The sequence below is a fragment of the Phalacrocorax aristotelis genome, chromosome 1 (assembly GCF_949628215.1).
Source record: "Phalacrocorax aristotelis chromosome 1, bGulAri2.1, whole genome shotgun sequence".
NCBI classification, from domain to species: Eukaryota; Metazoa; Chordata; class Aves; order Suliformes; family Phalacrocoracidae; genus Phalacrocorax; species Phalacrocorax aristotelis.
The window spans coordinates 50,914,844-50,986,932 of NC_134276.1; the positions used below are offsets into that span (position 1 = coordinate 50,914,844).

The 72,089-nt window shown below is 38.2% G+C and overlaps 1 protein-coding gene and 1 long non-coding RNA gene across 3 annotated transcripts; one reads left to right on the top strand and one right to left on the bottom strand.

The window, feature by feature from the left end:
- Window positions 1-10,700: 10,700 nt before the first annotated feature.
- Window positions 10,701-14,796, bottom strand: SLITRK1 (SLIT and NTRK like family member 1). The gene has a single exon (XM_075089503.1). It carries the CDS (start codon window positions 14,246-14,248, stop codon window positions 12,170-12,172), a length of 2,079 nt encoding a protein of 692 aa, XP_074945604.1. The 5' UTR covers window positions 14,249-14,796; the 3' UTR covers window positions 10,701-12,169.
- A 1,510-nt stretch (window positions 14,797-16,306) lies between these two features.
- Window positions 16,307-53,266, top strand: LOC142055492 (uncharacterized). 2 transcript variants are annotated; one of them, XR_012659957.1, is made up of 8 exons: window positions 16,307-16,412; window positions 36,433-36,517; window positions 40,476-40,542; window positions 40,626-40,711; window positions 43,395-43,460; window positions 43,758-43,875; window positions 51,269-51,370; window positions 51,783-53,266. It is a non-coding gene; the product is annotated as an uncharacterized LOC142055492 (long non-coding RNA). The 2 variants fall into 2 exon arrangements; XR_012659956.1 differs by having other exon boundaries at window positions 43,395-43,875.
- Window positions 53,267-72,089: the final 18,823 nt, after the last annotated feature.

A 72,089-nucleotide genomic window follows, 5' to 3' on the forward strand; every position in this document is an offset into this window, starting at 1 on the left:
TCTGTGAATTATGTATAGTAGTTGGGTTGTACAGCCTTGTTCATGAGAGACAGAAGGCAGATGACAACATTTACTTTATTTAAAACCATCGCTGATGTTTCTGAAGCTAAGTAAGTTAGGCCAATTCATTCTTAATTTAACTGTTTCTTGTAATCTTTTAAATCTGACTGAAGATAACAGGCCATATAGTTAATTACTATAAATCCAAAGATATTTCTAGTGACTTTAACTTAGAAATGGATTTTACAATTTGTTTCTCAACCATGCAAAGGAACATTTTGATTGGTTTTGACTTTTTTTAACAATTTGTGCTTAAGTCTGCAAAGATCTCCACTGATCCTTCTCATAACTTCAACGTTATTTTCAGGAGGAATGTTCAAACTTTTCTTCACCATGGACTTTTGTGTAATAGTATGCAATTTTTTGCAGTAAATACAACATAGATGCATTAAAGGAGGAAAAGAATACTTCCATTATCAGCCATCAGCATGATTTCTTTGGAATTGATAGGACATTTCTGCATATATGAGCTCTTCCCGAGATAGAAAACTAATTCCATTTATTTTCATATTTTCATTTGTGTTTTTAATATCCCTGAGATACTCAGAGCTAAAACTTCTATATTCCCTCTCCCTTTCGCCCCCACTCCCCAAGATATAATCTAGGGCAAAGATGTCTTTGTTCCATAGGGCCCTTTCCTCATGAAGTCAGATGCCTTGAAGTGAGGGAGAGTCCCTCTGGGCTTTGAGAGCTCAGACATATAGTGGAGCCAGAGTTTTCCAGAAGTGCTGGCTGCTGGGGCAAGTGGGAAGAGGGAAGAGGGAGAGGCCAGACACCTGAATCTTTGCCTCTCCATTCAGGAAGATCAGTGAAACTATGCCATTTTACATCAAAGGAATATATGGTCCAGGAGAAAGACTCAAAGTGTGGAATTAATTTGAGAAAATACAGCAGTTTATATATATATAGAAGTTTATATATATATATAGCAGTGTATATATATATATATATAGCAGTGTGTATATATATATATATAGCAGTTTATATAGATATATATTTACATTAGGTGCCTTAGATTCCTGATAGAGTCAATGGAAAGAAATAAAACTTTTAAAACATGCTTTATCTCCTTCTAAATATGGATAAGGCTTATTTAGAGATTAAGACTTCCAAACATAGGTGTCCAAATGTGAACTAAGTATCTAAGTTCCAGATACAGTCAATTAAGAACTTGGTCTTGGCCAAAGCGTAAGTGACTGGTACCGTTTGAGATGATTTAGGATGTCTCAGACATCCAAGACATTCATGGAGCTCACAGGTATGACACAGGACCTGTGGAAGAACTACAGCCTTCAAGAGTGGCAGCTAGAAGCCAAGTGGAACACCCCAGAAAATGCAGAATACTACTACATTTAAAAGTTGAGTTCCATGTTAAGTGTCTATTTAAACTCAGCTGAGACACTTTCTATTCTCTGTTGGACCATACTGACTGTAATAAGAATTTAGACATCCAGTTCACACCCATATGACAATATTTACTAAGCTAAATTTGGTGTCTTATTCTACAGTTGAACTGTTCTTGGCATCCCAAATTGTCACATAAACCTTAAAAGTTCCGATTTCTCCCCATTGACTGTGCAGAAAGCCAAAGGTGACTTGCTCAGCAGGAGCCCTCTATACTGCAGGTGTGAGAAATTCAAGAGAATAAGAATACTGAAACTCAGCTTCAGAACTTAATGATTAAAGAAATCTTAATAGCCACATCTATTAATCTAGTGCATATAATCTATGTTTTCAGGAAGTTTAGATCCTTTGTTGGAATCAGTGCATCACAGAGAGAGAAGGAAAATATAAAGATTTAGTATCTGGTTTCCTGGCCTCTGCCCTAATCTTGTCAATTTGGCTTGTCAATTAATGTCAACTGAGGTTATATTGATCTGTGTGCTTTATGAATTCTACCTAGAATTAGACTTATTCTACAAACTCAGCTACTACAGCAAAGTCCATGGCTTCTAACTTTCAATCACTACTGAATTAAATATTAAGGCTACTTTTCTCAGAAGGGAGTCGGGCTTAGTAATTTTCATCTTTCGGCTTTATTTACTGATTTTTGTAAATCGGACTGATATTAATAAAATGAGCAAAATTTTACTCTGTTCTTTGGGGACAATATTACATAAATTATTATTTACTTATTTCATAATTAAGCATACTTAATTAAACATAAGTTAGCCAATATTTTTTCTCTAAGATAAAGTCTTATTCTGATCCCACTTGTATTGTACTAAATTGAGGATGTTATCCTGAAGCCAACAGAGAGACACTCTTGGGAAAAAAAAAAAAAAAGAAAAAAAGAAAAAAAGAAAAAAATTCACAAAAAATCTGATTTTTGTTATTGCTGGTGTTGTTATTTTACTGGAATATTATCCTACTTTCCTATATGAAGTAATGTAACATTAAATATTAATATAGTGTAAAAACTTTACAAGCCAATATTTATGTCTGTGTCCTAATGTTACAACAAACATCACCAACCACCAAAGATAATCAATTATATGTATCATCTGTAATATCTTTGTTTGCTTTTAATAAATTGTGATTTGACAGGGAAAAAATATTTGAAGAATACTCTTTGGCTGCCTCCTTATATGTGTGTATTCTTATTTCTAATTGAAAGTTCCATCCTGAGGATGTTATTTATAAGTGTGAGATTCATCACACTTAATTTTAGCAATATAAAAGTTAAACAGCTTAGCTGTGATATAGCTCACCCAACCTCAGAAGCTGCAATTCAGTTACAGACTGATATGTCTAAATTCATGTGCTCACAATACAGCTGTTACATTTCAGCCAGGGAACACTTAGGATGCCTTAACATAATAATCCATAACACTTAAGGCATTCTAAAGTATCTTGCCTGGACTCCCGCTGCCAGTCCAGAAAATAAAATATATTAAGCCTGTGAAGGTATCTCAGATACCGTAGGATGCCTTAAAGATCAGAGAAAAAAATCTTTCCTAAAGAAAGGTTCTATGTCACACATTTATATTTTCTAAACTTTCTCTTTCTTTCACTACTGTTTGATAATTTAGTCCTGCATGAGAGATTGCGATTGATTCCTCATCAGTCCAGACAGAGCAGGAATTTGCTACTGACTTTCTTCTCTCTACAGGAGTAATTGGTTTTGAATTAACTAGGAAACCCCAACATTTGAAGAAATTGTTAATTGTTGAAAACTACAGAAACTTATCTGTGGATAGGGTCAAGTCTAAAAAATATATATTTTCTGATGAAACATATATGTTGATAATTTCCATCTGCTTTCTGTATCATGCTAGATATGATTAAGACTCCATTAATATTAGTGCTATCAGCCCTTCTATAGCAATTATCTTACATTCAGGTGGGTTTTTTTAGTAGTTTCTTTAGTAAAGAAAAAGTAAAATTCTTTACTAAATGTATTTATCATAAACTTGTTGCTTCATAATCAGAAATTTACTGCTTTCAAATAACCAACTGCACTGATAACATCCATACAAATGAACTATATTGCAATATTATCTGACCAGTACTCTGCTAATGATGTAACACTAGCAGCCAGAACTAATCCTTTAAAATGTGCAACCTATTTTTAAACCTTCTTAACAAAAATTTTTCTTCACTTTTATTTCATTCCTAATTTCATCCTTATAACATAACAGACATGCTCAGGTACAATACAAAATGAGGCTAAGAATCCTTACATTTATTATTCAGATTGGAACTCATGAATACTATGAATTTGTTCAAAGCACAAATGGGCCTAATTTAATATACATGCCTGCAACTAAGCTAATAAGTTTGGGCAGACAGCAATTTATGAAGTTGTAGTAAGAACCACTTCTTTCTCAGCTTAATTTCAATATTGCCTTATTATAAGGCCAAAATCAACAGGCTAATCATTATCTTAAATATACCATCTCATTTATTTTGTTCCAGAGGACTATTGTTTTATACTGAAGTTTTAGTTAGTTAAGATCATTTTTCATTAATAGCAACATAGTCTTAGAAAGACCTTTCAAAAACGTAAGTGCCTCCAGTTCCCATGGGCACCTTTAGGCAATGCCAGTAACACCTTTCACCCTGCCATTCAGGCCTGTAATTCTTCTTCCAGAATAATTTCAGCAAATCTGCAAGGGATAGAACCTGTATTTAGTGTATTACTCTTGTTCATTCTTACACTGTCATATTTTGTCTGTGCATCATGTTCTTACACTCAAAAGTATATATATCTAAATTAAAGCACAAAAAAAGACAAAGGGAAAAAAAAAAAGAAAGAAAAAATGAGACAGAGAAAATAGGTTTGGGTGTTTTCCTTCCTATAGGATGTATGCATCTTAATTTACTGTAGGAAGTGAGAAAACAGAAAACTCTTAAACATTAAAGGTATCATTATTATTTTTACTGCTATTAATATTATTATTCTCTGCCACACATAATGTCATAGGGAAGAACAAAATTTCTGATAGGGAACTAAGATTATTGCAACAGTGAAAACGCACCCAAAAATTTAGAAAATTGTTTCTATTTCAGTGGTTTAGAGGTATCTATTGACCTCACTATTTGAAGAATGTTTCCAGGAAAGGATCATCTTTTCATTCACACACTTATTTTTCAACTACCATGATCCTTACCACATACCAGAGAATTAGTATTATGCTTATATTTTGAGTAGATCCTGTTTATCAATATTTTCTCAACAAGTTAACTAAAATAGAGAAAATTCCACAATAAAGACACCTGATTAAATAACCTTTATAGACAATAGTAACTAATTTTGAAACATTTTCTTCCTGAGCTATAAGAGTGAAAAAAAACCTTATACTGTTTTCATGCTTTTGTTCTCTCCGTTTGTACCCAATCTAAGTTCTGATACTTCTCTCTAAAGTTCCATATCGCTTGCGGAGTGCCCAGTACACAGTACCACCAATTTTGTTGTGACATATTTATCCTGGGCAACTTGATACATCCACTTACAATATGACTAATAGTCTCTGGGGTCTAGTCACATATTCTACATCTTGCACTTAAATCTTTGCTACCATCTGTCTTCCCTTTAAGATATCTCATGTGAATAGGTTGTTATTGTGTGTCCATAATTAAATTATATTTTTCCCTTTTCAACCCTCCTGTGAAAAACCACTTACAGTTTGGCACTTTCTTTTCATAAACCAGATTTTTTCTGAAACACTTTCCACTGTATTTTCTCATCTATTTCTAGCATTTATCTCTCATTGTGATCATCTTAATGACTTCAATAATGACTACAACCCTGGAGTATTGTATTCCTCATTTATATTTCAAGCTTGACCCAAGAACCAGTTATTTACTATTACTGTAACAGCAATAACTGTCAGGATTTTTTTGTTGTTGTTACATTTTTGTTTCCTGAGCCTTCTATTACTTTATGATGTTTCTATTATAGTTATTATGTACTATAGCAATTTCTAAAGGCATCGGCTGAATAGGAGTTCCATACAAAAGCAACCATTAGGATGAAATCCCTAACTCAAAGAGCTTTGAATCAAAGAGCAATCTGAAAAGACAAAAATAAAATCCAAGTTAGGAAAACAGGTGGAAAAAGTGTGTGGGATACATCTGACCTAATTGATACCCTCTAAAAATTAACAGTCATCCTTTAAAAATTAATTGTCATGTCTCAGCTAACCATCTCTGATATAATTTATTTTGTATAATTTCAAGGGTTTGGCTTAGCTCTCATATTCATTTAATTATCTGCAGTGCAGGTATACATAACTGAGCTACTCTTAGGATTCAACTCCTCTGCCCAGTCACAGATATGCAGTGCCATTTGTGGTATTTTAAAGTACCTTGCCTGGACACCAGCTGACCATATGCCCTACGAGCCTTGAGTCTTTTCTGTCAGCACCATGCAGACAGCTTAGATGATACAAGGTAATTTAAATCACTTACGTGGGCCAACAGAACCAAGCTACCAGCCTCCTCGTGTAGATCCAGAGTTCAGTTCAGTTGTTCCCACACGAGTGCCTACTCCCATTTGAGATACCCTAATGTATCCCACCTAGGCTTCAGCTGCCACTCCAGAAACATATGAGTGTGCTCGAGGCCTTATGTCGTATCTACCACCCTCAAGTACACATCTCAGGTACTCCGGGACACCCCTTAGGGTACTACTGGCTTGTGCTAGGGCAGCTCATTCAAGCCCATCAAGCTAGGAGAGACAAATACCACTCTAGGTTACATAGTAATCCAGAAAATGAGTCGCATTCCCTAATTTTTTCCATCAGACTATACTGCTTCTTAATTGCTTCACAGCTGTTCTGCGTTACATTTTCCACTGGTCTCCAATGTTTTCATTGTGGCTTCCCAGCCTATCTTTACTATTTGAACTCTCATTCAAAGGAAGAAGATCCATTATCTTTCCCAATCTGTTGTTTTCCTCAAGTCACATTTTAATGCACCTTGCTTGCTAATCTTCCCACTTGCAAAAGAGTTGCGGTAGATTCAGGAATGGTAAAGTAACACTAACCAAGCATGACAGTCCATGCTTAGACATACTTTGAGACCGAAGCTTAAAGAGTCTGTCTGAATAATCATGACATCAGTAAAAGCCATTAATAGCTAAGAGAATTTGTTCCACTGACTTAGCTGGAAACTATCTGAAGAGGATCAGTCTTGCTACCTAATGGAAAAGGAGAAGACTGGAGAAGGAGTTCTGACAGCAACAGTATTTCTATGGGTCCAAAGCTAGAGCCCTTTGTGCCACAGATACCACTGAAACAATGGCACTTCAAGCAGTCATTCACTTAGAGTCAACTCAGCATGTTCTGCAATGGGCTGTTCCTGTCCTCTCCTCCACTATGAATTTTCAGTCTTAGCCTTCAAGTGCTTGGTGCAGGAGACTGTTGTTTCCTTCAGGGGAATTTCTGCTGACTGTTCCTCTCACATAGCTGAAGAATATATTTAAGAAGTATGCACAGAAATTGATTCAGAAACTTCAGCTGGTAAGTTAACCCATGAAGCACGACAATATGTCAGTTGACCTGGTAATTAATCTTGGAGAAGTATACTGATGGATCTTATTTATATTTCTCCACCTATAAGATATTATCATAAAAGTTCCAGAAACTCTTAGACAATTTTGTTGAATATCATCTTCCGTTACAAGTTAACCCATTAAGGTATTGTTGCTAAATATAATCATAATGAATGTAATGTAATATAATACAATACTTGCAACATTTTTTAGTCCACATTTTTTCCAGTGCTAATATTCCTCTGTCTGGGAAAAACTCAGGACAATAAAAAAGATTCATGTGATTTTGATTGGCAATGTCTAAACTCTTAATACAGTTTAAACAGATTATACATTTGACATTTTAAAGAGATTGTACAAATATCTGGGTGATCTTAGGGCAACTGTAGGCCACCAACAGAAACCATGAATTCTTCACTTCCTGGCTTGTTCTCAAATACCAAAAAATGGTACTTATGCAGCAGCCAACGCAGAAGTCCAGCCCATGCCTGGAAATTTCTGTACCATAAATCACAAAGAATTCACAAATTTGAACTGCACAAACACAGGAAATAAGATTCAGCCACATAAATTGTCCTACTTCACGTATATACCTATGGAAACTTTTCTAAGTACAAAAGGATCTACCTGCTGAAGTCCATAATCATCTAAGTATTCTCACTTTTGATCACATGAAAATAAAATGTAGGCAAACCCTCCCTGACCGGTTCAAATAGTATAAACAACTACACTGACCTCGAAAAAAATCCTGCTTTGTTTTGCATCTGAACAAGCCACTGACAAAAATACACCAAGTAATATATTGCCCCTTTACGAAGAGCTACTTAGTTTTGGGAGACTTTCACGTTTGGGAGACCTACAAAACTTCTCATGAGTAATGGAAGCTAGAGATTATTCTGTTGAGAAGGAGGATTTTGCAGCTTCTTGCTGCCCTAACTTGCACCTTAATGAGTTTTGCCACCAGTTTAAGAAAGTGTGAAATGTTCACCTTTTGTGGTTAATGGCTGTTCTACCCGAGTAAAGACTAGTGAGACTAGTATACAAAGCCTTTTCTCCTCCATCAGATAAAATCTGACACCCACCCCACTCTTGCTAAAAAAAAAAAGAAAAAAAAGTTTACATCACCTCGTTTGCAAGCAGATCTGAAACAGAGTATTTTCAATGCAACTGCACTAAAATTGTAAAATAACCTGGCACAACCAATAAACTTAGTAAAGCAATATAATAATGCATTCCTGTGCAGTTCCAACAATACACTTCTGCTCAAAATGATACATATTACCTATGGTTAGTAATTTAAAATTTTGTCAGGTTGCTCCTAGACTTCCATTCAGTCTTCCGCAATGGCATGCAAGAGGCTACCGTGCATATAGGCATATATTTCTATGGCAACAGTTTAAATTCTAGGCTATTCTTAGTTGGAGTGTTTGCAGAAAAAAATAAAACTTTTTTTTTAAACTAACTAAACAAGAGATCTGTTCCTTTCATGTCTGTCCTTTCTGAAACAACAGAAACCTCTTTACTGTGATGATCAAGAAGCGATAAGAAGTAACTTGATGTGATATATGTTATGCCTGAAGTTATGAGATTTTTCTTAAGGTAGCAGAAAAAAATGCACATGTTTTAACACAATATGGGTATTATACAGCCTTCCAATGTTAGAATTATCACAACAGTTAGGCTTTATCAAAATGAATAAAACAATTTTTTGTTATTGTTGTAAATGCTGCCAGCTAAACATGTTTAACATCTTTGCACTTCACTCTCCTTCAATACATCCTCAATCATCCTTTTTCTTTCTCTTATTTTTCTCTTTGGTTGGGTGTTTTGTTTAGATAAAATTAACCTTGGAAGTACTAAACATGCAAGTAAGATAAACATCCTAATTCAAGCCCTGGTAATTATTATATCAGCTTAGAGAGTTAGATGATCTATGTGTCTTAAGGGTGAGTGTCTGCAAGATGGAAGGAAGAATCATGTGAATGTTAAAATCAGAAAATTACTTAGAGAAAAGGTCGTTATTTCCCCTCAACCCCATCCTAGAAACAGGGTGATAAATGCATATCTTCAACATTCCAACTGAACTAATTATTTTTTAGTGTGCCAATGAACTAGCACTTTAAGAAAAGTAAACGGGCAGAGTTACAAGTTTTTGCTACTTCTTAATAATGACAGATCAAAATTACATACGTGTAGCATTATATTCTCTGGAATGCATGCATGTCTGATCTCAGTCAGTAATTTGTCACCTTTAATTTACTGTACATTTTATCTTAACTTTTGTTACAGTACTTGTAATGTAACTATGATTTTTTAGCATGGGATGTATCCTTAATGCTCTCAGTTCTTCAATTTTATGACCACAATATCATGGAGAAGGCAGCGAGACTTAGGTGGTCATCTAAGGGTGCACTGGCTTATTCTTAACTGGTTTTTTAGTCTATGCTTAAGCTAAAGTTGATGGCCTCCTGAGGACAGAAATACTGGCTCACATGTGAATGCATTTTCTTTTTCTTCTCAATCTGCTGGATTACACAATGCACAATGGCAAACTAGTGCCTCTGCTGCCATCACTTTGCCTTACACAGAAAGTCCTGGCAGAACAATCACTCTAACAAAGAAGCAAGGGGGAATAAAGAATGAAGGGCCCTCGAAATAGGTACGGTTTATATAGTAAAGGAGGACACCCCGTTTTCAGAGCTAAACAACCAAACTTCAGGGTATTTTCTAGAAGACTGCAGACCTTTCCACAGTGATAAAGGATTCTGCAGGAATGTTTTATTCCCTACGTTTAATACCTCATGAACACCCGGGATCAGGCTTCTGCCTCGTGTTCAAGAGCGTGTCTATTGCGATATGTATGTATGTATATATGTGTGTATGTATGTTTTCTCCTCACATATCCCAAAGGTTGGCATTTTCTATAAAGCAAACCGAATCAGTATTTGAAGTTCAGCAAGTCCCTTACGGTGTTTTACTCTTTAAAAGGATTCTCTGCCTGGAGAAAGCCAGAAGCAACGTGACTGAAATTCTCCATACTTCCACTGGGACTTGAGCTGTGAGTTACAAGTGATCTGCAGGGGCTTTCACCTTTACAGGATTGACTGAGTTTAGGGGCACTTTCCCCTTACAGGAACGGGATCAAATGCGAGCTGCCTGCCTGGAGTCCAACTGCAGCACTGCGCCGTGGGTTTGTGGTTTTTCCTTTTTTTTTTTTTTTTTTTTTTTCTCCCCCAGCATTTAATATCAAAGGTTGCAGCTACCCAGAGCAGGGATGGGAAAGTCCCTTCGCTAATTAGTTTTCCCAGTTGCAGCAGCTGCTGGAGCCCAGCCGCCCGCAGCAGCCCCGCCTCGCCGGCGGTCCGGCAGGCTGCCTACGGGCCTGAAGTGCTGACCGGTGAAATCCGGCTCCGGCTTAATGAGACCGAGCTAGGCAGAGTCAATTAAATCAAATTCCCACTAACATCCCTAATATATCTGCAGTGTGTGCAGCAGAGGCGGCGGCAGTGGCGGCAGCAGCGAGAGATTCACAGGATTAATAAAGGGATTCGCTACCGCATTATTAAAAAAAAAAAAAAAGAAGAAGAAAAGGAGGCGAGGGAGAGGGGAGGAGGCAGCAAACTTCTGTGTGTTATTTACATTGGGGAAGGGGTGAGGGAAGGGTGTTTGTGCCTGTGCATGTGAATGAATGAGAGAGTGGAAGGGAGGAGGAAGGGAGGGAAGGAGGGAAAGAGGGAGAGCAGGAGAAACACACACAGAGGGCACTGAAAGGAGGCTCTGTCCCCTAAACCCAAATAACCCGCTTGGAAGAACTGGTGCTGGAAAAATGGTAAGGACCCAGAGTTGAAAACATTTTCACTTTAATACTGAAAAAATATGCCATTATAAAATCCTCGAATAGAATTAGTAAGTTTCACTTGCATCCTCAGTTCTGGTTTCCTCAAGTTGTAGTAAGATTTACAACAGCACAGAATTTTCTACCATTAAACTTTGCAGCCTAAGCACTAGAGTGACATTAATTGGTCATGCTTAACTGCCTTGGACTTCTTTTTTTTTTTTTTTTTTTTTGAATGTTTACACTGTTACCATAATAGAAATCAAGGGTACTAATTTTTACATTCAGATGGAAAGGCAATACTGAATACTGAAAAAGAAGAGAGAGAAAACAAAGCCTTCCCTCCCCCCGAAAAATGAAACACAGCCCACCAACAGCAAAGCAAATATCTCCCAGCAATGTAGTTCCCACCTCAAGGAAAAAAAAAAAAAAGGAAAAGGAAAAAAAAGTATCCAATGAGAATATTCATGCAACTATGTCTTAAATAAAACCTTTACAATTTTTTCCACGGTAAAAGTACGATCTCTACTGCCTATTGATCACACAATAATGGCGAAATGGCACTTTTTATTATTATACTGTATTTCGTATATAGAAGGTTTGATACGAAGGGACTTATCAGGTAAGAGGGATGATGGTGTGAACTAGACGCTGCTTCCAGTTGGGGGCTGGAGCGTCCCTGGGGTGCGTTGTATCCATGCGAGCCATGCAGCACTTTTTTTTTTTTTTTTAATGTCCATTTGTCTGTTTGTTTCGGAGTCGGAGTCATTTATTTACATTACATTCATGCCTTCGTGCAACTTTCCACTCCTGCTTTGCTGTCAGGAGGAGGCCGGCACCAGCCTTTCCTCCGCCCCCCTCCCCTTCCCGGCCTCTAGGAGAGGGGTCGGTCCACAAGGGAAGAGGGAACCAAAAAAAAAAAAAAAAAAGCAAAACAAACCCCGACACAACAGAACAAAAGCCCAGCAAAACCGGGAGCCGTGTTTCGCCCTACCGGGGCCGAAGGAAGCGGGTCCTCGCTGGTCCGGGGGTCACAGCCCCGGCACCCCACGGGCGGGGGATGCTGCCCCCCGGCCCCGGGCACCCCCCACCGCGCACCGGGGGCCTCGGTGCTTGCTCTGGGGATCGTGAGGAGGGCCGTGCGTGCGTGCCTGCGTGTGTTTTGTTTCTCACAAAAGGTAGCCGGGGTGCAGAGCCGCCCCCGGCCGGCTCGTGTTTGCCGCCCCACCGGCCGGAGCGCCAAGGGCCGGTCCTGGCGGGCGGCTGCCCCCGCCGCCTCAGTCCGACAGGGAGTGGGAGCCGCAGTCGTAAACCCTGTGGGCCCCGTCGGTGCTGTAGGGCCCGTTGTGCCAGTAGGACGAGTCGCAAACCGTCTGCAAGGAGTTGATTTCGGATGCAGAGGAGTTGGCGTCCCTCCTCTTGGACCGCTTTCTGTTCCTCAGGATGAACACCAGCATGCCAACCACCGTGAAGGCAGAGGTCACAAAAACCAGCAGGAGCCCTGGCACCAGCACCGAAATAGACACCCGGCTGGTCTCCAAGTAGGAGTTGGAATGAGTACCTGTCTCTGTCAACCCGGTGCTGTTTTTGTTAGTGGAAGTTAATGTGGGCGAGATTTTTAACTGAGGGCAAATCACATCATTGGAGAGAGACTCGAAATCCTCCTTGAAGAAATCTTCAGGGGACTCACACCTCAGGTCGCTCATAATCACCTTGGGGCGCAGCATCTCTGCCCACTGTTTGAAAGGCACGATAGGGCAAGTACAGTCCCACGGGTTGCCATGCAGGTCAATCTGGGTGATGGAGGTGAGCTGGTCCAGCACCCCGGCCACTGGGAGGTACATGAAATAATTGTTGTGTATGCTCAGCTTGGAAAGCGAGACCCCGGCGAACACATCTACTGGGAGAGACCTCAGTAGGTTGTTGTTGAGGATGAGGACCCTCAGTTTGGGCATCGCATTGAAGGTGCCAGGCATGATCAGCTGGATCCCATTAAACTCCACGTTCAGATACTCCAGGTTTTGCAGCCCAGCGAATTTCTCCCTGGATAGGGTGTCCAAGTAGTTGCTATCCATGTAGAGCCATCGGAGATCAAAGAGGTTCTTGAAGGTGTTGTTCTCTACGGTGGCAATGTTGTTGTTGCCCAGATCGAGTAAATTAAGTTTCCGGTAATCCAGAAAGTGGGATTTCCTGATGGTGTGTATTTTGTTGTCTCTCAGGAACAGCTCCTGCACGTTGGACGGCTTGGGCTTCAAATCCACCAAGCTGCTCACGTTCCTGTCGTTGCAATTAACCTTTAAACCTGAGCCAGGGATCTGATCGCAGCTGCAGATCTGTGGGCAGGACACGGTAGCCGTTAGCTTGCTTCTGGCGCTAACTGTCGCCACAGCAGCAGTGGGTCTGGTCTTGATTTGCCAGTTGACGGGAATCTTTGTACCTCCGTTTGGACCAGATCCTGGTGTGGCAGGGTCTTCTTTGCCATGTATTTTAAAGGGGGTTGGAATGGGACCAGGATCGCAGGTTTCTTCTTCGGCAGGGGGAGCAGCTAGGCTAGAATCCACTCTGTTCTTTTTGCAGAGCTCTTGCTCTGTGGTCTCATTTAAATCTTTGCCCTGCAACCTAGTGGGAGCCTCACAAATCACTCTGCCGATCAAAGCGTTTTTGGGTATGTTTTCCAGCCATTCCTTCAACGACAGCAGATCGCAAGTGCAGTCCCAGGGGTTATCCTCTAGCAGGATTTCAGCAATACCCGGGATCTGCTCCAGGACCTCCTCGTAAGGCAAGGTTTTAAGACGGTTTCCCCGGAGGTCGAGGTGGGTGATCGGCACGTACTGAAACACGTTGGGGGGCAAGGTGCTGATGAGGTTGTCATTTAAAATCAGCACCTCTAGCTTGTTTAAGTCCCTAAATGCTCCCGGGTCAATATCCCGCAATAGATTAAAATCTGCCTGGAGGTATTCCAGATCGTCCAGCCCCAGGAAAGTCTGCTTCCTGAACGATTTGATCTTGTTGTTGTTTATGTGCAAGCGTTTCACCAGCTGCAGCCCGAGGAAAGCCCCAGGAACAATTTCATGCAAACCGTTGTTTTCCATGTGCAAACTGACTGCATTGTAAAAGTTAGCGAACTCATTAGGGAAAAGTCGAGTCAGGGAATTGCCATGCAGGAATAAATGGTAAAACTGGGAAGTTGGGGCGGTGAAATGTTGCAGGCTGGTAAATCCCTTTTTCTCACAGTCTACGTGCAAATCCCCTTCTATCTCGTTGCAGGCACAGATCTTCTCTTTGCAAACGTCCCCTGTAACGTTTCCAGCAGCAAAACAAAGAGACGTCTCCAGCAACAGAATCCAAAGCAGCATTTTTAAACCGAGCAATTCATTCCCGATCTCATCACAAAGTAACAGCAACCATCCTCCTCACACGGAAAGCAATTCCAGTTCATTCAATACATGAAATGTCCGAACCGCCACCACCAAAGGGGGAGAAAAAAAAAAAATATAATGTGATGAGGGGGAGCAGGGAGGGTCGGCGGAGGGGGGGGATTCTTTCTTTTCTCCTCGCTCCCTCTCTTCCCCCCCCCCACGTACAACTGCAACAGCCCAGATTCCAGTCAATAATTATATCCACAAACTATCCAGGCACGTACTGCAAGGCAGGCAAAAAAAAAAAAAAAAAAAAAAAGTAGAAGGGGGGAAAAAAAAACCCCAATAAAAAAAAAATCCCCTCTCCTCGATCCCCCCTCCCTGGCGCCTCCCGGGCGGCTAAGCGGAGGTCTGCCGGCCGGGCTGGCTCACCGGCACGGGAACGGTGCTGCCGCTGGCCACCGGCCGCCGCTGCATGTTGGGGAGGCGGAGGCGGGGAGCGCGGCGGTGCCCGCGGAGGCTGTGCCGCCCTGTGCCGCCCTGCGCCGCGCTCCGCGCCGCGCCGCGCCGCTCCGCGCCGGACTGACCTTGCCGCCCAGCGCCCCCCGCCCCGCCGGGCGCTGTCCGGCGCCCCGGTGCTGAAAGCGCGCCCCAGCCTAGGCGCGGGCCGCCCGCCCGCCGCCGCCGCGCCGCCCCCGCCGCCCCCGCCCCGCACCGGTGCCCATGCCCGCCGCCGGCCGCAGCCTGCCGCGGGGACCGGGCCGCCCCGGGGCCCCCGCCCGCCCCTCCGCGCCTCCCCGCGCCTCCCCGCGCCGCGCCCTGCCGGCCGCGCTGCCTCCCCTCCTCGCTCGCTCCCTCTTCTTTCCTTTTTCTTCCGCTGCTGCCGAGTCGCACGCTCGCACACACTCACATGCACGCAGAGGGAGAGTTGCTAAGAGGCTCTGCTCGTTTCAACCTGGTGCACTCTGAAAGATCTGACACCCTCTGCTGAGCTGCAGTGGCAAAAATCCATCTGCTGAGGGAATGCTGGAGACCAAAAAAAAAAAAAAAATCAATCCGCGTACAGGGCAAGCGTTAAAAACGTTGGCATTAAAAGCTGTCGATCTATTTAGATGCTTTCTCCTAAACGGATTATTTAATTTCTTTCTTCCCTTTCGGAAGGGAAAGTTTAGCGTTCCCCTCCTCCCGACTAGCTCCCCGTTGCCCCCGTTCACACACACACTCACACCTGCACAAGCAGGCTAGGAAGGTGCGTTTGCCTTACTGTATTTCCCAACGGCTCGAACAGAATTAGTGTCAGGGTGTCAAGCGAATGGCAATTTGAGGTAATTATTCTGCACGCCATTTTTATCGTTGCTTTACACGCATTTCTTCCTCCCCTGCAGTCTGTAGCGTTTCATGCTGGATTTGGTCTCTTGCTGGCTTTCTCTATGCAACGTTGAACCGCGGATTTTTGCCTTATATATATATATATATTATAATTTAGATGATCACAGAGAAAGGGGGGGGGGGGAGTAGGGAGGAGGGGATTGCTGCACTGTTAGCAATTCGCGCTACCTGTTCCCACACAGAATATAGTCTCTCCCTTAAGGAGGGGAGGAGAGGGCTGAAACTGGCAGTCGTGCATCTTGACATTCTCATCTATATATAAAAATCTAGAGGTGCGGGTATGTACACGCGTAGATATTTCTCTAGGGATTCTCCTAATAGCCTTTCTGTGGAAATAAAACGCCCGCTTCCCTCGACCCCTTCCCCCCTCCCTCCTCCCCCCTTCCACCCCCCCCCCTCCGCCTCCCTTTCCAGCTCCCACCCTTCTGACAAAAGAGATTACACAGCGGAAAAATCGGTGCCTGGCCTTAAAGAAAGGAGCCAAGCATACAAAAGTTTCTGCATCATTTGGACGGTTTTCAGATGCCTACGAGCGAAGAGCCAGTTGCACCTCTGGTGGTGCAAGTGGAAACCCGCGTTTCCCCCAGCCTTGTCAAATCGCGCTGAGGAGGAGGAGGAGGAGGAGGGAGGAGAAGGGAGGAGGAGGAGGAGGAGGGAGGAGGAAGAAGGAAGAGGAGGGGGCAGGAGAGGCAGCCCGGCCGCCGGGTGCCTCCTGCAGCCCGGGGCTGCACCTCTCCCGTCCGGAGCCGCTGGTGAACTTTGCGGCATACTGGTAGGGGGGGATGTAACGGCGGGGGTGGGCTGGAGGAGGGTTATTTATAGGGAAAGCCAGGGAGCCATATGGAGCCCGCACCCCCTAGTCCCGGCGGCATGCTAATTTGGTCAAAGCTTTTCCCTGGCTGCCGCTTGCAAGTAAATTAGACATCCTGCCGACGATGATCTTATCAAATTAATGTAATTAGACGACAGACAAGTTACAACAGTTACCGTGGCCATTTGGGGTCCCCAGGATGAAGATTTGGCCTTTCGGTTCTTTACGGTGGGCAGGGACTAGGAAGGGAGCGGGGAGCGGGGGGAGGAAACGGGACAGGGGGAGGAAACGGGACAGGAGGAGGAAACGAAACAGACAAAAAGAGAGGAACCCTGGCCCTGGAAAAGCCTGTCCAATAAATTACAAACGGGCCAGAAGAGATAAAATGCCACTGAGACAGAAAGCACCACAAGAAATATATTAGTGGTTTCATTAGGGCAAAAAAAAAAAAGAAAAAGAGGGAAGGAAACTTGGCGCCACGTTGAGGCGCATTTATTCATTTCTCCTGACGGTTTCTTTGACTTTGTCTCTCGGTGAAGTCGGTGTGTGTGTGTGTGGATGTGCCTTAGGCTGGCTGGAAACCTTCCGTGGATCAAAACTGCAGCCCCGAAGTGCAAGGGGAGTCGGAGGCAGGGTAGCCCCCAGGAAACTCCGCGGAGGGAGGCGGGAGAGTCAGGGGAAGGGGCAAGGGTCAGGGTGGGGGTCGGCGTAGGGGACCCCCTCACCGGGTGTCAGCAGCAGTGGCAAGATCACCGCGAGTTAAGGCTCGGGGGAGGAAAGGTTGAAAATCTGGGAGCTGGGGAACGCTCACCGGGATGTGGGGCAGGAGTACTAAAGAGCTTGTGATCCTCCCGCCTTAGAATAAAGCTTCTGAGCGTCTTTACCTACACGTTATTAAAATTGCTCAGGCACCGTAAAAACAATCAAAATGCAACCAGAGGACCTGAACATTAACAAGATATTAAATAAATAAATAGAATCAGATACGAGGAAGGAGACAATGACCTGCTGTGAAAGCATGAAGGACAAATTACCTGCTTCTCCCAAGGGATCTCCTGAGAGGTGGGAACTAGTGGAAGCCACCTGGGCCCCTAGAATTTCAAAGTGTGGGGTGGGGGGAGGGGGTGGGGAGAAAGGTAAAAAATCTTCCAGAAGATGTAATAAGGTTTATGGGTGTTATGTCACTTCCAAAAGAGTATTTAGATAAGGAACCCATTGTGTTCTCAGCTGTACACCTTGGAACGATATTGAGAGATTTGTGTCTCATATATATGTCATATATATTGAAAGAGCATCTGCCATTAAAAGGTTAGCATCTAGAAGACAAGTCAGAGGGGAAGAAAAGAGGCATCTACCCTTTTAGGTATGATATCTGGAGTTTTGGTTCTGTAAATCAAGTTACACAGGAAAGGTGTGTCAGGGCCAGGAAATTAATCTATCATTACTCACTGCCATAATACTACATTTCTAGATGTCTTTATATTCTTGAATTACTTTTGGAAACATGTATCTTAGGAGAAGAGGCTGACCTCTAAGGGTTTTAAGGAAATACCTACTCCTGGATCAGGTTGATCAAGATCTCTCTGAATTTTTTTACTCTCTTGTTTAGCGACTGTGGTGAAGTAAATGCAGCACTCAAGTGCCAGTCATTCTGGGTCTTTAAAATTCGGCATATGCATCCCAGTTTACAGTCCAGACACAGATTGAATCACCAGAGGTCACATTATCACCTCCAAACTATCCAGTAGATCAGATAGGGGAAAGAGCACCCAAGTCTATTTTCCTTGACTCCTTTCCTTATCTGATGTCTTTTACCTCCTCTTTGCCTCTGCAATGTCCAGAAGCCTAAGACAATGAGCTCCCTACTTATACCTTTCTTCCAGGTGTAAAGTCCCATATTTAACCAAACACAAGAAAATTGGCTTGGGCATCACTGTTGCCTTTTGAATAGGAATGGTTTTACTCCTGTCAGGGAAAATGCCTTGAAATAGGAAAAGGTACTGGGATACTTTTACATGTTCCCAATTAGTAATCTCCCACCTCCGTGTTTCTATGACTATGTAAGTAACACCGGTGAAGGGTGTATTTGTGCTGCATTGGAAGATGTTCAAAAACTAGTTACTTTGTCTAACATTGTAGATCTGGCAAAGCAGAACTCAGAGCATCTGCAAAGTTTCTACAGAACAAAAATTTATTACTGTAGATATCCTTCCTGAATTACCTGTGCTATGTGCTGTAAAATCGTCTTCCTTATTTCTGTGGGAGCTATAACCACAATAAAGATATCCTACACTGTATACATGATGATGTATGTGCGTGTGTGTGTATATATATGTATATAAATCAATGTGTGTGCGTGCCACAAATGATGATGGACTCAGCAAGTAGAAGAATCATAGGATCATTATTTAATTTGAAATTATGTCTTTATTCAGGCTTTGGCTATTCTGGGAATGAAAGTTAACAAGGTGCCTCTATATGTTGACGCAACTCCTGCAGAAACTATGCTCGCTGATGTACATGATTACTTTAAACCAGTTCAGATTATCTGTTTTCAAGTAATGGTAGGAGGGGTTAAACTAATACAAGGTTCTTCTCCCAGAATTTTCAATCTCAGTGTGTTTCACAGGCCAGTCTTCACAGAACTACTTGATTTCTACCTAAATTACATTTAGGCCCAACAAGGTTTCTGAAACTAGATATTTTTCTATTTTTCTTCTTCATTTTCCTGAGGGCAGTGATGTGTGAGTGTGTTCCCTGTGATATGTTCACCAGATGGAGCTCTGCAAAATGATGCAGTGGCAGATGATGATGATTTTTAAAAAAAAAAAAAAAGAAAGAAAAGAAAGTTAAAGAAGTAGTTTGCCTACTTCTAGTGGGTAGGAGACTGGCTCAGGATGAGAAAATAAAAAATTCTCTATCTTTTGCAGTGTAAGATCCAGCCCACATGTTCCTCTTTCTTGGCTCATACCCTCAACCACCAGGCTACCAGCCCTCTTGCTACAGCTGTTCTACTTTACAAGAAAAATAATTTTAAGATCTCTTGAACCAAAGAAAGGCAGTGGGGAAGCATGAGTTTACAGCCTATTGCTTACAGCACCCACCAGGGTGTGCAGAGCCCTGGGAAGACTTGCTTGCATTATGCTTTTGTATGAGACTGAGCTTAACCTAATAGACTTCACACATCAGTTGCTTAGACTGTGGAGCCGGTAGTAAAACCCATAGACATTCTTTCTCCAGTATACATATTCATCAGACCTTGTGATAATTTTGTGTTGGAAACATTGGCTTGACCAGGTGACAGGGTTAGTCTTAAAAGCTTCAAGCGTTAGGCGTCAGAAAAGTGAATAGCAGTCACAAAGGTGGACAGATTTTGCAAACAGCCTGGGTGTAGTCTGCCATAAAAGCCATGTAGTCATTTCACATTGAAATTCTGATGATGCAGAAGCAAGAGGTTTATTTAGCAAGTAGGCCAGGCCAAGGTCCTGACCAAAATTTCTTATTTCAACTATATTTATTGATCTGAGTTTCTGACCCAATTTTCACTGTGATTGCTTACGTTAAAATACCCAAGCAGTTCTTAGAACAGGACTGAGCCCCAGAACTACTGTCCTTACTGGTGGGAGTATGCAGAATAGCTCTTTGGTGAAGGACTGGACTCACACAGGCATTTATACCTTATCTTCCTCCCTCTGTTCCTTTCATTTTTCTTTTCCCCTGCAGCCTATAGTCTCCAGCATATTCTTCTGGAGTGGCATGTTTTCAAATGAAAAGGATATGCAAGGGAGGGCAAGGGACAGACTTAAGCCCCTTCCAACTTAATAGTGAATTGACCCTGTGTCTCCACTGGGGAAGTATATTCTGCCCACTATGCTGTTAGGAGGGAGAGAGAGGGAGCTGGGTCGCCCACCTCCTTTTATTCCTCTCATCCCAAAAGTCACATACACATACACACATTTTAAAAGTTTGATACAACAGAAGTGGGTGATCTGTTTTCAGGAGAGAATTTCAAGTTGTGGAGCCCAGATAGGTGGAGATGGTTTTGCTGCAGCCCTGACCCCAGAACGTGAACTGAGATTCCACTGCAGCATTTCACTGAAATGTCCTCTGAGCTGCATTTTAGATACTTTCAATCCTGATGTGAAGGCCTGATTATCTGCCTTTCCCAGTGCAGTACGTGAGATGGTTGGTTGCCTGACCTGGGGACTGGGATTTCAGTCCAGGCTTCTGCTTCCTGAGTTTGGCATTGCAGTGTTCAGCACTGCAGCACTGAAGTACACAGATTTTTTTTTTTTTTTTTCTTTGTGATAAAAACCATACATTTAGGCTGGGGAAAAAATATTACAGTGAAATTAACTGGAGCTGTGAGAAATACTTGTTCTTTTGGTCAGCTATAGCAGGGAAAGTACTAGTATAATGTTATAGCCCTTAATAACAAGTGATAACATTTGCACCATATTTTACCCTCAGCATTTTTTTTATTTTGGAACACATTCCAGTGTTATTGTTTTAAGTACTTGTTACAGCAATTCTCAACATCCTGCAAGACTTGACTCCCATGTAGTGTGATCAATACACAATATAATACTGCACTTTTACTAATGTGACCTTTTTGTAGTTTGATTGCTTTCTTATTTCATTCTTTCCTGAAACATTAGAGACTGCAAACAAGCAAAAGGTTGAAATAGCTGGTTGCTCTGCAACATATTCAACTGACTGAGGTAGCTTAGTAAAGTGCATTCATACCATTTAAAGTTAGTTAAAAATTACATTCATCCTCCTATGAAAACTCATACATTGAGACAGGAAGAGCATGAGTTAATTCATGCAACACAAATCACAGTGTCATTTAGCTCTACACAAGGCATTGAAAGTATCTTTGTCAAATGAAAAAAATAAAAAAATAAAAAAGATTGTGTCCAAACTTCCAATCTATTGCTTACACAAGTAATCCCACTGAATCACGTCAGCTTGAATAATAGATCTATAATGTTTTAATAATTAATTCTTTTCTTATCCATTTTCATGGCACAGTCTCACAGCAACATAAGGATCGTTTAAATGGACAAAAGTAGATAAGAGTTTATGTCTCCTCTCTAACTATAATGTATTTCCATTGTTTAATAATGGAGAGGGAAATGCTTCTCAGAGTGTAGAACAACACCACTGAGGGAAAGACTTGCCTCTACCAATAGTTTGCTAACATGACTCTGGGCAACTCGTTTCTCTTTCCTGTGTCTCAGTTTCCCAGTCTGAGGAAGTGGAAGGAATTATACAGACCAAAGGTGCTTTGAAATCTGCGATGAACAAACATGGTGACTGAGGTAATTATCATGATTACTTAGAAGTACAATGTGAAAAGTCAAATATTATGTAAGAGCAATACCCAGTTCTTCCTCTTTCTATCAATCCATGTCAGAGGTTTTTACAATGGAATACAGTATAATTTTATTTGCTCAACAGATTGGAAAACAGAAGCACTGACCTTGGGAAGGTCACATGTCAAGCGTTGATAGCGCTAGAAATAGACCCAAGTCTCAGAAGGCCCAGCCTTGCCTTCTACCCCAGTATTTTACAGATACAGAACTACTGATTTATAGGAATAAGCCTGTTCCAAAAGTAAAGCTAAAGGCTTCCTGCCTCCTTCTCTTCATCTCTCAGACTTGATTTTATGCATCAAAGGTTTCATATGCCAGTCATTTTCTTTCTGGAGGCCTAATGTAGTTATGTGGTGTGACAGTGATACCAAGCCTTGGTTTTCTTATTAATTCACATCTTAATTCATCGTAATTGAATTATTTTAACTGGGGAAAAATAATGTTTTCTCTCCTCAGTCTTTTCCTGATTCAGACTTCAGACTTCAAAAAACACACAGATTTCAGAGACAAAAAATGAACTATTTGAAACACAAAGTACCTCTTACTTAAGAAACACTTCAGGAAAAAAAAAAGCAACTAGCACCTTGTTTAAGCGTGAGAACTGTGAAGAAGTGGTTTTGTTTTTAGGAAGTGTATGAGTTCCTTTTTTTCTGCTACAAAACCAAACCAAACCAAAAACAACCAGCCAGGTAAAGATGCAAACCTAATAAATAATTTTCAGTGTAGTTCAAAACAGAAACCCGAAACAAACAATTTGAGTTGATTAAAATGTGAAATGTTTTGTTCTGTTTTGTTTTGGGTGGTTTGTTTTTTTTTGTTTTTTAATATAAAACTAAGCACATTTTGAAATAGAAAATCAGAACGGAATACCAGGAAATCAGGATTTGATATCTTTCATTGTCTTCCATTTAATTTTTTTTGAAATTGTATTTTGACAAGATTACTTTTCCTTTGTTTTGATTAGCTTGAATTGGAATTTTCTGATAGAAAATTTCTGAAAATCTTTCTGAAACTATCCATGAGGAGAGCATCCAGTGGTGTCTGAACGTTAAAAGGAGAATTGCTGGATGTCAGCAAACTGTGGGAAGACTGAATAGATGAAACATTATTAACAATAAAATAATACCTTCTTCCTATTTATGCAGTGCCTAGAAACCATACCCTGGGATGAATCCCACATGGCATTTTAGTTTTAATTAAATAACTTTTCAGAGACATAAGGGAGAAGAGGTTGGTGACCCGATTAATCATTGTACTACTCGATTTTACGTCATGGCATCCCAAATGATTTCAAATGTATTATTCTGATGTAAAGCTAGAGTATTGCAGTGGTGAGTCAGGATGTTATTTTTTTTCTCCATTGGCAAAGCTGATCTGAGTAGTCCCTTACTGCCTTCACTAGCCTCCAGCCACTAATTTTGACTTCCTGAGGCTTTTTATTTAACAAAGATCATTTTATTGATCCAGTTCATTTTGCAGTCCACAAACAATTCTATCCTTCCTGAGTTGATAAGAGGATCAAATCATCATTGATACTGAGGTGACTAAGGCAGGATCCCTACACCTAGAGGGGATGGATACATGCTGAAGTCCAGGATTCTTCCCCCACAAAACCCTAGCTTGGATGAATCTGGACCTTTTTATCTTGAAATTATTATGTAAAATATACAGAATCTAAAATGCAATTTCACATGATACTCTTACATCTGAGTATGCTGTGTGTGTGTGTGTACAGCTGTAGAAATACATGTGTATCAGGGAACTAGACATGACTGTGATGGGAGTATTTAAAAGGCAGGAATCAGGCCAGCATCAAAGTAGTGCTTTACTAGACTGGCATTCATTAACAACACCCATTTTCCAGTGGTAAGTTCTTACACATTATTAGTTATAATTGCTGCTTATTCAAATAGTCCCTAATAACCATTTCCTACATTAGCTGTGTTATTCAACACCACAGAGCTGATGCCCTGTAGTCAGCAGTGATGGCTGCAGTCAGGTTTGAGGATCTCTTTGATGAGGTAAGCTGGGGCCAAAGTCAAGAGTCATCCTTCCTCTTTTTTCTCATGCTTCCATGGTATTTTTATGATCCTTACAACCTCCCCAAAAGAAAGGGTGACTCTCACCTGCTCCTAACATAGATTATGTTTTTTTCCAGGAACAGGATTCGTTCATTTTTCCAGGCATGTTTTCTGCCTGTTCTACATCCACTGTTCATACCTTGCAGTTTATGCTTTGTACATGATTTTCATCGTACCCTGTTTGTGTAATTACATCGCACAACTCTCCTTTTGCCGCTTGCAGCTACGTATTACTTTTATATGTATGTTTAGCTGAGTCCAAGAGCTCAGACATTGTTGCTGATTATGCCATTAGTAGCATCACAAAATGTACAATCTCACAAACAGCTACAGTGTTGTTGTTTACTCATTTTAGTGTGCTTATGTTTAGATTCCAGGCAAGCAAATACCAAATATGCCCTCCTCAGTCTGTTTTGACTTTACGGGTGCAATAGGCTTCTGCTTTGTCAGCAAGACTTCTATTTAAGCAACATAAATATTTACTCCATAAGCTACACAGATATTTAAAATTCATAAATGTGTCATAACTTCTGCAGGAGTTACTTGAAAATAGTTTACTTCAGTACTCGGCATAAGAATTGGGCCATTGTTTATCAAGCAGGCTTGTACTCCCTCTCTCCTTTGGATGGAAGTTTCTTGCTTACTGCCACATACAAGGGCTTCTCTGGCATGTTTTCAGTTGGAGAGATTGAGGAAAATCAGAATAGTTTACCACATGATTCAAATAACTTTCACTTTTACTGTTTTACCTTCTTTGACATGAATGCTTATTTACATTCTAGAGCTTCAACATTTATAACTAGAAAAAAAAAAATCATACGCTGTAGACCAGTTCTGCATTATATGGTCCTGTAGGACACGTGGTCTGGGATTCATGTGCTTGTCTGCCAAACAGATAATTTCTTTTGTGCGCAGGGCGCAGCGTTTGCACTGCAGAACCACAGACAAATGGACAGGCATCATAAACCCACTACGCTGCATGCATGCAGAGCAGCTCATGCTACCAGACATCTGATGAACTAGTAGTAGAAGAATATATTCCTTCCATTCTTGGGCCAAGAGAAATTAAGTTGCCTAACCCACCTGTGAAGGCAGCACAGACATACCATAGTCCAAATATACCCTTCCAGCAGTAGGAACGCTGCAATTTTTTCTTTTTATTGCATCTCGTTGTGAGTAGCATCACTAAAATATAGAAGCTCTGCCTCCTCTATGGGCATGTAACAGATTGCTAAAACCTCCAGGGCCACAAGTGGGAAATATCTGTAGAAGGGCATGGAGGGTCGGTGCTGAAGGACCCGCTTCACTTCTCTCTGACACCCTTCTTCATTTTTCCTCCCTGTAACACTCATCATGAAAGTTCAAGTTATTGAGGATGGACTCAATAACTTGTGTACTTTCACTCTAACCATGGAAGGTCAACTAAAGGTAAAGCAAAACCAAACCAAAGTGAAACAGATCAGCTGAAAATACAAGGCTTTTAGTCTAAGGACTCAGAGTAACAGCTCCCTTTTTGGTGGATTTCTCGAAATCTAAAGAGATTAAAGGGTAGAGCTACATTTATCTGAACAATTGATTTTTTTTTCTTTTCTTTAGGTCACTGCTGGAATATAAAAAAACCATTGATTTTGGGATTAACCCATTTTCTTGTATTTTCTTAATTAATAGGGTTTCTGCTTTCTCTTTTTTTTTTCTGAGTGGAAAGTAGGAAGAGATTACAAAATGTTTTGGTTTTAATTAAATATTTAAGTATCTTAAATATTTTGCTGCCTTTAAACCCAGCTTTTAAAAGTGAAACTGAAGCAAATATGTGATGGAACATTTCAGCAGTCTGGTGATAGCTTTAGCTTTTAGCAACTAGTCTGAGATACCCATCTAGGCATCCTCACAGTCAGTGAAGAGAAATTAGCCATTCAGCTCATACTAAAATACAAACAAAACAAGTAGAACAGATTGTGTTGGGAAAGCACTATTTGTGACACTTTATTACAAAGACCCTTACAGTTTACATTAATTTACACTAAAATTAGTTAACTTTTAGATGACTAATTATAAATGTGGCTAATCCCATTCAAGAGATTAGCTCTGGCGTCAAGGGGATGTTTTTAACAAATAATATTTTACTGGAAAAGTATACTGGAAAAATTTTAATCTTTTTTTTAAAACTGGTTTTTCATGCATTTTTTGAACAGAATGAATGGTTTGAAATAAATGTTTTAGTTCCTTTGTGTATTTCAGTAATAGCTGAACAGAAAATTGCCATCTAGGTGTAGTCAGATATGCAATATGAAAATAGGAAAATATTTTTCAAAGCAGAATGAGCAGAAGAAAAGTCATCAAGTTGTGTCTTCAAAATTTTCTTTAAAAAGATAAATATACAAGAGGAATGTTAAGTTGTTATTTCTTACCTCTCAATATTAGTGGGCTGTTCACTTCTTTTATCTTTTACTTCACCACCAACATATCAGAGAGAAATGAGGGGTGAAACAAAAGTGTGCTATGTTGATTACTGTCATAAAAGCTGGATTTTATTGATTATATTATGTGTATCAGTAGCTTTATTGTTCTGAATCTTGAGTCATAAAAATTATGCTTGGGAAGCAATTTTCCTAATTATTACAAAAACTCCTTGAATTTATGATTTTCTGTGAATACTTAGGAATATTTTCTTCCATACACTATTTATTACAAACATTTTGAATATTATCTATTTTATGTTAGCATTATCTTGTTGACATCAAGAAAATCAACCTCTTTTAAGATCTCAATCTTATGACAAAGTAGCATTTAAATTCAGATACTCTGAAGAGTCAAGGATATTTTAAATAGTAATGATTAGAAAAAAAAAAAGTAAAAAAAGAAATTACATCTTAATGGCGTTGTTGTTGCCAGGAGATTCCAGCTACTGCTTATGAGATTAATGTGTCCTTTTTATTTTTTTTTAATTTAGAAGTTGATTAATGAATAGATAAACAACTAAAATGCCAACCTTTTAGTAAATTTGTGTAGAAGCTTCCAATGTATAATCTGATTAAGCAGCAGCAATAACAAAAAATCTTGAAAGAAAATTGATCACACAAAGGCCAGGGGACAAAACGTAGGCCACGCTTTCAATTGTTCCTTTAACCTGTCAAGCTGCACCTTCCTCGTGCTGCAAACAACCACTTTAATTAATATTGGTTACTGTGAGAAATGGGATATAGCGTTAGATAGACAATTTGTCTATCTAAGGTACAATGTTTATTATGGTCTTCTGTTCAGCCTGTGTGTAATTCAAAACTATAATTAATTTAGCTATCACCACCCAGCTCTGTAGATGTAACAGGGTTTTGTTATAGCTTAGGAACTGTCAAGTTTTCACAAAGAAGATAAAAGGCAAGACATTGCTCAGGAAGACCTCCTTGGCAAGTTTCAAGTTTTTCTGCAACAGACTACAAATTGTTAAACATTTTTTTTAATGTGTTCTTAATATAATTTAACAATATATCACAGTGACATAAATAGCTAAACTATTTTAAGTTAAACTTTTAATTTCCAAATATTCAGTCTAACTTAGTGATTAAAAATACCAGCCTAATAGTTTCAGTCTGGCAAAGATGCAAAAAACTGAAAACAGGCATCTGTTACAAAACCAAGTTAGATCATCATAGATGTAGTCACCTCCACCACTAATGTGAATGTTCTAGAGCTTGAAGAATCTTAAAAATAACCCATAAAAATTAAAAATGGTTCAGAAATAAAAATTGTTATTGTCAGGTGCCCTTGCTCAAAGCTTTGCCACTTACATGAGTTAGAATGAAAAAGAGAGAACAAACAAGCTCGATGGCTCCCACAAGTTACAAATTACTTGAGGAAGAGTTGAGAATTTTTACCATTTACTCATATATGCTTACAGCCCCAGTTGTTAAATCAGGAGAAGATATGTGATGTTTATTTTGCAGACATATCTGAAGTGTTTTGTGATCTTTGTATGTAGTTTAGGACAATAATATATATTTTATCTGTAAAGCACTTAGGTAGCCTTAGGGGTCTCTGAACAAGCTGTCTTAATATTTAAAATGGTATAGATGCACTGCTGCGAAAAGTTTAGACGTGGTGATCTTATCCATCCATTGTGCTTCTATAAACATACACAGGAATGGATTTTATATGCCACATATCCTTTTACAAATGCAGGTTCTGTAAGTGGAAAAAACAAGCCCAAAACAACACTGTGGTTTCTTGTAACCATTTACAAGTCTCTAAACATTTTTTTTTCTTTTCCATTGGGTGGTTTGTTCTTTTTTTATTTTCGTTTGGTGTTTTTTTGGTGGGGTGGGGGTGTTTTTGTAGCATGATTCATATGGAAGTTGACCCCAAAAGATATGGAATGTCCACAATTCCCAGTGAATTCTTGGTGAAGTGGAGATGCTCAGTACTTTGCAGGGTCAAACCAATACAGAACTACATGCAGTTCTTTGGGTATTTATTGGGTTTTTTTTTAGAATTTCTGCACAATGTGAAGAAAGGTTTGTAGGACTTTTTTGGCTTGGTGATACCATCTTCAGTTCAGCCAGGAGTTTGAAAAATAAAGCCAGAATAATTGCTAAAACAGCACTTTTCTGACAGAAATGCATAATATGTTTTGACATTTATGTGTCTGTTTCATAAATTGTTAATTTGATATTTGTTTTCTGAACATCTGGTACTGTATTTAAGAACTTGCTGTTGGCCTACACTCTGTTTTAGTTTTGGATTTCAGATGTAAAGATAATACTTTCTAATATTGTTTAGACATGTGCCTTCTCCTATAATCCAAAGGAAAACAGCTTGAACCAAAGATGCAACATACTGCAAAAAAGCTCCTACTTCACTTTGTCCTTTCAGGAAGAATCCATTTAGCATAACAGAATGCTCAAGAAATACTGGTAGTATGAAAAATGAACTAAAAATTAAATTACAGGGGAAAGACTTTGGCTGGGGTGGCTGGGAAGAAATAACTTTGCTTGGTACTCTTCCCCTTGCTGTGTCTTTCTGTCTATTGAGAGAAAGTGATAAGGTGTGTGAGAGAAAGTGAGAGAGAAGACAGAGAGAGAAGGAGGGAGGGAAAGAGGCAAAGAATGAAGGGAGGAAGGAAAGGAGGAAGGAAAGCAGGAAGGGAGGGAAACCAAAACAGCAGCAATATCAAAAATAATAAATATGTTTTGGGACAAGAATATTGATCTAATGAGATTTTAAATAAATGAATCCTTGTGTTGCTCACCCATATGTAAAACAACTGAGGTATAGCTTAGGTAAAAGTGTCTTTAGGTCAAGAATTAGATTGACCGGTGGAATAATACTAAAAATGCCTAGTCTTTGTCTTTATTAAAGCTATTTTTTTTCCCCACAGATATAAATCTACAGTAGTAACTGCCTTGGACAATTAATTTTTTTAAAAAAGATAAAAATGTGTAAAAGGAATGTATCTTCAACTGACTTCTTAGTACCGGTGTTGCTTGGGACTAATACATATGTAAATAATTATACATAGTTGCTAGCAGTATAAGAATCCTGACTGTTTATCTGCATAGAAGGCGGCCTCCATTTGATAAACAGATGTGGAATAACTTTGATGCCTGTGGTTAAAATAAATATACAAACAACAAAGCTAAACAACATTATCCCATCAGATGTAATCAAAACAGCTTAGCAATTATCAATAAACAAGTTAACAAAGGTTTATCCCTTGCAAGAAACAAGCAGTATACCACATCTCAATGTTATCAAGCTAGAATTTAAAATTACTTTGAATTTTGTTTAACATTTTGCAGCACAGTGAAATCCTGGAGACTTGATCCTTAATGCTGAGGACAACTTTGGTGTCAGGAGATCCCATTCTCTTTAATGGTAGTGGATGTCCCTGTACAAATGAGAGACATAAATTGGTCCATATCAGGAAGATGGCAAGTGGCTTTAAGACTCAGGCGATGGATATGACTTGATAGCCATGACCTAACCTAAAAAGCCTAAAAAGGGAAAATTACTGAACTAGAACAGAAGACTGGAGGAATGTACTCAGCCTGAAAGAACATGGTGATAAAGCAAAGATTTATTTTCCTTTTTAATTTTTTTTTTTGTTAAATGAAATGTTCTGAACCAACAGGCCTGTTTAATAATATTTTGTTTAAAAAGGGACCTTGCTTTAAACTGTAATGAAATTCATCCTAAGAAATCAGACATGCTTTGGCATCTCTTATGTACACTGTACAAGAAGAAACTAGCTGTAATTTTAGGTTTTGAAAGACTGAAGATCCTACTGGAAAAGTATTAACTAATTTTAATACACTGAGTATAGGATGTGCACAGAAGTTGTTTAGGAACCACTCAAGTGGGACAATTAAAAGACATTCATTCGTGAAGGTTGGTTTTGTCCAGGGGGGCTGGGTTTTATTTTTCTGGTGGTCTGCATTATTTCCAGTACAATATTCTGTACATCTTGTCAGATTCAAGATATAAATAAAGGTGGATTACAAAATGAGGGAAGGATCTTGGCACAGCAGAACAAATGAAACTGCTATTTGAGGAAGACAGCAACCAAAAAAATGTTTGTTAGCAGGCCACACAGCAACTTACCAGATTCTTTGTTGTATAAATGAATGCGTATAGCTATATACATCTATGCGTATCTTTGTACGTATGTATGTATTTATATACACATATATATTCAAGCAGCTTATACATGCAAATTCATAAGAATGAAAAATGTGATGCAAATATGTATAGGCTAATAGAACAAAATAGTATAAATAATAGTCCCTCAAATCTACCTTAGGCTTAACCCTAACTGCCCAAAAGACTGTATTTTCTATAGGGACATAAAAATGGTCATCAACTCTATCACCATCAAATTCTAGTGGAGGCAGGTCTCTGGTGCTTTACTAAAAGTAAATACATGAGCTTAAGTCCTGGCATATGAGTAGGGGCTTAAGGTTATCTCACTTTTTTATCTGGCAGTTTCATTCAGTTGCAAAAGTATAAAGGACAATACAGGCAATCATATGTGTGATTGTCTAACAGCTAAACCAGTCCCAAATAAAGTTATTTTTCAATGATTCCTTAACAGTCACTTACCCTTACTACTGGTAGGTCCAACAAACAGCAGCAACATCAGAACCGTACTGATGAACAGACAGATAGAACATATGGTGGTCATGCTTGATGTTCTGTCTTCATGGCAACACATAATCATTGGATGCACGCACACTGGATGTTTTAGAACTTCATCCACAAAATACTCTCTGTTTGGGTGTAAGCCATCTTAACTAAAATAGCACACCTCTGCCAAGCAAGTTACACAAAAACCAGAAACAGTCAGGGCTGGTCCAGGTTAATGATAACACTTCTGCAGTTAAATCTGTTCATATGTACACTATACATTCCCACACCCTCTTCCCTCTAGGGTATAAAGAAAACTACTTAGAGGAAAGGATTTATTTCCCTTCAGTTCCTGTTCTTATCTCTTCACAAATCCCCACCAGGTTGTTTTGTGCAGGATTCTGAGTCATGAGAGGGGGGAATGCCCCTTTTTGACTCTATATTGTGTTAAAATTCAAGTGTTGTCTCTGTGTTGTGTTAACATTCCAGTGCAAATAAAGCTATTTCAAGTCAATGGACTTGATTCAACAATGGAGTGCTCTAGTTTTAGGTGACTCCAAGGAACGTAGCTGCATTGATTTCAGTGTACTGCAGTGGTTAGCTGAGATCAATATTGGTAACAGTATTTGTAAGAAGGCAATATCCACAAAAGATTTTCTTCACTGGCTAGGGCTGAACATGCACTCATGTACTCCCAACTTCTACCAACGACCTGCATAGAGAGTATTGAATTTTTTTGCAGGTCTGTGGCAAATGTTGCTCAATAAAACTGTACTATTAAAAAAAAAGCTTGCCAGTTGATCTTTGTCTGAAATATTGAAAGGACAATTCATCATTATATTGTAAGGACTGACTGCATTACTGTAACTGAGGGTAATGCTTGGTTCCTCAATTTCTCCAAAATAACCAGAGCCTGTTTTCTTTTTTAATTTCATAATTCCTGAGAATTAGGTACAATTTTCAATTATGTTTAACTGAGTCCACTCTACATAATTGTCTCTTTGCAAAATAATTGAGAAGAAAATGACCTTCCAAAAGGTCCTATCCTTCTAATGTAGTGACAGTTTAGAAAGTGTTTAGCTGAAAAAAATTGAAAATATAGCAAAACAGCTGATGAAAATTTAGGTCTTCTATAGTGTCACAGATATTCATCATTAATGCCTTTTATTGCCATCTTCTTTAACTGCCTCTGTGGATTCTTAAGTGTATTTGGTTTGGGTTCTTTTCCCTTCTACTTCCTGGATTACAGGAATTTTGATTGCTTTTGCTAAGGTGGTTCTTATTACCTTAGCAGTTGGCAGTCCTTGTGGGCTGCTGACTAGTAGCACTCTATAGAAGGCATTTTTGCAGCTGTAATCCAGAACACTTAAGAAAATGGAAACAGAATTCATGAAACAGTGTTATTAATTAAAAAAATAATTAAAGGACCAGAGGTAACAAAGGAAAACTTTCTAATACTAGAAAATAATGTGTCATATCTTACATACTACAGAGTTTTTTCTTTTTATTTTAATTAATACAAAAAATGCCAGAGGGCTCGATCCTTGATGCTGCTGAACTCCACTGCAGGGAAAAAGAACCAGAGCATTGGTGCTTGGCCTTATTTTTTCACTTATAAATTGCCCTGATTGCAGGCATCAGTGGAGCTGAAGAGATGTAGCGGAACAAGATCTTATTGCCACTCTTTCTCAAGCCTGCCTGACTGCAAACTTACCTGTCAGAAAACAAGCTGCGCAACTGCAGCTACATCAATGCCTGGCTCTCTAAAGTACACAGGACCTTGGTGTCACTTCAGCAGCTGTTCATGAGATTTGCTGTGTGATCTCATTCTCCTCAATTTAATACAAATCAAAGGCATTCAGTACTGGGCAGGATTAGCTCCCTTGTTTTTTTGCACTGATGAGGGAGGTAAAATGCTATAACAAGAAAGGAGGAAAAAGAGTAGGGAAGGCATTATTGTTAAAAGGTAAGGCAGTGAAGGCCTATAATGAATGTAATAGCCATTTTTAGTAGTTTCATTCATTTTTACTTACTGTTGAGTACTTAGGGTTTGCACTCACAAGAAAGCAGCAGTGATGGAAGTCAAATAACACTGCTTCCAGAAGTCCCCTGGAAATGTTATGCCACAGCCAGATGCTCAGTGTTTCATGACTAGATCTAGTTGGGAAATAAAATGTGTAAAAGGCTTCCATGAGAAAATGTCAATTTAACAACAAAAATAGATTACTAATCGTTTGATTTAGGCAATAATTAATTTAGAAAAAAAAAAAAAAGTGTTTGAGGAGGAGACTTTTGAACTTCAAAATCCTAGTTTGACATTTCACAAAGGAAAGTTCAGATTTCCATTCCAAAATCATTTTACTTTGAATTGTAGATAGAAAGACACAAAGAATACAAAATATTACAAATGCAGAAGAGCATTCTGACTTGTTTTGGAAAAGAAATATTAAAAATTTTGGCTTTTTAACCTGAATTGAGATTATTTAAAGAAATAGATACTTTGTTTTCATGAGATAGGTAACCAGTTTTGGCTATTACTTGCGTTGGTTGAATGCTTTTGATGGTCCCAAGAATATCCCTTTTTCTCTCAGTTTTCAGCATAATCTACCAATGTGTCAAAGCTGCTCTGATCTATTTAAGCTTCTGCAAACTTTTTTGATCCTGAGTTGTGTTGTCCTTTCTCAGGGTTGAGTAGTGAATTATTCCTCAAGTGGTCTTCACGTTCAGTGAGCCCAGTGTTTTCTGGAGCATATGGACCTAATCATGTCTCTTGAGCTTCAAATTAGCTTTGCTGCACCTCTTGCACACAAGGCCACACAATACACCAGTGATTATTGCAGTGCCTTTTGGAGGATTAAAAGACCTTCTAATAGGCCAGTGCAGCCATTAACTTTTAACCCTTGTACTGATTAAACATGACTGAGTCAAGACCCAAAAACGAGACATAAATTGGCATTCTGTGCTACATGATATCTGAGGAATAGCCAGGTGACCCTCTAGACTATTCTGTTCAGTAGTAGGAATAAAAACAATAGTCCTAAACAGAAGATTCACATGGATGGCAGATCACACATACACATCCATATGCACACAAAGTCATTGGGATAGCTCCGTTAATGGCAGATTCTACAGTTAGTCAGGAGTCTTTGCCTGTGGAGAGTTTTCCAGTTTGTGAAAGATAGAAAGTTTCCAAGATTCTCCGAAAGCCTACAAAACCACATTAGTATCCTTGGGACACCCAATATAACAGAGGGATTGCTCCTCTTTTTCATCATGAAAAAAATCTGATATCCAGAAGGTACCCATAGACACAGGCACACGAGCACGTATAAACCACGAATTTCCTTAAACTGCATACCAAGCCTACCCTAGACAATTACCAGAAAAGGTTTTATTTGCAAAAGTTTTGGATCATAACCTTTTTGTACTCTCTTCATTACTGGTTAGTGATTGATCTTCAGCTAGAAAGAAAACTGTACGCTGTCAGAGCTACAGATAAAAATAATATCTGTATCAGAAAAAAATGTAGACATATTTGCCATTTTTGCCTAATTGTAACTGACTCTCCTGCAAGTTTCCTAACATTTTTATGTAAAAAGCCCTCTGAGCTGGTAAATATTAAGGCACAGTAACAGCCTTTCTTACAAGTGCATTCCCTATGATACTCGTATGTAAGACTGAATAATGGACAGTATTGTCCCATGCTGTGACGTCAGTAAAACCTCAAGGAATTTACTTGTTTTAATTACAACACCTGGAGTAATAAGGTTTAATTTTTTTTTTTTGTTTTGTTTTCTTCTTCTACCTGTAAAGACTTTAACACATTTCTGACTCCTGTGAAATACCAGCTAATAATAGAGAATGGTCATTGCCATGTGCAGGGAGATAAGATTTTCAAAATATTTATCCATATTAATATCCATATCCAAATATACATTTTCCATTTCTTTCTGGACCTGCTGAACCAGAGATTAAGGACTCAGTACACCTAATGTGTGTCATTTTTCCCCCATGTACTATAGTAAGATTGGAGAAATGGAGTAAATAACAGATTGGGGCCTATGTTGCTAGGTAACATAACATCTATGCATATATCTGCTTCCCGTAGGATTATGATCTCCCTTCTGATTTTGTAAAATTATTCACCCAATATAATTTGGATGCTTTGCAGGTGATTTTCAGAGGGGATATATATATTGTTCAATCCAAAGGTCTTCTGTGTAGAACTCAACCCTAAGTGTTTAATTACATTTTCTTCTGTGTACTTTTTTACATGATAGTGTGTGGATGAATTTGCCCTATCACATATGCATAGCAATACATAGTTGTACACCAAAATAAACAAAGATGAAGTTAAGAAAAGGTAAAGAAGTTGTAATTCACCAATTAAGAATTAAAGTTAAAGATCCTTATCTTTCTGTGTAAATACTACCAAGCAGACCTATAAAACATCCATTCATGAACTCAAGTATAGGAGGATTGGGGGAAAGAAAGACATTCCTTATTATTAACAAGTTACTGAAGTGTAAAGTATGCAAATGGATCATCAAAATTAAGATGGGGATTTTTTATTAAAAAGTAGAGTGAGAAGGTAGGTATGAAACAAGCAGAGATTAATCCAATGAGTCAGAGGAATATTTACTTCCCCAAGGATGCTGATGAAATCCCAAATATAGATATCATGCTACCTGGTGAAGCTGAAGTAAAGAAATGTGCAGATTGTTTTAATATAAGGATTTATCTATCTAGTGCATCCCTATGTTTTTGTTTTCCTGTGGTGACAACTTCACTGTCCAGTAGATTTCAAGAAGAGCATGTCCCATTGTCATTAGCAACTCCAGTTAGCATAACACAGGCCACAGAACAGTAATTGCTAATCTCTACCTTTTACCTCCAGTTCAGTCTAGCAGAGCACACTCATCTTAACCTTGGCAAGAGGGAAACAGAGAAAAAGTAAAATCCCAACATGAATTATAGAGTTTTGGCTTCTGACTATTATCACTGTACAAATCATCCCAGCCTGAGGCAGTTCCATAAGTCTTGAAAAAAAAGTTTGCATTCTGGAAGAAGAAATATGACAGCAATACATGTAATTCTTATGGCAATAAATATATTCCTTAAGTTTATCAATATAAGATATATGTATCAACGTGATATCAGTTTGGCCTGCCTAAGCTCCCTCCAGAATTATTAGTGAGAAGAGATAGATGAGGTAGGTAAGGAAGGAAAGAAGGAAGGAGAGATTTTTGTTTTCTTTCAGGATTTTAGAGACCTTTTTTTGGCCATATCTACTTTTCACTCCCTCCATTAGGTCAGATAGGAATAATAAAATTCTTTTTTCTTTTATGTTCCATGATGATTAATTTTCTTTTACCTTTCCCCTTTTTGTTTAATCTCCCTCAAAAGAAAAAGAAGAACAACCCAGAAATCTAGCTTGCAGTCTTGACCACTGACCTTCATGGGGAGACAAAAGAAAAGAAAGCACTGAAAGGTGAAAAAAGATTTATTACTTCTTATGAATAGAAACATTGCTTTCATTAGCAGAATTTGCCCTTCACTCCATTTCTCTTTTTCTTTTCCTATTTCCTCACACCATTCTCCTTGGCCTAAAGACTACAACTGCAAAAATCAAAGACCAGATAAACCCTCTCCAACAAAGATTCTGTCTCCTCTTAGAACATCTTAATCCCTTTGGTACCCTCACCTCTCTGAAACCCTCCGTTGAAGACCACATAGCAGCACTACCTCAAAAAATCCTCTGCTAAGTGTTCATCGTCTTTTTCACAGAGAAATTCTAATGCATAGGTTATCCTGAAGTCCATCTCTCCATTCACTCTTCAGTTTGTGAGAGTTAAGGGATATCCAACTGTGGTCATAGTCTGAACAGGAGGAAGAATGGAACTCCCTCAAAGCACTTCACCTTTATGTGTGGTCATGCAACTGTGCTCATGACATCTCTTAATATTTTGTTTAAAAAACATGTATTTTAGGTTACTTCTATTTCATAATTTCATAACTTCATTTTTTAACCCTATAATTAGATATTTCAGATAAATCATGAAATGATCAGAAAAGCAGTCAGAAAAATATCGCTTTTTTATATGATGAAGAGTAACTAATGTGTAGCTGTTATTTTAAAAGCCAGAAGATTGACTCATATCAATAACAAAGTCAAGACTTGATCTTTTTTATATCAGGCTAATTATTTATTAATTTATATAGGTATAATGTTAAAGCCTTAATTCTTCAAATAATATGAATATCCTTCTTTAAGAATTATGTTCTGTAGTACTTCAAGAGTAAATTTGAAAGAATGCAGGGTGTATCAAGATTTATTTCACACCTGTACACATTTAAAAATATGTTTTCGTTATTATTCTCTACACCTACATAAAACAGCCTCAGAAGAGTTATGCAATAAGACATAATTTTTACAGTGTTAGATAAACAAAGAAAAAGGAGACAGATGTAACCTTGCAATAGATAGTCAAATAATCCTCATACACTGAAGTTTTAAGAACTGAATAACCATATATCATTTTAAATTACTTCCTAGTTTGTGTAATTTTTGAAAGCCGAGCTTCTTAATAGTGTCTTTAAAAACAAACCTTTTAAAATCTGAACTGCTTTCCTTTCCTTCTAAACAGAGCACACATCATACAAAATGAAAACATTTACATCATATAAAGCAACAGACAGATATGAAATATAAAGTGCAATTTATACTCAAGGTTAGTTTGAGACAATGTTGGAAATAATTTCAAACATAAACCTAACAAATATGCTTAACAATAATTGCAGTCCACATTTCCTCTAAAAATGTTCTCTGTTTTTTGCTCAGTGTGAAACATAACATTATTTTTCCATTTGACAAAAACATATCCCATAAACCATTTGTACATCACATGTGTTTCAGATTCTGACATAAATCAGGCAAAACGGAAGCCAAAGTCTGCAGCATATGGGCAAAATGAATGGATATTTACAAAGGCTGCATATATAGCTCATAAATGCCTTTTTAAATTATTTATTTCAATAAAAAAAGGAGCAGCCATTCATTTTAGTCTTGCCTAAGAGTAAATATTTGTCAGTTTGGCAACAGTTTTCCATTTTGGATAGCTGTTTCTAACACAGATAAAAAGGCATGAGTTGAGGTTATTGAAAGAAACACTAAAAAGGAAAATCTTGATCCTGGAGGGAAGATGAATATATTTCTCTTTACTTATTTCCAGCTACTTAGCTGTTGAGATTTATTTTTTATATTCTTCCTCATTTTACATTTTCCAGCAATCTCAGGCAATAAGAATTATTTTCAAAGAATTGCTTTAACAATCTTCATTGGTATAAATCTTCAAAATATAATGTGTTTTGTGTAGGATATAGCCAACCCTACTTCCAGTATTTTTTTATAGCACATATCAAGTCATAAGAAGGAAAAAAAAAATTCGGGTTTCTTCCACCTCTTTCACTGACCTTTGAGTTTATATTGTAAATGGTTTCCAGTTTAAACATCTGTTTTCATCTGCAGACCCTTTCTAATTTCGGATGTACCTTTGGAGAAAATTTTCTAAGAATAGGGGTTGTTCTTAGCATTAGAAAAGTCTGTCAGACAGTGATTGATAAAACAGAAAAAATGCAGCCTCCTAGCATCTATTCCTAAATCAAAAAGTGTACTTTACTCTCATTTGTAATTTCAGAACTAGTTTGCATAGAACAGCAGCTGGCTTATTAAAAGCATGTATGTTGAATGTTTTGCTGCCCTCACCAGGACACCATATAATTTTGCATTTTATTTGGCAAACTCCTAGTTAAATTGACTGACAGTCATATTCTGTGCAATTAATCAGCTATAATGAACAGTACAGTGATTTATGTCACATGATATATGTACAACTGCTATGAGCTCCAATTGTTTTAACAGAAATTAGGAGAGGCCTAGTTGATCAGAGACCTACAAAAACATGGAATAAAAACTAACTTCCTGAAGATGTCTAAGGCAGATATTTTAAAATCTATTGATGCAGAATCAGAAAAAATGAACATTCGTTCATTGACTAAAACAATAAATACATTAGCAAGCTCTCCTTGTGCGGATACTTCTCTCTGCTGAAGACCTGGGATACAAAACTCACTGTTTTATCCTCAATGTTTACATCGCTGATCATTCTCTAAATAGGAGAGAGAAACATCAGCTTGTTAGCAAAAAAATGTTCAGCTGGTGGCAGAAGCATATCTCTAATCAAAGCAGAGGGAAAAGTTCATTGCCATTAAGACAATATTTTAGAAAATTTGTAACTACAGTACTGTAACACTTACCTGTGACAATGAATTATATAGACATTGGCATATAAAATACTCTCTGTCGTTGATTGTTACCTGTAGACTTTTCTTCAAGTTTACATATTTTACAAGTTTCAGTGACTGGGAACTCATTGCTTCTATGTTAGGATGACCGATGAATCTGTGTAGTATTCCTTGACCACTGAACTACCTCGGTTTTAACTTGATAGAAAATTTATTATTAAGGTAGACAGAAATTATGAGATACAGACTTGTTAAAAATAACAACACACCTTTCTTTCTGTAACAAATCTTCTGTTATTTAGAAAGCTTATAAGATAATAATCTTAAAAATACACTGTTTTAGCAATAAATTTTTTAGCCTTCAAAGGAGATAAAAGCAAATACATTTCTCTAGGCAGATCATTGACATTAATGGGTAACACAAAGTTCAAGAGTGAACAATGAACATTCTCTCTCCTTGCCATTTTTCTACTGAAATAAAACCCTTGCATGAAAATTGACAGATTATCTAACAAATTCCCTAGCCTGAGAAATAAGCAACAGGCCTTTTAGGTACACTGGGGATCATATTTGCCCAACAGTAGACAGAACCTAAAATAAATGATCTAATATCAGCTGGATCAGCCTCCAAAATTTTTCATCATATTTAGTGCCTATGGTATTACTAAACCTAGATGAAAAAATTAAAAGACTTTATAAGTATTTTCCTGTAACTGCATATCATTTAAAAAAAGGAAAAAAAAAAAGGAAGGTTAAATCCTCAGATATCCCTGAACAGCTAGATTTTTAAAGATAGAATATTTTCTATCCAAATCTATTTCCAAGAAGCTTACATAGCTGAAATGCTGACTTTGGTATTGTTCCTTCTAGACTTCATGCTACGCTGTTATTTCACCATCTAAGAAATCAGTTTCCAATATAGGACACAAAACCAGTCATTGTCTTCAAAAGTGCAGCAAAGAGGCTCCAGAATGGAGGGCCCCAGATTCTGTCAGTCTCTGGGTCTAGTTCTGACTTTTAAAAAGTCACAAGAGTTGTGTACAGTAACTTTGGACATGCTGCCTGAACAGCATAAGGGCAGTAAAAATCATCACACAGTTCTAAATCAGCATAAATGGTTCCTTTCATCTTTCTACCTTGTGTAGAGGGGCATCCGGAAGAAAGAGGAGCACCCAGTATGTGAAGAATGTAATCTAATCCTTGAAAGAAGAGGTTAGAATTCTTTTTCTTCATCCTTCTAATTTGGGACAAAAACACGAGTGGTGACTGGTGGTTTTCTTTCTTTTCTCTCCTAGTCTGCCTTCAATGACTCTGCGGAGAAAGAGGACAAATTTTATTAGTCCTTTCCCCAGGCTGAACTGTGGTTTCTACAGTCTGTCATGTAAAAAATTACTAGAAAAACTAGAATAACTTTTTTTTTCCTTCCCCACCCACCCCCAGTGTAGCTTGCCAGCAGTGCTGCAATAAGAGAAAACTCTCATAACTCCCATTGCAACATGGGTACTTCTAGAAATCCAACAGAGCCATTGAAAAACATTTCAATGTTTTCAACTCCCTTACTCAGCCCCCACCCACCCCCAATCTCATTTTTGAACAGCTGGATAGAATAAAATATTTCCTTAAAGGCTGCAAAGAAAACTTAATAATTCTCAATGAATGTGCTCAAATTAGGCACATTCTGAGTGAGCTCACCAAGCAAGTGCAGGACAACCAGGGGATCAGGCCCAGCCAACATGGCTTCATGAAAGGCAGGTCCTGCCTGAACAACTTGATCTCCTTCTATGACCAGTGGATGAGGGAAAGGCTATGGATGTTGTCTACCTGGAGGACTGGTGAGGCCACACCTTGAATATTGTGTTCAGTTTTGGGCCTCTCACTGCGAGAAGGACATTGACTTGCTGCGGTGTTTCCAGAGAAGGGCAACGAAGCTTGTGAAGGGTTTAGAAAGCAGGTCTTATATGGAGAATTTGAGGGAACTGGGGTTGATTGGCCTGGAGGAGGCTGAGGGGAGACCTTATCAATCTCTACAACTACCTGAAAGGAGGTTGTAGTGAAGTGGGTGTTGGTCTCTTCTCCCAAGTTACTAGTGAGAGGATGAGAGGAAATGGCCTCAAGTTGTGTCAGGGGTGGTTTGGATTGGATACTAGGAAAAATTTCTTTACTGAAAGAGTGCTCAGGCATTGGAACAGGCTGCCCAGAGAGGTGGTGGAGTGACCATCCCTGGAGGTGTTCGAAAAATGCGTAGATGTTGCACTTCAGAGTATGGTTTAGGAGGCATGGTAGTGTTGTGTTGACAGTTGGACTTGATGATCCTAGGGGTCTTTTCCAACCTTAATAATTCTGTGATTCTACGATTCTATGATTCTATTAACTTTTTTTGGTTTAACACGATTGACTTCAAGGGCCACAAGTAGAAGGTAGACTACGGGTTGACAACTTCACTGCCATATATATTTAAAAAGAAGCACAAACACAGAATCACAGAATCACAGAATCACAGGTTGGAAGGGACCTCAGAGATCATCTAGTCCAACCTTTCTGGGAAGAGCACAGTCTAGACAAGATGGCCCAGCACCCTGTCCAGACGACTCTTAAAAGCATCCAATGTGGCTGAGTCAACCACTTCCCTGGGGAGATTATTCCAATGGGTGACTGACCTCAATGTGAAAAATTTCCCTCTGGTGTCCAGTCGGAATCTCCCCAAGAGCAACTTGTCTCCATTCCCCCTTGTCCTCTCCATGGGACTCTGTGTAAAAAGGGAGTCTCCATCTTCTTTGTAGCTGCCCCTTAAGTACTGGCACATGGGGATGAGATCCCCTCTGAGCCTCCTTTTCTCAAGGCTGAACAAACCCAGCTCTCCCAGCCTATCCTCATATGGCAGGCTTCCCAGTCCTCTGATCATCTTGGTGGCCCTTCTCTGGACCCCTTCCAGCCTGTCCACATCCCTTTTGTAGAGCGGGGACCAGAACTGTACACAGTACTCCAGGTGTGGCCTGACAAGCGCTGAGTAGAGTGGGATGATGACTTCTTTATCTCTGTTGGTGATGCCCTTTTTGATGCAACCCAGCATCCTGTTGGCCTTCTTGGTTGCAGCAGCACACTGTTTGCTCATGTTGAGCTTCCTGCCCACCAGGACCCCCAGGTCCCTTTCCACAGAGCTGCTCTCCAGCCAGGTGGATCCCAGTCTGTGCTGCACTCATGGATTATGTTTTCCCTGGTGCATGATCTTACATTTACCCTTGTTGAACTTCATAACGTTCTTGCTGGCCCACTCTTCCAGCCTATCCAGATCTCCCTGCAGAGCAGCTCTCCCTTCTGGAGTGTCTACTTCCCCACTCAACTTGGTGTCATCTGCAAACTTCATCAGGCTACACTTGACGCCATTATCCAGATCACTTATGAAGATATTGAATAACATTGGGCCCAATATCGATCCCTGGGGAACTCCACTAGTGACAGGTTGTCACTTTGAAAAGGAGCTATTTATCACCACCCGTCAGGTGCGGCCTGTCAGCCAGTTCCCCACCCGCTGCACAGACCACTTGTCTAGGCCATAACGCATTAATTTCTCCAGGAGGAGACTACGGGGGACCGTATCAAAGGCCTTGGAGAAGTCCAGGTAGACAGTGTCCACTGCCCACCCCATACCAACCAGGCAAGTCACTTTGTCATAGAAGGCCACCAGGTTTGTCAAGCACGATCTGCCGTTAGTGAAGCCGTGTTGGCTTTTCCCAATCACGTGCTTCAATTGACTTGTGATGGCCCCCAGGAGGATTCATTCCATGACTTTCCCAGGGACTGAAGTAAGGTTGATGGGCCTATAGTTACCCGGATCCTCTCTCAAGCCCTTCTTGTAGATAGGGGTAACACTTGCCTTCCTCTAGTCCTCTGGGACATCCCCCATTCTCCATGACTTCTTGAAGATTATGGAGAGTGGCCTTGCGATGATGTCAGCCATTCCTCTCAACACCCTCGGGTGGATGTTGTCAGGGAACATCCTGTTCTGTTTGTTTGTTTGTTGTTGTTCGCTTGTTTGTTTCACCTTGCCTGCTTTTTTCACTTAGCCATCACAGGATTTGTATGTCCACTTCTGGAAGATTTTCTTCTAGCAACTGCATCTGTGCCTCATGGTGAGTTCTACAGGCGTTTGTACAGATTTTCTTCACTTGCATCTGGCTCTGCTATCCACTGTCTGAGCTGGTTTTTATTTCATGTCTTTCCAAGTTTTAAGCTGAATACATGGACAAATGCACTTTTTAGTCAAATACATTGTATAAATTTTTTTATAACACTTTTCTGGTTTTGGTATTTTAGCTTGGGTTTGATAGTTTTTTCTGTTTGGTTTGGGGTTTTTTTGTTTTTCTTTTTTTGCTTTTCTCCCCATTCCTTAATATCTGCAACATATGTCACTGTATCACTTCTAAAAGGTACCAGAACGTTGAATACTGATACCTTCTACCGGCCTGCCTAGATTAACATAACATTTACAGCATGGACTTCCTCCCACTGTGTCTTTTCTTCAACCTACAGAAGCCACTTGAAAAGGTGACTAGAAATACAGTAATACTATTTCAAACACTTATATGGTCCACAACTTTATTGCTGGCAGTGAAACAGGAGTGACAGTCGGTGTTAATATCCAGTAAACTTGAAAACTGTGCAGCAAAAATTGACACCTGACATTTCAGATTGGGTAGAAAGACATCAGATGATCCAATAATCATCAGAAGAAAAATGTGCTTGTTACCACTGACCTGGACTTTTCTCTTATTGATCATGTAGACATGAAAAAATATGTTCCTTTTAGTTACTTTTGATAAACATCCCTGAAATGTTTCTTATGGTTCACAATTAGACTACTGAGCTCTCATGATCCTGTTAAGCAACATAATAAAGGAATTTCTGAGCACATAACAGCATAAGAAGTGTATTTGACTATAAAAGTAAAAGATAAATACACATCCCAGAACAATTTTCCCCCATATAATTATCATAACATTATGTAGGAGTAGCAATTTGGTACTTTCTCCACAACATGTTTGTGTTTCCTTTTGCCTTGTAATTTTTATTTTAAAAATGTAAAAAGCATTAAATAGAATAAATTAGACCATAATCTGTTAGCTGAATTAAAAAACATCTTGCCTATTAATAAGTTATAATAACTGTACTATATAGTTTTTTACTGCTCTAGTATTGTACTTGGACATGTGACAGCACATCTGGAAATTCTACCAGCATTCCAAAGACAAGTTATGCGTCTGAACGGGACCCATTTCTTATCCATTGGAGAAAAAGAGCCAAATAAGGTTTAGGTATCAATACTCAACATCTAATGGTTAGATAGCCAGCCACCAAAGTTGAAGGCAGAGCCATGAGTGAGGTATCCACAAGCTTTACTATGTATACAGAGTTACTTGGAGTGGTGCCTTTCTGAAAGAGATTTTAGGCAGTGTAATATTGTGGGTGTTTAAGATAAATAAATAAATCTACCTTAAAGGGTTAAGCTAATCTTTGAAGGATGAATGAAGGAAATCTTCCAACATCTTCTCCTAGTCAGTTCTTCTATAACTTTACAACAAGTGTACTCATTTCAGGAATATTTATACTTACAATATTTATTTAATTTATTTATTTATTTACTTATTTGGATGGATAAGATCTTTTAGTAGGGAGTAGAAAAATATTAATATGAGCTCAGTCTTTTTAGATATATTAGGACAACTATGCAGACTGTTGGTGATCCAGTGGTCTGTTCTACATTCTGCATAAAAGATTAGAAAACAGAATGCATCTGTCATATTGAAAGGTTCATAGCCCTACAACGTACACATATATTGTACTATGTAAAATCTGAGTTCTTTTCTCTACTCCGAGAATGGTTCAGATATTTTTTTCATGAAATGGAGATGGGATTAAAAAAAGAGAGAACTTCTTTGACATGGTAGCTGAATGCCAAGACTTCTACTTCCAGACTACTGAAATGTACTGAAATATCTGTTTCCTGCTCATCCCAAAGACTATTATATAGAAGTTAGCAAAACATAAAATTATATGGCACATGAGTATGGGTATTTCAGATTGCAGTTTTGGATTTAGATCCTTGACATTTCTGAAACCTGTGTTCTTGTTTAAGATATTTTCTGTGCATTAAGTTTTTTATATTCTTTTTTTTCCTTCTTTTTAATAATAAAGTACTGCCTCCAAACCAAACCTTGCCAAACAATTCAAAATTTTATTGGTTTTATAAGAAACTGTTTCCTTCTATTTTCTCTGAAGGTAAATTATCATTTGGCAGTGAATGTAAGAATGAAAGAAAAGATAGAAAGTAGAGAATAAAGTAAAATGATAGACTATATAACAGAAGACAATAAAATACAACATAATAAAATAGAAATGAAAGATTTTACTTGTCCAGGAACCTGCACAAATGATCAAAGGAACATCACATTTTCTCATCATTATGTTTCCAGCGCCCTGGACACCAACATGGTTCTGATGATCCTCCTGCTCAAACATGTTAGTCAGTGTCCCTATTATCTGCTGCTAACGGTTTGCATCCAACATTTTGTGCCTAAACTAGTGTCATGATTTAATTGCTTGATCGTGTGCCATTTCAGACGCCCTACTTCTGAGGGACCTTGGCAGTTTCGATACAATCTCCATGGAGGCCTGAAAACATTGGGCAATGAAAAGCAGGGAGCACTGCAGAGCTTGTGTCACTTGTGTATAGGCGACACTTGCACTGGCCCGCTCACACAGAACATACATCATTAAAGGTATCACATAGTGGAAAATAATATCTTGGGATGTGTAGCTATTTTCAGATACCTTTAGCTCTTGCTTAATATAGAGACATTTTTGTGGTTAAGGTACTTCTTTGCCAGGACTATTTTTTTGCTTTACTACTTTATTAACCTATGAGAAATTAAACCAGAATGCTAGTATGCCTAAAGCCTAGATGGTGATGGGAGATGTTTATGTAAATAGCTAATAAATAGGAGGTGCAGACGGTGAAATCACGCCTATATCCTAAGCTGTGACTCAGAAAAACGGATTAAATTGTATTTTATGTCCCTAGACGTGGAAAGAGCGACTGAAATTTTGATAATGAATGGGACTGAATTGCTTGGTTCAACTGATTATGGACAATATTAATAGTGTTTTTAAAAAGTGATACATGTACCTGTAAGGGCTTATGAAGTATATGAAAGAAGTCTGTGGAAGACAAGTAAGAAAACCAGTTCACTAATCCAACTGTCGGTAGGATTAACTTTTTCATTGAGGGTCCAGGCAAAATTCTGTAGAGGTCTGTAGACTGAGGGAGGCTGAAAACCACTGTTGCAGAGGAACACAAATGTTATAATTAACAGCAGCTAGGGGAAATAGACCCACAAGTAAAGGAAGAAGCAACAATATTTTTCATCAGTATAGAAATTACAGAAGTTTTAAGATTCAAACACAATTGCCATCAGTTAGAATCCTTTATTATACCTTTTGCCTATTAGAGGAGCTAAGGACCATTTTTTGACTTTTCATGCACCTGAAGTGATGATATTGTTTTTACATCAAAATGATCAGCAGATATTAATAGCTTAATCAAGAAGTATAATCCAAGGCTAAGAGATACTCACATTTTACAGTTCATCCCTTTAAAACTTCCTAAAGCATCTTGATGACTAACATAAAATCTTTTTTATCATAGCTAATGATGTCCATTAAACTGAAATTGTAACAACCTGCACTTAAAGTATTGAAATCACAAATAATATTGGTACATATTTTTCTCCATCAAAACAAAAGCTCAATCCTTCAAAAGCAAGACATTGGTGATTTTACCAAGTACTTTAGCATAACATAGATAGTCAGATTGAGAAACCTGCATTCTGTTAAAAATAATGAGAATTAGATGCCTAAAATCCAGTGTGGATCTGGACTGTAGATCTTGAAGTTCCCCAGAAATGTATTATTTTAATAAGGTAAAATTCAACACAAAAAGCAATTAATGGAAGTTAACCTAGAACAACAGAATATTGTTAACAAATAACAACAGAATTTTTAGTGCTGTCTCCAAAGACCAATTCTTATCAAAGCTCAACCTGAATGGCAACCTATAGTAATAGGTTATCTAACAACTTCTTCTAAAGATCACTAAAGATAATTTTTCCAATCTGTTTCAGAACTGAGGTTTTCTTATGGAGTACACTTTACTGGCAGCTTACTGACTTTAATTTAAAAGCTCTACTGAGCCACATGTGAGAAAATTTTCTGTGACTCAGAATGTATAGGAGGATATATTCTGAGTACCTCTGCCAGCCAAAGCTGTGAGAGTATCCCAGAAGATAAAACATAACCACTCTGGTAGCAGTTGATGATCATATTGAAGGTTTTAAATGTTCTCTGGAATCTGACAAAAAATGCACAGCCCATGAATAAATAAAAACTAAAATAGAAATATTCTCCACACAATGAGCAAAAATTCCAAAATATACACTTAAATTGTATCCTGAAACCAACACAGATCCTGCAGCAGTAGTGACAAAGGCTATCACTGAGGTGTACCAGTTAATAAGTACACTATTCATTCTAAGCTGCAGTAAGTTTTCTCAGAAATGGTTCCATGATGTCAGGAAGCAAAATGGCATATATTGGTATACCAAATAAACCCATCAGAAAGAAACATTTACAAATCTTTAAGAAGGTATGGTGTCATTTGAATGCATAAAAAGAATTTATTCTTCAGTCAGTAGACAGTAAACCTGTGAATTCCTTGAGAAGAATTCCTTGTGGATGCAAAAAATTACACAGGCTCAAAAAGACCATCTTGAACTAAAACAGCCACCAACAGTGAGGGGACAAAATGTGCAAAACAAAATCCAGCTGAAGAAATCCTTTTAGCTGAAAAAGACAGGAAAATGGAAGAATATTAGGTGGGAATATCAAATATGTTTTTGCTGTTCTTACTTTTCCCTAAGGGTCTGTCTATGGCTACTGCTGTGTGACTTGTATACTGGTGACCTTTGGTTTGATCCTTTACCCTGTTCTTATCACTTGTGTCGCAATGTAATCACCCAGCAATAACAGAAAATCAACCACAACCCTCTCAAAAAGATGCTACTTACAACTACTACATCTATAACCTCCCTTAAGGGACTCGCCTTCAACATTTTTCCCAATGTATCTGCTAATGTAAAAGAATCGTCACACTCTTACATGAAGTGAATTGTAGACAGTAATACCTTGGCTGCACCCTACTGTCACAAAGCAGAAGAATGTCTTTGTAGTCTTAATATGCAGCAATTTTTTTTTTTAAATGGAAACATATCTTTTACAGCACAAGACGACAAAGAGAAACTATTCACTCAAGTGCTGTATGTGTCCGTCATTCTGGTCATTTCTCACTTGTTTTGTCCACTTGAAGTGTGTAGTTCTCCTAGTGCTGTCGGTGTAACATTAAACAATGTGAGTAGCTATCAAAAATGAAAATAAATAATTTAAAAAGTCCTGCTTATACAAACCTGTTTTGAAAACAGGAGAAAGGAGATAATTGAAGGAGAAAGAAGATAAAAAAACCCTCTGCAGCTTTGATGTGGTTAACATTGATACGCTAGCTTGAAGAAGGATTCCGTAACTTCAGAATTAAACTGAAGTTTAACACAGGGGAAAGATATTACTACTAATGGTGTTTTACTGTTAATGGCATTTCACTATCAAGTCTGTTTTTCAAAATAATCTCTTTCATCATTTTGCCAGTACAGAAAGGGAGTTAAGTTTTTGCATTTTATTTTTAACCTGAATAAGAAGCAAAGCATTTAGTTAGTTAAAGTTTTTCCAGAATTTGTGCCTGTTCTCTTAGTTTAAAAACCAAGTGTTTTTGTCAAGCAGCAATTTAATCCGTGTAAACATTTATGGCATAGGAAGAGGCCTAAACGAAGCACTTTATAGTACTACCAGCACCATACAGTTCAAATGTAAACAACATGCTACCAATAAACAATGGCTTTGACAAAAATGGTGATACTAGAGAGAAATTTTCTATAAATGTTGGTATAAGAAGATCATAAGCTAACTAGGGCAAGGCAATTTCTAGTAAGAATCTAGAATCTCCAGAAAAATCCATGGAGGCTTTAAAGCAGTCTTGTGGGTTGGTTCGTTGTGCAAAAATAACTATAAAAGCCCTAGAGATGATTGTTTCAGCCAAAAGAAACTTAGCAAATATAAAGTGCCAAATGAATATATTTTGTTCTTGACTTTGTAAGAAATTAATGGTAGACTGGTTAAAGCTATGTATGTAGGAATCTAGATGCATGGCTCCATTGTGTCTAGATTCCTACAAAAGCAAAGCTCAGCAGATACCATGGTCAGCATTTTAATGCCTAGTGACTTTAAAGTACACTTTAAAGTGTACACACTTTAGGTGTACACTTGAGGTACAGGTAGAGGTAAACACACCCTTTAAAGGTAGCATCCTGGTAATGCCATCACAGTATTTAGAAGTTTGAGATATTGCTGCCATTTTTATTGATAAATTGCAAGTGGGAAGTTTTAATAAACCTCCTGGAAGGAGACAGAATAGAGATCAACCCCTGGAGTCTAATTTGGTTAGATAAATGCTCTCTTACAGGACTTCACCTACTTGTAGTGGCTATCAGGGGAATCCAGAGGACCACTTTTACAGCTTAGGCAGATCAGTTGGGCAGAAACCAGGGAGACCTATTGTCATCACAAAGGTCTCAGGTAAAACCAAGAGATGTGTCTCAGCTGTGGCAGATGTGTTTGCCAGAACCTGAGAACAGAATGCATAGCACAAGTCAAGTTAATCTGATGTTGCAAATACTGTTAAAATGCATTTCAAAAGTGAGAATACATAGTTACAGACAGAAAGATAAATGCATACACATAAACACACACAGAGCTCACAGACTGATGGAGCAAAGATTTGTGTTTCATTCCTACTTCAGTATCACTGGCCTGTTCCTGATGGGTTAATGTGTCTTGTCAATATGTCTTACATGAAAAAAATAAATAACAAGCCCATGCACCATAAGGAAATAGTCTGTGACTTCAAAGTAAAAGAGGTCAGTCGATACATTTTACCAAGGTCTTTGTGTTATTTGCAAAGGATGTAATAGTTGTTTAGGATGTTTGGATCGATATGTTTGACACACTGAGCATTTTAAAATCATATCATCAGTCTACAAGTCTCCAAAAGGATTTCTGGGCCTTTTCTTTTACACAAGCTTAGGCCCTAATGTCCTTCCTGAATGTGACAAAGGATTGCAGTATTTCTATAGTGATAGCTGTCTTGTATCCACATTCCTTTGAAAATTTCATACTCAGCAGTAAGATTGCTTTCTGTTCAAATCTATGAGGGCTGTTATTTATTAGTTTTATATTACCCACAGGTATGTTTAGTACTTTGCAGAAACATGGATAATATACCAAAGAAATTATGTACTAAATGAGTTCAAATGCAGCAGAAGAAAAAGGGGGAAAATAAAGAGGACAATAAGAATAATCCCTCATGTAAATTTGAGCTACAGTGGGTTTTTTAAATCTTTTTTCTTCACATATTATTTATTTTCCTTTCCATATTTCTGCACACATACAGGAACATATACTGACATGGACATTCTTTTAAATTATTTCATCCTGTCTTTTTTAAGGTGTTCCTGCTTAACTACACAATATTATTAGGATATTCTGAGAGTCTGTCCATGCATGTGAATGTATATACAAACATATACACATGCATATATATACACATGTACATATACGTTAATAACTTAATCAAATTACATACAATTTCAGTGCCATTTCAGGTATCCTAGATTATCCTGCCACTCCAGAGGGTATAGCTTTCTACTAAAGATTGCAACGGCAAGATGTTGCACAAGTCAACAGGTATCTCTGTTTTTCTTTGTTTACTTTCTTTTCCCAGAGAAAAGTTTCTACTGCATGGATGTAGAACTGTCGAGGCTACCAAAGCTCTCTTTACTGGTGAATAGGGGCTGTCGTCTCCAAAGGAGTAAAAGATATTGAGGTATGTTTTAGAATATCCAGAACTTGCAAGATTTTTTTCCCATATTGTTTCTGGGGAGAAAAATTCAGGCTGAAATAAAATTTATAAAAAATAAAAAAGTTGGGATTTTGATAAATATACTAATGTTGGATTGTCTTTCAATTGCTTCTTCAGTCACACACAAATCTCCACAATACTGAAACATCAAGCTTGCTTGTGAAGCAACAGTACAGAATTTTCCTTTTGCTTATTTTACGTTCAGTCTTACTCTGTTTGTTTTTAACAGAGTGAACTTTATTACTTTCACTTACCTCTTGTACCCAGAAATTAGTAAAACTACAAAGCTAATAATAAAAAAATTATTATAACTTTGTTTTTCTTCATGAATAACTACAGTAGTAGTCTGTTAATCTCTTCTTGTCTGATATGCCAGAGATATTGCTGCAGTAATAATAAAAAAGAAAGTCGTCTGCTACAGGGGGAAGAAAACTATTGCCATGGAAGTCTCCTTTAAAATCCTATGAAGCAAAATTAACTTTAGCAAAAGACTGCTGCTTGCTCATGTGTAAAGAAAATAAGCTAATGCTGGAGCAAATTTAGAAGCATATATGTAAATCAAGAAGTACCTCCAGTAGGACTTGAGGGAATAAAAAATCCACTATAAGATTGGAAAGAGGACAGTGATGGATGCAAAATCATATGAGATAAATCTGAGAATTAATCTCACTCCATATGCAGACCAGCCATGAAGAGCAAAGAGAATAATTACTTCAAAACTCAATGAAAAATCATCAAAGGTCACTGTTACAAATGCATTTTCCTGGGCCCTCCTTCATCATGACCAGAAAAACAAGTAAATATCTAGTAGTTTTCTAAATATTTTTTTTTCCTTTTTCTCCCCACCCTCCACAATGGACAGAAACTTTTCCAATATGAGCGATAACAGGTCACATATTGGTAAAGGAGGTGTTCTCCCATTGGGGTTTACTTGCAAGACTGTAATTGGCTCAGAAAACTGCTTTACAAGATTCTTTTCTTTCAGTTAAGAAGTTGTCAGTGTTTGGAATAAAACAAAAATGTCAGTCTTCAGAAGAGATATAATGAACAGAACCATCTAACTATGAGGGGAAAATTCTGTCTGTTAAATGGAAAAGACCAGAAAAGTTGCAATCTATTGTTCCTTGTCCCAATGAAGGCTCCACAACAGCACAAAAAATTACATACCTTTCAAAGTAATAATGGTAGGAAAATGAAAATGGCAGGGCATTTGTGTGGGGAAACTACTACTTCATGTGCTTGAAGGTTTTGCAATGACTTCATAAAAAGATTGCAGGAATATCTATAACAAGTATATTGGTTTGAAACAAAGGCATTAAAAAAAAAAAAAGCCTAAATCAAAATATGCTTTTTATATACACACACACATATATAAAATAACCTCTTTCAACTATAAGCGTAAAAAGCAAACGACCTCCTTTTTCCCTGTTCTCAAGTTTATCTGTGTGTAAAGTTTGTTGGGTTTTTTTTAACCAAAAAGAAAATAAAATGTAAATAAACCATATTGTGTAATCCAATGTAAAAACCCTAAAGGTAAAACTTATGCAATACAGCACAAGATCCGTCTTTTATTTCTTGTACCTATGTGATTTATTTGTCAGTAAGTAGGGACAAATATCTTATATGATCTTATAACAGAGTCAAGACTGTAAGAAATATTTTCTTTTTGGTCAAAAGTAATTATAAACAATGTTGCTACCTGAAATGAAAGTTTTATTCTATTTCATGTGTATAAATCTGCAATGAAACAATTCTTCAGACTTATCAGTCTAAATAAAATATCTATTTAATGCATAAACAACCATTATTAGTTGTTTGTAAGAAAATTTCTATCTCTCTGTGCCAGAATAAAGCCAAAGTAAAACCATTTTGTCTGTTGAAAGTTCATTTTGCTTAAATGAGAAAAACCACACACTGGATTCTTTCTCTTTTTTATCCCTCTTCTTCAATGAACAACCACAACCATTTTGAAACAGAGATGCAGATTTGATCAGGCCCCTGATTACTGTTGATTAATACTGTAAAAGTTGTGAGACAACATAAAATGAGGACATGACTGATACAGTAAATAAACAAGAGACAAGACATCACAGATTCAGAATTTAGCCACAAAGTAGCAACTAAGGAAACAGAAGCCAGTTTTACCTGAATTCATGCATGAAAAATGTATTTAAATATAGTAAATGGGACTCTAATAATATTGCAGTTTATAAGCCTAAACTAACAACAAGAAAAATCTGAGCACAGGCAAATGGATACTGAACATTCTGCAAACTGCAGAAATTGTAAAGGTTTTGTCTTACAACTTTCACTAGATTGGCCTGAGGTTATGAACAAGCAGCTACTTACACCATCTCCCTCCCATATTGCTTTGTTACTCTGTTTCATTTAAACTGAAAGTAAATCAGTGTATCTCGTGTAACTGAAATGATACTGATCTTGCTTATCATTATTACCTTCTTATTATTTTTTGTTTAATGTCTGAGAATGTTATGGTTTCTATACTTTGACTCTAGATTTGGATCATGTAAGTTAGACATTGTAATTCCCCCAAAATAACCCAAACCACCAAAACCATAAAATTCAGATCCATTAATTTTAGACAGCTAAAAAGGGAAAGTTTTTACAAAGACTGGCTTCTTTCAGTTATTCTGGGTACTGATTTTAAGATGGAATTATTTTTTGTTTGGAAACACTGATTTTATCTTTTGCTTAAAAGGATAACTAGCCTTGACTTAGCATTTGAGCACATGAGATGCATGACACTTTGTAAGCTGCATGCACCTGGGTTCCCTTGATAGTCCATTAAGTTAGACTAATCCAAAGGATAAACCAAAAAGCCTGTGTGCTCAGTGAAGCACTGCCCAGGGCTAGCCGGAGGAAATACTAGATATTGACGAGTGTCTATCAGTAGGCACTGAACTGAACGTGGACATTTATCAAAGGTAGCCAGTGTTAGTATCCATTAGTTAAATAACAGAAAGCTGCTAGGATCCTGTGCTCAGAAATATGGAGCCGGGGTTCTGTTTTTCTCCAGAACCTGAGGAAAATTCAACTCTCAACTCCAGGAAATGTCTTAACCATTAGACTATAAGGCATTCTGGGAAAAGGTGCTACTATTTTCTCTATTTGAAACAAGATCACTATACAGTCAGGAATGTAGGAGTCATATGGGATGAACGGATTGCACCACTAACAAATGATTAGGCAATTTGCTTGGGAGCAGGGAGCTATAGGGTCAATACAACATCCCTCCATATATTTTGAATTAGTCAGTCACTACATAAAGAAACAGACAAAGGGAGATTTAGTGTGTTACCTTTAATTGGTCCACCCAACTGGAATGTCCTACAGAATAAAATATGGAAGTTTTTTTAAGGGTGGAGGACAGCAAAAGGCCATGGAAAAGTAACAAGGGTTTGGAAGAGAATATAAACAGCATTACATAATAAGCACTGCATGAATCATAAAGTGAGTCATAACGCCAGATAGTTCACACTAAGAACAAGTTGAGTTTTTTAATGTCTGTATTCTTAAAAAGATACCATGGTGCATTTGCTCCCATATGTATTTCTACAAGTTTTAATTAGGATAATTATCCAGCAATTGGAACTTGTTTTCCTTCGCATATATAGAAACTTGTAGAAGCCAAATAATATGAATGAAGCTTTTTCCTTCTCATAGGAGTGTCTGCTTTCTGGAATACGCTGTTTCTTCTGGTACAAGATTCCTTAGCAGTATCATTCATAATGTGGAGAATTTCATGGCCTTTATTAATTCTTCAGAGAAATTAACTCATTTTTTAAAATTTAACTTTGATTGCACCTTTACTGTGGATCATGCATAATCCAGGCCTGGTCCCGATCCTCCAGATGGGGAGAGCTGTTAGTACACATCACAGTTCCCACTTGCTTGTACTTTTGATAACCCTTCTAGTTGAATCTAAGGAGAGTGATGCACACTTGGGTCTCACATGAAAAGGAGGTCAGGGTACCTCTAGTTTCAGCAGCTGAAAATCAAACCCAGAGCCCCCCGTTTAACCTCTAAGACTAATTTTTATTTCTGCTTCTCTAGAACCACTGCTGTGGGAGACTTCTTTCCACTGGACATCCAGAATACATTATGGAATGCGTTCTTCACCAAGGAAATATATATATAGCAAGATATGGAGAATATATTTCTTTCCTTACCACTTTTTACATTTCCTGAAACAGTTTGGGGGTTTCTGCAAAGACAGGAAATCTCTTGAGATTATGGAAAAAAATTTTATATACTGCTCCATTCTGTTATCATTTTTTATTTTTGTGAGAGTCAAAACAGTGGCTTGTGTAGGACAAATATATAGTTCTTTAGAATGGATTTTGGGGAGTGAAAGATGTTATACTGCAGTAAGTAGCTGTCCATATTCCAGTAGGCAGAGATAATACATGACTGGTAAAAGTGAAAATATTTTAGCAGTCTCAAATAGGTTTCCAGAAGCTTTGTTCCATTTGCTAGTGTTCTGATAGAAGCAGGAAAAGATATTTCACTTCCTCCCCATTTATCACAGGAGTAATTTATGATGCTTTGTATCTTGTTGCGTTTTGTCACATTTACTCTGCATTCCTCTTCATTCTTTTTTTCCTTTATCTTTCTATCTGGGAGTACTTCTGACATACATCACTGTCACAGGTTCCAAGAGGATTAACCCTACCAACCTTAATTAGCTTCTCCATTTTGTATTTTATTAAACCAAGAATCCAAACATGGAAATTGTTTAAATTGATAGGAATTAATTAACTCTCTATCTGTGGCTTGACCGGCTTTCTTGTTTCTTTCATTTAATTTTAATTTTAATTTTAATTTTAATTTAATTTAATTTAATTTAATTTAATTTAATTTAATTTTATTTTATTTTATTTTATTTTATTTTATTTTATTTTATTTTATTTTATTTTATTTTATTTTATTTTATTTTGAAATAAAAAATGCCAATAATTCAGTTCTAACCATCAGTACCTTTTCTTCATAATTTTAGAGATAAGTGAAATTCCACTTCACAGGAGAAACATTTTTTCTATAGGTTTTCAACAGAACCAGAGTATGTATCTTGTGGAATAGCTGGACAGGATGATGTGTAGTGTTGTATGAAGTGCTAATGAACAGCAAACATAAAAAGCAAAACAACAGTCAGTGGAAATGGCAAAAAGCCTATTCATGAAATGCAGCAGAGATGTTGTTCTGAGCTTTTTGGAATCTGTCTAAATTCTACAGCTCTATCTACATTATTATTCCCATTTCTTCCTCTTCATTCACATTTTGCTTCTAAATTGGACTGCAGTTTGCCTATGGAGTCCTCTCTTTCCACCTGTCACAGAAAAGAAATGGTGCCTGAATGAGGTGTATACTTTGCTCAAACTGATCACAAATAGACCAGGCCACGGGGTTTGTGTCCCAAAATATCCCAGCAGGGTAGGACACCAGACAGGCCCATCAGACCTGCTCCATGAGTTTCAGAATTGATATTTGATAATACATCTAGAAAATATAAACTTCAACATTATGAATAAAAAGATAGGTAGATAAAGGTATTTTATAGAGTAATTCAAGGGTCAGACTGTGCACGATGTATAGCCACGTGAGATAATCCAACAGAATATCAGACAAAGAACATATTGAACTCTGAATCTACCAGTGATATAAGAACTGAGCTACAGCAGCAAGTTTAAAATTGTCATGTATCCACAAGACGTGGTTTAGAGCTCTGACTTGACACACGCGAGAAGACAATTGAGTCAGAAAATAAAGCCGGTGAGATAAAAGGAGGATTGACAAAGCACTTCTACATTACTTTATATTAATTTACTTGATATTATTTGACATAATTTTAGTATTATTATTTCATTAGTTGTTTTATTTTGTATTGTTCTTACTTTGTTTTAGGAAAATTCAGGTCAATTTAAAGTAACTCTTGTATATTAATCCCGTTACCTTACAGAAATTATTGGATAGCTCAGAGAAGTATGTACTTCTCAAAGATGATTACAGAAACTGACCTTAATGAATCTATCTCTATCCAAGGAAAGTTATGCTGCAATGATAAAAAACTAATAGTGAAAGTATAATTTTAAGCAAAGACTGTGGGCATTTGTTTAAAGCACAGCCTGGGAAATAAAGAACCACTGGATTCCTAAATTCTTACATAGCCCAGTATAACAGGATTTGCATTCAGTAATGAATTGTATGGTCTATAGGGACTCTTCCATACATTGACAAACACACTTGTCCACCATCGTTTTAGGATGCACAGTAAAGCTAAGAGCAAAAAAAACCCCACACACAAACTCTCTGTGAAAGATATTCAGGGGATACCCTGTGTATTCATTCATTGACAGAAAATCAAAATCAGAGTTCTGCAGGAGGAAAAAAGATAACTTCTTGAAAAAAATAAACAAAAGCCCATTCAATCCTTTTAAAAAAAGGACATTAGTGATTTTATAATACTAATAAAAAACTCAAAGGAGGCATCGATCTAAGAATGTATTAGAATAAGATTGTAATTTGCTATGTCAGCATACAGCAAAATTGCACATATGGTCTTAAAGAAAGGTCATGTTATTTTGTACAATGACACAACTTTGTACAAAGATTACATCCTGCTACAGAAAACAAGTCAAGGTAATTTTACAATATCATCAAGGTACTCCGTATACCGATGAATGCACACATATCTATTTCTGTATATGAACAATCACAAGGTTCATGGTTTTATGAGTGTTCAGTAGTCAAAATGAAAGTGTTCAATGTGTTCGATGGGTTAAATAGATATTCTGAAAAATGAAATTTTAAAAAAGTATCAGAACTATAGTTGTCACGGAAATATTTAATCTTTATAAAAACTATATCAATAGCAGATAGAGAATCAAAATCAATATCTATTTCCTTCATTTCTATTTATACTATAGAGGGATAGGAGGAGTAGAAAAAATTATTTTTCTTTTGGAAGATTTAATGATTAAAAATACTTGGCCTTGCAAAGCAAATTGGCTTGTATCTTACAACAAGTCAAAGCTGTCTTTTAACTCAAATGTAATGCTTTAAAAAATGGCACAGGTTCCATCTGTGGTTTTGATTTGCTCTCTTCTAAAAAAATCTGTTATCACTTCAATTTAAAATGTTGCCTTATAAATGTATCACAAAATATTCACATAATGCAGTCTTCCATGTCAGTTAATTTATGCACACACACACATGCACATATATTATACATTTTATCACATCTGCAAGATAGAAAGAAGAAGTAATTTCAGCAATTATTTATCCTAAAGTGTAGGTCCAGAAGTAGGCACATATGTGATTTTGTGTGTCGTCTTGACTAGTACCTTTCACGACCAAGACATTAACTTTCCATTCAACATCTGGCAATCACCAGGTTAGGTGAAGGTTACAGATACTGTTATGAAAGGTAATTTTTTTCTCTTGTTTCTTGAAGATGAACTATTTTTACTGAAACTTCCAGTGACAAGACAATCAAAATCTCTCAAGCATATAACATGCAAAAGTTTTCCTAGAACATATTTTCCAGAAAATCACAAATATTGAATAATTGATGTTAGAAAGGTGTTTCAAATTTGAAATGTGAGTGATTTATCATTGACAACATGAGTCATACTAATTTCTGTAACAGGTTTTCTTTATTTTGCTTTTTTTGTTCAGTAAAATATATGTTTCCCATGACATCAGGATGAACTCCATCTGGACTTTTATGTGTAAAATTAGTTTTTCTTACCCAGTGCATTACATTTTCTTATGCATTACATAAGAAAACCAAAATGATTTTTTGATTAAATTATGCATACAACTATAACTTTGCACATGTACTTTTGGACACAATTTAGACACAAATCAGTTGCAAAAGTGTATAGGAGGATATATTTTGAGAAACTTCTTTCACTGGCTTAGATTTATAAAATGCAAACCAAACAAACACAGAAACATTTAACTTGTGTGTCAGATCCCTGGCTGAATTTAAAAGAATATCAGTTAGAAAAAGAGGTGAAAACCTAATTCTGCTTCAGTTAATGTGTAGTTTGTCAGTGACTTTACTATAACAAGGAATTTCAGCCACTTTAAGTTCATGTTTGGGGATGGGAACGGGAGGACCTGGAAACACTAGGATATGGGAATTAAAGAGACACAATATACGACATGACAACTTTTTCACTGTTAGAATAATTTCCAAATTTAATGTGGATTTATTACATTTCTAGGCATGCTAAACTTGGGCTGGAAGTCAAGATGTTTGGTTGAACTGAGAAGCTGTGACAATGAAAATTGTCTACCTTTCCTGCACCAGTAGGTGAGATGCTTTGTGTATAGCCTGCTCATGCTTTTCATAGAATCATAGAATCATAGAATGTCCTGAGTTGGAAGGGACCCACAAGGATCATCAAGTCCAACTCCTGTCCCTGCACAGGACAATCCCAAATTTACACCATGTCTCTGAGGGCATTGTCCAAGTGCTTCTTGAAAAGCATCAGGCTTGGTGTCATGACTGCCTCCCTGGGGAGCTTGTTCCAGTGCTCCACCACCCTCTGGGTGAAGAGCCTTTTCCTAATATCCAACCTAAACCTCCCCTGGCACATCTTCCTGCCATGCCCTTGGGTCCTATCATTGACCACCAGAGAGAAGAGATCAGCACCTGCCCCTCCTCCCGCCTTGGGAGGAAGCTGTACACTGTGATGAGGTCTGCCCTCAGTCTCCTCTTCTTCAGGCTGAACAAACCAAGTGACTTTAGCCACTCCTCATATGGTTTCTCTTCTAAACCCTTCACCAACTTCATGGCCCTCCTTTGGACCCACTCTCTAGTAGCTTTATATCCTTAATGTACTGTGGAGCCCAAAACTGCACAGAGTACTCAAGGTGAGGCCACAGCAGAGCAGAGCAGAGTCAGACAATCCCCTCCCCTGACCAGTTGCAATGCAGCACTTGATGAACCCCAGGGCACGGTTGGCCCTCTTGGCTGCCAGGGCACACTGTTGGCTCATGTTCAACTTGCCATCAAACAGAACCCCCAGATCGCTCTCTGCAGGGCTGCTCTTCAGCCTCTTGTTCCCCACTCTGTACATCCAGGGTTGCTGTGCCCCAGATATAAAATCTGGCATTTTCTCTTGTTAAACTTCATACAGTTGGTGACTGCCCAGCTCTCTAATTTGTCTAGATACCCCTGCAGGGCCCCTCTGCCCTCAAGAGTATCAACAGCTCCTCCCAGTTTTGTGTCATCAGCACACTTAATTAGTATTCCTTCCGGTCCTGCTTCCAAGTCATTTACAAAGGGATTAAAAAGTACTGGCCCCAAAACGGATCCCTGCAGAACCCTGCTAGCGACTGGTTGCCAGTCCAACGTAACCCCATTTACGATAACCCTTTGAGCCCGACCCATAAGCCAATTGCTCCCCCACTGCGTTACCTGTTTATCCAGCTGTGTGCTGGACATTTTGTCCAGGAGGATACTGTGAGAGACAGTATTGAAAGCTTTTCTGAAAGCCAAAAAGATCACATTGACTGGCTTTCCTTGGTCAAATGGTGGGTAACCTTGTCATAGAAGGAAATCAAATTTGTTAAGCAGAACTTTTCCCTTGTGAACCTGTGTTGGCCAGGAACAATGACTGAATTGTCTTTCAGGTGTTTTTCAATAACTCCCAGAATAATCTTCTCCATAATTCTACCAGGCACAGACGTGAGACTGACGGACCTGTAGTTACAGGGGTCATACCTGCTGCTCTTCTTGAAGATTGGGACATTTGCCAGATTCCAGTCAACTGGGACCTCTCCAGAATCCCAAGAGCATTGAAAAATCATTGAGAGTGGTCTCACTATGACATCAGCCAGCTGTTTATGTACCCTTGGATGAACCCCATCAGGCTCTATCGACTTACAGCAATCTATGTGGAGCAGCACAAGTCCTGCAAAAGTTCAGGGTTTGTTTGGAGTTTATCACTCCCACAGTCATGGTTCACTATCCCAGGGTTCTGGGGATCCCAGAGCCCACCATTGGTGTTGAAGATTGATGCAAAGAAATCATTAAACATCTCTGCCGTATCTATGTCCCTGCTTGTGAGGTGACCATTCTCGTCAAGTAACAGGCCAATGTTATTTCTGGCCTGCCTTTTGTCATTAATGTATCTTAAAAAGCTCTTCTTTTCCTTCATGGTAATGGCCAGCCTCAACTCTAATTGAACTCTGGTTGCATGTATTTCCTCCCTGCAGTGTTGAACATCATGCCTATCATCTTCCCACATCTTCTGACCTTGCTTCCACTGGCCATATACTTTTTTTTTTTTTCTCCTATTTCTAGAAGAATATACCTGGTCAGCCAAGCTGGCCTTTTGGCTCACCTTGTTGACTTCCTACACTTTGGAATTGCCTGCTTCTGTGCTTTAAGGAGGTGGTACTTAAAAAGCAACCGGTACTGATGGACCCAGGCACCTTCAAAGCTGTTTCCCAGTGGGACCTTTATAAGCATTTCCCTGAGCAACCTGAAGACTGCTCTCCTCATGTCCAGAACTGAGGTCTTCCTGGCAGCTTTCCTCCTGTCAACATAGATTTTAAACTTGACTGTTTCATGTTTGCTGTGGCCAAGGTGGCCCCCGATCTCCACTTCACCCATGACGGCCTCTCTGATAATTAGCAACAAGTCAAGGAAAGCACCCTTCCTGGTCGGGTCCCTCAGCACCTGTACCAAGAAGTTGTCATCCAGATGGCTTAGGAACCTTCTGGACTTGTTTGTCCCAGTGATGTGGTATTCCCAGTTGACATCTGGGAAGTTGAAGTCCCCCATAAGGACAAAGGTGGATGACTTAGAGGCACCTCTTATTTCCTTAAAGAATAAGTCATCGGTGTCATCCTCCTGGCTGGGTGGCCTATAGTAGACTCCCACAAACAACATCCACTTTATTTGCCTGTCCCTTAATCCTTACCTAGAGGTTCTCAACTGTGCCATCACCAGCTGCAAGCTCTGTGCGTTCCAGCTCCTCTGCTACATACAGTGCCACCCCCTGCCTTGCCTGCCCTGCCTATCCCTCCTGAAGAGCCTGTAACCATCCATCATGGCACACCAGTCACAGGGCTCGTCCCACCAGGTTTCACTTATGCCAATGATGATGGGACTGAGACAAGGTTTCAGCTCGTCTTGTTTGTTCCTCATGCTGTGCACATTTGTGTAGAAACACTTCAAGTGTGGTTCCTTGTGCCCATCACCACATATAGCAGTCTGAAGAGTCTCACTAGCACACAGCTCCTCCAGCTGTGGTGTGCCTACCTGTTGCCCATTGCTGACTAGCTTGGTACGGCCACTTTCCCCCTCCCAATCTAGTGTAATGCCTTGTCAGTCAGCCCTGCTAGCTCCTCAGCAAAAACTCTTTTCCCCTTCTGAGAAAGATGAATACCACCAGATGTCAGCAGACCTGGTGTTGAGTATACCATTCTGTGATCGAAAAAGCTGAAATTCTGCTGATGACACCAGCTTCGGAGCCATTCAGTATTCTTCCCTGATACTGAGAGGATTGAGGAAAATGCTACCTGAGCATCTGATCCTTCAACCATCTGTCCCAAGGCTCTGAAACCCATTTTGACAGCTTCTGGGCTTCTCCTTGCTACCCCTTCTCTGTCAACATGGAGAGCAGGGTCCTATGCATACCTGTCCTTTGGCTGGATCTGCCTATCTTTGCTGGTTTACATCAATCCAGTGTAACCTCAGGAGTTGTTGTAGGAGTATATCCAAAGATAACTTGGGAGTTGGAGTACTGAAAACTGTTCCTTTGTTGGTGATCCTGGAATGCAGTTCATATTCTTGATTAAGGCATCAAAGCATCAAATTAGACAGCTTACTTAGGAGCATTAAAATCATATTATATATGCAGAACATGCTCCTTGTCATGGGCTTAAGAATCCAAATCATAAACAGTTTTACCACCTAAGCAGGTGGCATTCCAACAACATTATACAATGGATTTCTTACAAAGCAATCATGCAGGATGTGGAAGACCTGGGTGTCATGTGTACTTCAGTTTAACAACAGATTAATTATCTCTTTTTAGGACCAAGGGATACTTTCAACAAGGGGGCAACTATCACTATAATAAAATGAAATGTTCACCCCATTATTAGTGTCCTTCACTAAAGGGAACCTTTTTGGGCTGAAGGAGAGCATAAAAAGCAGGTCACGGAACACACCTAAGTAGTGGAACTGAGTGCCAGATATTCGTGGTACCAAATATTTACACTGGTTCAAAATGCAGCTGTGGAAATTGAAGAAATAATCTAAACCTGAGGTAGCCACCTCAATCTTTGTGTTTCTTTAACCTACTCCCAGAGTTTCTGTTTCTCTCCATAGATTACTAAGGTTGAATAAGGGCACTAGCTGAGATGTGGAGCTGCACGTATAGATTGCAGGCTCCTAAAACTAGGCAATATGTATTATAGTAAGATACTGCTTCTATACTGAGAAGTCTAAGTCACTAATCTCTGGAAGCAGTTGGTGGTTAACAAGGAGGTAAATATTTATGTATTTACTGTTGTTCAGGCTTCTGTGTGAGCTAGTTTCAGAGATGGGATAATGTTCTAGATGCAGCTTCACTCCAGTTGAGCATGTCTTTTATTTTTGGAGCAGGTGTTGACCTTCCTAGCTCACAATGAAAATTGATCTGGTTCTGGGGGGGATTAGATTTCAGGCGTATTAGGAAATATGAAAACTCATGTATCTGTATACTTTAATACAAGTGTCTGAAGATGCTAATGCGCCCAGAATCCCTTTCAGGCATCCTACCTGTGTATTGTATTTGGACCTACCTTTTCTGGCTGTGCTTCTAACATCAGAAGGCATATCTGAGTGTAATATACCATCTTGCGATAGCTAGTTATATCTGCATTACCTGTAAAAGGAAGGCTGAACCTTGAAATGTTTCTGTATAGATTCAAGGTATAGTGGAAGAAGACAATGTGCTTGGAGGATAAATCCTGAAAACTGTATGAGGCCTTCAAGTATGATGACACTGTGCACATACCTTTGAAAGATATATCAGTAGGAATAGATGTACCCACTTCCATACTGTAGGTTGGCCAGGCTCCAGAAGTAAAATAATCTATTCTCATGTGCACTAGAAGTCCCACAACATTATGGATATCCTTTTATGCATGATAATATATCCTAAGCCAGTAAAAATCGAAGCAAATACTTTAACTTCCATGTAATATTCTATTTCTGTATTCTTTGTTTCGAACAACTTTAATTCAATTTTTCAATTTCTTTTCACATTCCCCTGATTTCTTCCTTTGTACTTGTTCAAGGGATTTCTTTTTCCCTTACTCAGGTGTCATTTTGAAAGAGGGAGCCAATGTGACTTTGGTATCTTAACTATAAAACCTGTGGCTGGGATTTCTGAGTCTAATCTGTACTATTCTACAGAGAAATAATTGTTGTTCTGACTGGACTGTGTAACAGCTGGAATCCTGAAAAGAAATGGTTGTTGTATATATGCAGTTTAATAGCATAGAACACATTCAATAAGTTCGATGTGTTGATGTATTGGGGATGCATCTACTATACTATAAATTCCCAGTGAATTTGGTTTGCTCAGGCATAGTAACTCTGATGCCCTTTTGATGTATTGCATGACCTGCAGAATTGACTTGCAGTCCTCCAGAATGTTTTACAATTATAGCTCATCCTATATTTCAGCTTTGCTGTTCAGGGATTTGTACAGCACATGCATGAATGACATAGACACACATTTTTCATGGAGTTTTCTAGACAGAAATATCAAAGCTTCATGTACGCATTCATGTAACACAGGTGCAATCACCCGTAACACTTTATTACCTTGTGGTTTGTGGTTACTTCTGCCCTTCATTTCACCTTTTATGAGATTAGATTCCAGTTTAATATCTTCAGTTCATTCTTCATACACTAGATGTTCACTTCTTGTAATTACTATTATGGCAATACATCCATTCTTTTTCTTTTCAGCAGTAATTGGTCACTATTACATTATAATTTTTCACTGCTTAAATCCACCTGTTTTATTAGAATACAGCGAACAAATTTAACATCCTTTCAGTGGAACAGATTTAATACCAAGTGCTTCAGTGCTGGAAGCCCAAGTTTAAGATTTAGACATAAAAATACTACAGCTGGGCACCTCCCTCACCCACTAAAGTGATAAAGCTGCATTTAAAGTTAAGAAACTCTATACACGACAGATTGTTGCTATGGTAGTAATGCTGTTCTTTCTCATCAAATCTTTCCCTTGTGTGGTAGGTTGCATTTTGTTTGTGGTTTCTTCTATTCCTTTGTCATTTCTTGGCATTATGTCATGGTAAAAAAGAATTTTAATCAGGATTTCCAACAGAATGAAATAAGGATGTATGGATATTCTACAGTAATTGTATTAGAAATTCTGTTGACAGTAAGTTCTACCTGCTTATTCCTAGTCACATACAATTAGTTTCTGTACACAATAATTCCATCATACATTAAGGCCTTTCTCAATTCTCCCATTGTAAGTTTTTACCCTGATGACCAAAAAAAAATATTTTTTTTCTAGTTCCCAAATCAGTCCCAACCTGGTAACACTGTGAAATCACAAAGCATGCCACAAATACAGATCAGGACAGTTACTGCAGAAGGGTGTCATCACAGACATCACCTTCCCATCTCTTTCCCTTTTTCTTCTGTCATTTGAGAGTAGAGAAGCTTCTTCCTAAAGAAATGCCCACATACTGTTTGAGTGTTTTTAAATTTAGGTATATTGTTTAGGTATCTACCCTCACTGGGTGTTTTCTAGGATGAATATAAACCTTCATGATGGTAAATCACACAGGTGCAATAGGCCACAACTGCCTTGTACAGGTGATGTCTCTGAGGCATGAAACCATATTACAGTCCAACCATGCCAGGACATTAATTCTCCCACTCTAAGAGTTGATCACCAAGTTCTTTAGTGATCCAAGTCAAGGAATCTGAGATACATTATTTTTATTAAGTGTTTTCTTTTTAGCTGATAGGATAAAATGAGCACTCACATTACATAACAACTAATTCTAAATTATTCTGGAGAGTATCATAAAGATACATTCCTTCAAGCTACCTTTTCTACAACAAATTGATTATTAATGAACAACAATTTTTTAAAAAATAAATGCATCAAAGAAAGAGAATGACATTTTTTGACAGGTTGGCTAATGAAAGTGTCTCTTAGGCTATATGTGCATAATCATCTACAGGTATTTTTCAAACTCAGTAACCATATGCCATCATCTAAAAAGCCTGACACTACCAAAGCTGTGTATGAATACTGTCATGGTTCAGCCCCAGTTGGCAACCCAGCACCACGCAGCCGCTCGCTCACTGCCCCCACCCCTGTGGGATGGGGAGGGAATCGGAAGAAAAAAAGAAAAAAAACAAACTGTGGGTTGAGGAAAGAACAGTTCAATAATTAAAATAAAATTATAATGATAATATTAATTATTATTATAATAATAGTAATGATAATATAATGAAAAGGAAAAGGGAAAAAGGGAAGAAATCAAAAACACAAATGATACAGCCGCTCACCACCCACCGACCGACGCTGCCCGTCCCCGAGCCGCGATTGCTGCCTCCCTCCCCCGGCCAGCCCCTCCCAGGTAACATAGTGGGCATGACGTTACATGATATGGAATATCCCTTTGGCCAGTTTGAATCCGCGCTCTCAGCTGTGCCCCCTCCCCTCCCGGCTTCTTGTGCACCCAGCAGAGCACGGGAAGCTGGAAAAGTCCTTGACTAGCACAGGCACTGCCCAGTAACAAAAACATCAGTGTGTTATCAAAATTATTTTCATACTCAGTCCAAAGCACAGCACTGTGCCAGCTGTAGTGAAGAAAACTAACTCTATCCCAGCTAAAACCATTACAATACCAGTCTGAAGTCCTGCCTCCACTTTACCATGGATACATCTCTTCCATTTCAGAGATGGTTCAGAAGTGAACAACAAGCAAAGCAAACATACGTTTATTTGAAAAAAACCCTACATTAACATAGTTTATGAAATAAGTATGAATGCTATCGGGTCACAGTATGGTAATTTGTTCTGGTTTGTTTGCCTCCTGAGGCTCAGTTGACAAAACCTGCTTGGCTACTGCCTTTGAAGAAATTCTACAATAAATTGATCTTCAGTAGACAGCTTCTTGCTTTCTGCTGTTTTTGGAGAACTCATTCTTTCTCCACAGTCCTTTCTAAATTATTTTTTCCATGTTCTAATCAAAATCTGATCTCTTGGCAAGGATTCAGAACTGAGGTCTCATGTTTTTTTATACCTGCATCAGTCAGATTGTTCTATGCTTTCACCTTCATTTATGCTTTCTACTCCATTAATTGTTTGTTTAAAATGTCTCTTTCTTCCAAGTTCCATTTTAAGTATGTTCAGCATCCTTATATTGCCAAAAGCTCTGACAGGAGCTTCATGGAGCATCATGGTGATGCCCTCAGTTAACTGAAAACCTGTAAAACATCTAAATTGTCACATTTTGTTAGAATTGCTGCTTTTGATTATTTTTGCTGATTCTTCTGCATTTGTTGTGAACCATTTTCTAATTTCTCTTTAACCAGATTTCATCCATCATAAGGCTGCTTCTTTCTTTCATACCTGATATATTCTTTATGTCCAGAGGTTACTCAGAGCCAAGGAAACGTGACAAGACTCTACTTCTTCACTTTCTCAAGATTTAGGCCCAGATCCAACCACCTGGGAATACTAACTTATTGTTTTCCAATTAGTGCATATATTAATATGAGTTAATGAATTATTAACTTAAATAAATCGTTGCCTGCCTGCAGATCTGGCTGAGCAGCACTATGTCGTTTGAGAACTGGATGTGATTATTAATGCCTTCAACTAACCTCTGCTCAAAAGTTAATTTAGGAAAGTCATCTGCCTACATATCTGGCCAAACCTTTATCCTACTGAGATGGAATGACAATTAAAATATTTACAGGTATTTTCACCTAGATTAATAGACTTTTTGTAGTGATGTTAGTTTTTTATAGCCTTCATGTCACCCCAGGTTTTTTCACTTAGGACACTTGCTGTAACTTTCCTGCAAGCAAACAGTCAAGTCTCGTGGCTGTAGGTGACAACAATAATTCTTCCCATCTTTTCCATATACAAAATGTAGAATAGACAGAAAAATCTTCTTTCACTCATAAATCATACTTTTAGTTTGTTTCCATTCATTTTTCATACCAATGCATTTTAATTAAAGCCATTTTATAAGATAGTTGTCTGCTACATCTAACTTAGGACGAGTTCATCATTCTATAACTATGACAACACATCTTTTTATGAATTTATTATTGCCCTAAAGACACTTAAAGTGGGTACCACTTATACTGTTCTACTCTTCTTTACACAGGTGTCTTGCATCTTTGAGTCATACTCTATTATTCAGATGACAGGAAAGACACTTTTTGCCATTTCTCCCTTCAAACAATGTTTTTTCTATATAAGTATTTTTAAACATATGTAGTATGTTAGCCCTCTTGGGTGTATTCTAACTAGTGGGGTTTTTTTATGGGAAATGGAGGATTTTTTGTACCTCTGTCATTGCTATGAAACAATTAGTGCAACCAAGACAGCAGGTTGAATTATCGATATATAGCTCAATGAACACCATCAATTATAAAACCAAGTTTACGTTTGGACAGCAAGGAGATATTATGTTTAAAATAGCATTACTTTCAGCTTACATAATTTTAGACAAACTACTACGTTTTACCCTAGATGAAAATGTAAACCACTGAAATACCTCACAAACTTTTTGTTGATTTCAGTAACTATATAGACAACAATAATTTATGTGAATGATTTTTTGCTTTCTGCTCCCAAAGATTTTGAAACAAACTTTTACAAGAAAAAAGATCATTCCTCAAGTTTGTTGTTTATGTCATTTTTGATTCTATTCAAACTATTTTTTTTGAAAATTCTTAGTGCTTTCAACATCATGACAGAATGCATACACATTTACAGAGCCTTTATTAATTCCTCTGGGCAATGACTCATTCTTTCTGGTACTTCATCTGCAAGGATCTTTAAGAATGTTATTGAAGATTTCTACTGCTTTTTGATGAGGCATTTAAATATATTTTAAAATAAACTAACCAATTTGGATTTTTTTTTAATCATTTCTGCATACGAATTACAAGATTCTTGTTAAAATAAATACTAAAGTACTTTCTAAATTTCTGAAGCACTTCTATCATACATAATATAACTTAATATGAAGGGCTGATTCACATTTCGTGTTACATAACAAAATGTACTCACTTTCCACATATTTCTACACAGACACTCTTCCCATTGTAAATATTGGATTTGATTATACCCTTAATATACTTTAGAACAAGGCTCACAGTCTTCAGTCTTTTATGGGTCTGTTACAGAGCTTCACAGTAATTAACTTATTTTTTGTAATTTCAGAACCCTTTCTCCTTGTTCAAGTAATAGATTGAGATCAAAGCAAATTTCAGAGTGCAGAGGAATTTTAAGAAGGGACTCCAAGGACCCTCTAGTTTAAACTTTCACAGTACAGACTGAGTACTACATACCCATTTCTCTATCAAATTTAATTCTCTAACAGCAGTTGCCAGAATTTGTTCACTCAGTTACGCACTGTATCACAAAATAGAAACTACATTGTACCAGCAGCTTTAAATGGGGTAGTATGTCACACATATGGGCAAAGTAAATCATATTCTGAGCCCCACATTTGCCTTCTAATTAGGCAATAGCAGCCTCATCTCCTGATTCTTTGGTGAATTAGGATTAAGAAATATCAAACCCCTTCCTCATGACAACTTTCGTTGCTGTATTATAGAAACAGTAAGGAATTCGTTCTTTATGAACATACTTTGGACTATGACCAAGTCATTTCTTACTCTCTGGGTAAATTACATACATAGAGTGAATTATATTTGCTTTTCACTAGACAGCCTGTTTTCCAAATCTCAGATCAGGCATACTTATAAATCCTTTCCACTGATCCGTTCTCTTAATGGTTTTTGTGGTGAGTGGTGTTTTTCTTTACTTTCAGAATGTTTACCATTCATCCAGTTAAATATGAAACATAAAATATTTTTTATCAATATAAGATGACTATGATTTTATACAGAATAAATGTATTCTTTGCATATGTCTATTATATCTGACTTATTAATGCCTTTCTCATTCCTTCTTATCTAGTATCTATACCATTACTAACTCATTTCCTCTGAACATATATTAAGATATTTATGATTATTGACCTTACTCCTTCTGGCCACAGAATTTTTTTTCCCATTGGTAATTTTTTTCTGTCCTTATCTATAACTTAAGTTAAACTACTGAAGGAATATTGAATTATGGAATCACAGAAAAAAAAAAACAGTTTGAAAGGGACTACTGGAGGTAGTCATTTGTTTGAACCTCCTGCTCAAAACACAGCTAACCTTAAGGTTAGATCAGATTACCCACAGTCTTATCTAGTCATATTTTGAATATCTCCAAAGAGAAGATTCCACATCGTCTCTGGACAAAGTGTTCCAGTGATTACCTATTCTCATTGTGTTTTTTTTGTTTGTTTCGTCCTTATATCTTGTCAGAATTTCCCTTTGTGTGTCTTGTCATCACTGTCCCTTGTTCTTTCACTATGCACCCCTGAAAGGAATCTGACACTCTTTTGTCTGTACCCCTCCTTTAGGCAGTATAGGACTGCTATTAAATCACCTCTTAACTACCTCTCCTCTAAGCTGTTCAGCCAACCCTTACATGTCATGTGCTCTTTAGGGGCTCTTCACTGTACTCTCTTTAGTTTGTCAGTATCTCTGAGGCTTCAAATAGAACACAAAACAGAAATGTGTAGGCAACCACTTCTTCCCTGCTTTGTTTTCTTTTCTGTATAAGTTTTGTGGTTCAGATTCAGACTTCACACATTTAATACATCTTCTCTTAAAAAGAGCTTTGCATGTTTTTCATTCTTGTCACCACCTTTACAGCATAGCACTGTTATGAACATACAAGCTTGAGATCAACCAAATCATAAGAACATAGAATTGTAGAATGGTTTGGGTTGGAAGGGACCTATAAAGATCATCTAGTCCAAGCCTCCCTGCCATGCACAGGGACATCTTTCACTAAATCAAGTTGCTCAAAGCCCCCTCCAACTTGATCTTGAACAATTTCAATGATGGGGCATCCACAACTTCTCTGGGCAACCTGTTCCAGTGCCTCAACACCCTCATTGTAAACAATTTCTTCCATATAACCAATCTAAGTCTAATCTCTTTCAGTCTAAAATCCCTTGTCCTGTCACCACAGGCCCGAGTAAAAAGTCTTTTTCCTTCTTTCTTATAAGCCCTCTTTCAAGTACAGAAATGCTGCAATAAGGTCTTCTTGGACCCTTCTCTCTTCCAGGCTGAACAACCCCAACCCTCTCAGCCTTTCTTCATAGGAGAGGTGCTCCAGATAACTGACCATTTCAGGTCCCTCCTAGGGACGTGCTCTAAGACATCCATGTCTTTCTTGTACTGGGGATCCCAGAGCTGGATACGGCACTCCAGGTGGGGTCTCAGGAGAGCAGAGTAAAAGAGGAGAGTCACCTCCCTCAACCTGCTGGCCATGCTCCTTTTTATGCA

Coding starts and splice junctions, on each gene's coding strand:
- SLITRK1 (XM_075089503.1), bottom strand. CDS start 14,248: ATGCTGCTTTGGATTCTGTTGCTGGAGACGTCTCTTTGTTTTGCTGCT.